The sequence below is a fragment of the Notamacropus eugenii genome, chromosome 5, assembly GCF_028372415.1.
Source record: "Notamacropus eugenii isolate mMacEug1 chromosome 5, mMacEug1.pri_v2, whole genome shotgun sequence".
NCBI classification, from domain to species: Eukaryota; Metazoa; Chordata; class Mammalia; order Diprotodontia; family Macropodidae; genus Notamacropus; species Notamacropus eugenii.
Window position 1 is genome coordinate 164,645,284 of NC_092876.1, and position 72,089 is coordinate 164,717,372.

The window sequence follows — 72,089 nt, forward strand, 5'->3', positions numbered from 1 at the left end:
GAGAGAAAAAACCAAAAAAGCCAGAACTAATCACAGGGAGCTACGAACTTGACTGCACAACTTTCATACTTATAAATAGAATCACAGAATCTCTGAACAGGAAAAGACCCATTATAACACACTAGACAAGTGTTCATCTAGTCTTCCCTTTTAAAGACCTCTTCTGAAAGGGAACTCTCTACCACTGGAGACAGCCCATTCCACTTTTGGATTATTTTGCCATCATAAGACACAGAGATGGAAATGTTCTTAGATGTCCTCTTTCCTAAGTGCCTAATTTACAATTGAGAAAACTGAGGTCCAGAGAGGAGAAGTGATTTGCCTGAAATTATACAGTTGGTTAGTAGTTAGAGATAGAATTTAAACCTTGGTCGTGTGATCTTAAGGTCCATTAGTCCAGGACACTTTTCCTAAGACCATGTCTGTCCCTCTCAGAGAGTCTTTGTGTTGAGCCCAAATAAGTCAATCTCTTTGCAACTTCCACCCATTGTGCCTAGTTCTATCCTCTGGGACAAAAAGAAATGAGTCCACTATCTTTTCTACATGACAGCTAATTTGAGATTGCTCCAATGCCATTCTTAAGTCATCTTCTCTCTTCCAGGCTAAAAATTTCAGTGTTTTTCATATGACATGGTGTCATCATGGTGGATTGCCTTTCTCCTCCTGGTAGTCCTCCTATAGATATGGATGACTTCCCATTTGTCAATGTCCTTCAACAAATTCAACAAACATTTTAAAAGAACCTACTATGTGCAAGGTTCTAAACTGGTGGAATGCACAGTGACCAGTTGGTTAAATGGAGAACACAGTTTTTCATGAGATCAATCACAGAATGGTCTGTATATAGGATAATTGAACTCTGTTCATATGATCATAGAATCTGAAATTGGAGGGGATCTCAGTGAGTTTCTAGTTCAACCACCTCATTTAATAAGTGAGGAAACTGAAGCCCAGAGAAGTTAAATGACTTGCCTAAAGTTATAAAAATAAATAACATGACCAAGATTCAAGCCCAGACTCTCTGACTCTAAACCCAATATAAGTTTACATTTTTCCATAGTTACCTGTCTCTGGGTATTGATAATACTCTTATTTCCTGTCCACTATTTCACAAGTTCATCCTGTTTCTCATGAGGAAAACTAGGGAAGAAAGTGAAGGTGTACATTGTTCAGGGCAACCCATCCAAACTACATGTCCTTCGTATAAGATGATATCATATATATGGTGCATATTTCATTGCTTCAGAACAGGGGTTAGTGTCCCCCAAATGACCCAAAGCCCTACCTAATTCTTTATGACTACCAGCTGTTCACTCAGAGAATCAGCCAGCAGTGAGCACTAACTTTCCACCCAACCTCCTTCCCTCTTCTGAGAATCAGATTTAGGACAGAGTCTGTAGCACCCGTCCTCTTCCTCTTACAGAGTCAATGTGCAGGTTGCTCAATCTCATTCAGTCACTCATTCTGATGCAACTAAATTCTTTGGATCCTCTTTCTGTCTTGCCTCATGTTCCACCTTTTGCTTCTTTTTCTTTCTTTGACATTTTCTTCATAGCACTTTCTGTTTCTGATTGAGAAGATTTTTGTGTGAATTAGAATGAAACCAAACCAAAGCTCCTTGGAAACTATTTTGGGGAAACAGCAACTGAGACTTTAGATCAATAGGAGGCAAATTGCCTGTTTGACCAGCTGACCACCAATGTTATGTTTCAATTTCTCCCTGGGAGAATTTATATGGGTATTTGGACCTTTTGAAATATTTTCAAGGGGATATACCCCTTCTTTGTAATTAGTCCTCAGTTGTATTTCCTTGTAATTGGAACCAGGAATTGGATTAGCCTCTCCAGGAAGCTATAGCTCCTGGCTCTAATTACAGAGAAATACAGAGGCTCAGAGGAACACAGAGGCTCAGAAGCCATCTTGTCCAACCTTGTAGCCAACTAGAAATATCATCTGCAACATTTCTGCCCAGTCTTCATCTGGTCTCCATTTAAAGACCTCCAGTGAAGGAAAATCTCTAAAGGTAGTTCATTCCACTTTAAAATCTCTAATTTTTAGGAAGCTTATCCTTATATATATGAGAAATCTGGCTCTTGACAACTTCTACACAAGTCCTCTGGTTCTGATGGAGAAGTTCTTCTTAGCAATCTCAGCAGGAGATGGACAGTCCTTTCTCAGTAAGCAAATTTGGGTTGTTCCTGCTTTGTGTTTGGGTTAAAGGCAGGTGCTGTTTTCTTTTTATTTACATCCCCTATACATAGCATATCTTGCTTTAGACTCTTACTAGCTGTGTGTCTTTGGACAAGTCATTTCACCACTTTGTTCCTCAGTATCCTCATCTCTGAAAATAGGAGGTTAGATCTGTTGGCCTTTAAGGTCCTTTCTAACTCTAAATCTATGACCCTCTGATTGATTGATTGGTTTTAGGGACCTTAACTACCAAATACAGTAAACCAATTGGATCCCACCACTACCACCACCACTATCTCCAGTGCTGCTGTATCTTCAAATTTTGTTGGCTTGCCCTCAAGTATTCAGAGGGAAAAAATTTCTAAAGATTATCATGTTTATTCAAAAACTTAGTAGAACTGAACTTTCACTGTTCTATATTCCCAATAGCATTTTTATCAACTGATCTCCTTAGAAATGGAGCTTGGGTGTCCATGGGAAAAGTTCTGCTTATCTAAAGCACAAAGCTCTGGACTTCCAGCAACAATTGCCAAAACATCTGAAAGGGTGTTCAAAAAGCAAGAAAATGAAAGCAAACACTAATGCTCCTGTAGTCCAGGAGAGATGCATGTGTGTGTTTGTCTTTCACTGCCAAAGAAGACCATGTCACCAGAGAAATAATGATGACTTGCACTTGACTTTGTTTTGAGTGAGGGAGGGCTGTGCAGGTCACCAGCCTCACTTCTCCTCCAGAGCCATCTGAATCCAGTGACCAGATATTCATCAGGATGACTGGAGATGACCCAGGATGAGGCAATTGGGGTTAAGTGACTTGCCCAAGGTCACACAACTAGTGAGTGTCAAGTGTCTGAGGTGAGATTGTAGATAATAAGAGAAGAGAGGAATCCTAGGTATTTAACCTTTGGAGTAACAGGTAGCAGGAGGAGATAGGAGAAAAGAAAGGAGTCCCTGATGAGAAATGTTCTTAGGTTATTATATATTTATTGTCACCCTCTCCTTCCCAAAAAGTAAATTAAGAAATAAAGGTACATAAAACCACAGCAACAGCTCACATGCACGTAACTCTTCACAGTTCTCAAAATTCCTTCTTTATAATAACCCCACAAGATCATAAATCTAGAAGTGAAAGGGATGTTACAAAAGGTCTAGTCCAGTCTCCTCACTTTATAGATGAAAAGACTAAGGCAGAGAGGTTAAGTCAATGTTACCAAACTCAAATAGAAATGGGGCCACTAAATGGAACACAAGGATTTTGCTGCTGTATATTGACTTAGAAAGTCATATATGAACATTTATGTTCTATTATATTTTTATTTATTTTCTTAAATATTTCCCAACTACATTTTTAATCTGATTCAGGACACATTCTAAAGTATGGAGCCAGCCAGGTGCATGTACATGTGCGTGAGTGCGAGGGTGTGTGTGTGTGTGTGTGTGTGTGTGTGTGTGTGTGTGTGTGTGTGTGTGTGTGTGACACATCTGGGTTGTGACTTGCCCAATGTCACACAAATAGTAAGGGGGAACATTTGGAGTGAGTAGGTCAAGAGATATTATTCCTATTATATAGATGAAGAAATTGCGGATCATGGTGGTGTGCCCTTGGTTGTACAGTTATTAAATGCTAGAGACTTTACTCAAATCCAGGTCTTCTAAATCAGTCAAGTCCTCCTTCCCCCACACCACATCCATCACCTAAAAAAAACCCTGAAAATTTAGTACTATCCTATAAACCTGTACTATAGTCTCTAGCCATATTGCCCCATCCCAGGAAGGAGTGAGTGGAGGAACAACCCTCCTCCTATCATTGATGAAAGAGAAAAAGGAAACAACTAATCTAATTCAATTTAATTATTGGTTGAACCTTTCTAATGTTTAAGGTACGCTGTAGGATCTAACAAACCCTATGAACTCCTAAGCTGATCTAAAAATTAAGATAAATTAATCTACCAGTCTCTTATTCTTCTCTTAAAGTTTTCAAAAGAGATTACTGCCTGGAGGACACTCATTTCCTTTTTATTATAAAAGAAAACTCCCCAAAGCATCTGATAACAAACAAAAATAAAAAACAGAGGATGTATTTGTATATATGGTATGTATATATAAAAGGTATATAAACCATTTTCCTACAAACCAAACCTAGACTTTTACCAACAAGACCACGATGGGTAGGGACATAATGAAGTTTCTTGTTGTCATTGTTTTTCAAAACTTGGTCTAGAATATGAATTGCTGTTAAGGAGGACACCTGACTATCCACTTGCCTCTTCACAGAATGAGATCCATAGACTCATTCTCCATTGGGAACACACACCATCCCTCCCAAACTATCAACAAATGACTTTTATTGTCATTCTATAAATTCCTCCCTTTCCATAGTCGCTAAATTGCCATATACTATAACTGGCCATTTTCATAGTTTCAGAAATGTAAAACCTCTCAAGGAGGGAATTTAAAAGCCAAAAAAAAAAAACCAAAAAACAAACGCAAAAACAAACAAACAAAATACACCTCTAGGTATCTATTCTAGAGCCCCAGATTTACTCACTTGTCTTCTGAGAAACCTTTCCCCGTAATAACATTCTTCCCTTGGGGTACATAATCCCAGAGTTCTTCCACAATCCCAATATAGTATGTCCTTGTTACTGCTTCAACCAGCCCAGACAGATGAAGGAATGTGAGGATAAGGATGCAGCCAGCGAGCTGCTCTGGAGGCATTGGTGAATGTAACTCAGGCAGCAATGTGTTCAAGAGAGAGCCTTGCCCTGTCCCTCCCCCTCACCTAAAACTAGTTATAAGTAAGGAATGGATGAAGTATGACTCCGCCTATTTTCACTTTGGGGTTGGGATGGAGTTTGAAAGCTTATTGAAGTAGAGCAGGTCCAATGAGGGAGTTACTATGGTGACAAGGTATTTTCCAGCCTTCCAGAAAATGTGCAACTGGCTTATTTGCTGCCCAGGTATGTTTTTAAGATTGGGTGCCCATTTGTCATATGTGTTGTTGGTTGTTTGTTTGTTTGTTTTTTTTAACCAGGAATGACAGTTGGACAATTTGACCCCTTAGGTGCTTGAATGTTTTTTTCCTTCTTCCTCTTTTTTTTTTCCTCCACACCTATTTCAGTCATATTAAAATCTTAAAACCAAGTTCACCTGAACAGGATACAAGGAAATATCATGAACTTATGGGTAACAATCTTACATTAAGAGAGGGACAGAGGGATGATGTAACAGCTCTCTGCCATCTTCAACTTGTTTTATAGAGAAACATGAAAAGATCATTCATCATAAAACATGCAACCTGGCTATACAACCCCACCAATTCTCCCTTTACTCACTGCCCATATCCCCTAAATTATCTCTCTGAAATCCCACTATCACCAAATACGAATCTGACTGGCCAGCTTAGCCCAAGATTGGGAGATGGCACCATGTCATCCCTACTAAAATGAACCACATTTCCTACGATGAATAAGAGTTATACATTGGAAGAGAACATTTTAGACACATGAATGCAGTAATCTGCCCTAGGCCTTTGGGTCTTGAACTTAATTTTAACAAGCCCATGTCTACTTGGAGTCCACTGTTGCCATGGTGAATAATGGGAGCTGGAGTGGTGGGAGCTGTCCAGCTACTTCAGTTAAAAGGAAGCCCTAGCAGGGCGGGGTTGGCTGTACTGGGACAAACATTAAAACATCCACACCCTACAGAATGCTGAGTGCAGCAAATTGAGTAAATGAGTTGTCAAACTTGTACCCCTGTTGCTTACCTCAGTATCCAACCCCTAAACCTTGACCTTAGAGCTCATATCTTTGTATACCCTTGACCTGTTTTTTATTACAAACTTGTCCCTAATCCTCCTCTGTACATCATTTTCTACCTCTATCCTATTCTTCTTCACAACCGATATCTCAGATCCTGACTCTTGCTACTGAATAATACTTCTAGCCCTTAACTATTCATGAGTTTCATAGCAACAACATCCCATCATCTTCTAGACAGATTGGCTTCATTGATGGAAGCACAGAATTAACTTTAGCTCATGACAGGTTTTATTTCCATCCCATATAATCCCTCCATTTTTTCTGTATGTCTCCAATGTAATTTGATAGGCAGTATGGTATGATAAAAGGAGCACAACATTGGGAATCCCTTACTACCTATGGATTCCTGGGTAAATCACTCAATCTCTCTAGGCCTCAGTTTCTTCATCTGAAAAATAAGAGGTTTGAATGAGATGACCTCTAAGGTCTCTTACAAGTCTAAAGCTATTATTCTATAACCTGGGTTTGAACCCTAGGTTTGTTATCTGTGTGACATGGGGCCAATCAATTAATCTCATTGAACCTCAGTTTACTCATCCGTAAAATGAGAAGTTCAAATTAGATGAGATAGTGATGTATTTGTTGTCTCCACACATCAACAGTATGTGAAAACTTAAGGAATGACTCTGGGAAGTTGCGTATACAACTGAGTTGATGGGAGTAATTTGCTTCCTTTGGTCTCCACAGTCAATTCCACAGGTTTGTCACCACCATTCCTTACATGCCCTGCCCTGATGCCCTCATCAGACTTAAATAGACTTCTCTTCTAACGATAGATCCTTCCTTAGAGCACAAAGGCTTTGAATGAATATCTTGATTAAGTTAGTAAAATTAGTGATTGAAATCTTGCTTTCTACTTACATTTGCAAAATTTGTGACATTGATATTAAATAATATTGATATCAATAAATGAATAATTGCATGAAAAGGAATGTACCAAGTGCTTATTTTGTGTTAAACACTATGCTAAGATTTGTTGTTATTGTTCAGTCATATCCAACTCCTCATGACCTCATATAGGATTTTCTTGGCAAAAATACTGAAGTGGTTTGCCATTTCCTTCTCTAAGAATTAGAGACAAAAATTCAAAATGAAGACCATTTCTTCCCTCAAAAGTCTTAAGTTCCAAGAGGGAAACAACATAGAGGGAAGTGGTGACTAGGGAGGGATATTTTGGTTGGAAAAAGTCATAAGGATGACACACTTCCTGATAATAGTGGAATATGGGTTGAATTATAGAATGGAAAGGGGAGACACGAAGAGTGTATGAATACAGTGGCAAGGTAGCTTTTGATAATATGGTAAAACAGAAAAGTGAAATATGGCCAGAGTAGTCATACTAGTATAGCGAGCCACACATGAAGCATTCATTAGTTAGGACCTAAGGGCTTCAAACTGGAGATTCTGGAGATTAAAGGGTTAAGTTCTCCAAGGCACTGTGTCTGGTCTTGGTGGCAAGGCATCTGGCAAGAGAAGATAATGGGAGAGTGGAGGTGCCAAGAACAATGAGAACAATGGACCAGGCAGTCTCCAAGGAACCTTTTGGCTTTAGCATTCTATGCTTCTGGGCCACAGATGTGCCAGGCACAACAGTACAGCTCTCAAGTTTGCATGGAGTGGGCCTCCATAGCAGCTTCTGCACAAGAGAGAAAAGATTTGGTGAGCCGGCTGCTCTCTTTTAGGACATCTTTCAAAGAGAGTTGATTTGAGGGAATTCCTCTACCAAAAAAATCCTGGGTAGATTCTAAAAAGTATAAATCTCGGTTCATTCTCTCGAGAAGCACGTATTTAGTGTTTAGCTTAGTATTAATGATATGCACTATTCAAATACCTTATTTCTAGCGTGAGGAAGAAAATATACAGGCTACCATCATCCTACCTCATCCCAAATTAAGAAACATGAAAAAGTTTTAACCTTTTTATGGTAGTTTTATGGCAGTTAGGCAATTCAGAGTCCTATATCTGGAGTTAGGGAGACCTGAGTTCAAATTTAGGCTCCAATGCTTACTAGCTGGGCAAATCACTCAATTGATACCTACCTCAGTTTCCTCACCTGTAAAATGAGAATAACAGCACCTGTGTCACAAGATTGTTATGAAGATCAAATGAGGTTATGACTGTAAAATGATTAGCATCATGCCTGATTCATTGTAGATGTTTAACAAATTCTTCCTTTCTCATCTCTACTTCCAAAATGTTGTATTTCTTATAATGAAAACCCTTGGAGGAAATATCACTAAACCAAGGTTGCATAATCAGAAACAAGTCATAATAGAAAAAGAGTCATTTTAGAAGAAGTGATTAATGCAATTATGTTCATTAGCAACAAAGAACTCACCTCACTGAGGGGGTAAAAGAGTCAGCACCAAGCTTATTACTCAGTTTTCTCATCTGTAAAGTAAGAGGGTTCAACTACATGACCTCTGAGGTTCCTTCCACTTCAACATCTAGGATCCTATGAGTCTAAAGAATGAAACCAAGTGTCCTGTGATTTTCTAAAAATTCTTCCCTAATATGGACCATCAGCTGGAAATGAGGTCTCTTTTTGGTCCGCTGAAATTTGAGTTGTTATAGGTTATGTTGTTGTATAGTGATCTGACCTGCATTGGAGAAAGGAGTCACTACTATTTTTTTTTCTTGTTGTTAATGTCCTGAAGGACACAAAAGCTCAGTGAGACCACAAAACCTTTCAGTGAAATGGATTATTGTTACCGTAAATAACAACTCCCATTTATAAACACTTGGTTGGTTGGTTGGTTGGTTGGTTGGTTGGTTGGTTGGTATCCTTTGTTCTTGAAGAGGACCAGAAAGACATCACTACGCTAGAGTCGTTCCCATGTATCCCACTGTGGATGATCAGAACATCACAAGCGTGGAATGCTCTACCACAAGTTGGGCACAAGTATTCCATGTGAACTTTTAGGGTGGATTCTCTAAATTGTCACATCCTACATTTCCTTTGAACTATTTCAGTTCTGCTTTGCTCATAGAGCACAGCACTTTCTCTAATGTGGGCATGCCATGCTGAGCGATCCCATGTCACATAATCAATTTCAAAGTTAAGAGAGACCTTGGGAGTACCCCTGTACCACTTCTTCTGACCTCCATGTGAGCACTTGTGTGAGTTCTCCATAAAGTAGTCTTTTTGACAAGTCTACGTCCAGTCCGTCAGAGTGGTGCTTTCTGAAACAGAGTTTGGATGCTTGGCAGTTTAGCACTTTACAAAGCAACTGCCACAGAAGAGCCTTGTAAGCTAAATGGTGCCAATATCATCATCTCCATTTTACAGGTGAGGAAACTGAGGAACAAATAAATTAAGTGACTCTTATAATTACATGGCTAGTAAGTGTCAAAGCCAAGATTTGAGACCAAGTTTCATGCCTCTAAATCCAGGAATCTTTCCATGACATAATGTTACATAAGACCAGAAGGCCCATGTCTATCCCTTACTTCCTCATCTAAATAGTTCAATAGATAGAGTGACTGTTTTGGAGTTGGGAAGTCTTGAGTTCAATTTTGCTTCAGACCCTTAACTGGCTATATGACCCTGGGCAAGGCATTTAACTCTCCCTTCCCCAGTTTCCTCATCTATAAAATGAGAAGAATAAAATCACCTACCTTACAAGGTTATTGTGAGGCTCAAAGGAGATAACATTTGTAAAATACTTAGCAAACTTGAAAGCACTATATAAATGCTACTTATTTGTTATCTGACAACATGAGGAATCCTCATCTTTTTCCTCTCCTCCTTTTGTCATTTATCCTGATTTTCCTCCCTAACGGCTTACCTATACTGGCTTTACTGAAACCTTCAATGATCTAGCACCCCAGGGAGTATGGAAGAACTGGATGTGACAACCTAGGAAGGGAGGGGCCCCCGGGTTGTCTGGAACAGTGCCAGATTATTGGTCCCAATGCTTCCTAAAAGTCCCACCTGTGGAGAAAAGAACTTCAGAAAACCCTGTTATATAGCATCAGAGACGCTATTAACTGGCAGCAAATTGCAGGGTGTGGTTTCAGAAAGTTACTTCATGTCAGGAAAGAGGGGGCTGGCTCTAGGTGGGGACCTACAGTCTCTGAGACCTCCCTGACAGAGGGGTTCCCAGGAGATCCATAGCCTCCAAACATCATCTCCAGATAGCCCCAAAGGATTTGCTAGGTAGGAATTCCTCCTAGGAATTTAGGTACCTAAATATATAGACCGACAGTGTTAGAGCAAATAGTCACCAGGGAATGTGGTTTCATAGGCACTAAGATCCCTCTGATCAAAAATAAAATTCCTCCCTTACCTGCTCAGAGTACCTAAAATTCCATAAATAATGCTTCATTCCTTAGTCTTGAGAATGTCCTAGTCAAGATAGAGACAGCCTTTGATATTCACCTGTCAAGTTCTTTATAATCTCTTCATTTTTCCTTTCGTTATGTCCCCAGCATTTAGCATAGTGTGTGGCATATTGTAAGAGCTTAGTAGAAGTTTGTTGACTGACTGGCCTTACAATGCAGTATTTTAAGGGTACTTTCTTACATTGGGGTGAGTGTTTCCTCCACTGATGCCTCTCCATGGGGGCATCACAGTCTATCCATTACTTAGTTGATGGTCTTATAAAATTGTTGAGGCTAACAAATTCATCTCTCTGAATCCAACTCCCAAACTGATTCTCTCCAAATTTAAATAGATTAGTCTTTGTGGATGGATCTAGATCTATACCTTAAGCCTTTCTTTCTAGGAAGAACCTTCCAGAACTTATGTATTGTTGGCAGAACGCTTGGTAGCCCAAAGACACATCCATACTATAATAAGGAGTAGCATCAGAACTTGAATGGAGATGGTTCTTTAAGGACCTCAGTGTGAATGAATCTGTTGCCTCTTTTCCTGAGAGCAAGTTTTTGTAGTGGAAATAAGTGGTAAAAAAAGAGGGAAAGGATAGGAAGAGAACAAGGCATACAATTTTAGAGGTGGGAAGGACTCCAGAGGTCATTGACTCCATTTCTCTATCTAATTCAAGAATCCTCTCTCCCACAATCCCAAATTATGTTTGTCCAGCCCCAGATCAAATGGCTCCAGTGATGAAACTGTTCCATTTTTGATAGTTTCATTGGATAGTTCTTTGTATTTAGCTTAAATCTATCTCCTTGTGATTTCCACCCAATGATGCTAGTTTTACCTTATGGGACAACATAGAAAAAATCCACTCTTTTTTCCACATTCTACACAACTCCAGTGCTCTAATAGGTCTGTGATCTCCTTGATGTGATATTCCTTCCAGTGCTGAAGCAATAAATCAGTAAGCACTTATTAGTCACCCACAGTGTTCTAGGCACAAGGAATATAGATATAAATGAAACAATCCCTATTTGCAAGGAGATTACATTCTATCGGGAAAGATAATTAGTAAACACACAAGTATACACAGTATAAATACAAAAAGATTAACTGCAAATAATTACAAAATCATTGTGAGGTAATTTGGAAAGGAGGGTACTATTAGTTTGAAAGATCAGGAAAGATTTCATGTTAAAGGTGGTACTTGAGCTACATTTTGAAGGAAAAGTGGAATTTAGGAGTGAGTACAATCCAGGCATGTGGTATCATCAGTACAGAGACATGAAGATCAGAGGAATGTTATGTGTGAGAAACAGAGAAAAAGCCAGTTTGGCTGGATTTCAGAGTGCAGAAGGGCAAATTATATCCAATGTAACCAGAAAAAAAAAGATTGGAGGGAACTTTTGTAGGACTTTAAAAGCTAAACAAGGATTTTCTATTTTATCTTAAAGGGTAAAAAGAAAGTTCCCTGGAAATGATGAAGTGGGAGAGTGACATGGTTAGATCTGTGTCTAAGGAAAATTAATGGACTGGATTAGAAAGAGATTTGAGGCCTGGAAACCAATTAGGTTGTTCCAGTAATTTAAGCAAGAGGGATTAAGGACCTGAACAGAGTTGATACTTTATGACTGAAGAAAATACGTCAGATGTGAACATGTTATGGCGTTAGGAATAGCAAGCTTTGTCTGAGGAGGCTAGGATAATGCCGAGATTATGAACCCTGGGAAACTGGGGTGGGGTGGGGGATTCCTTTGACAGAAAATGTGAAGTTTGGAAGAGAATTTGGGAGGGAAAGTGTGATTTCTGTTTGGATGTGTTGAGCTGATGTAGATTGCCCATCTCTGCTCATCCATTCTGTGCTACTCTTTATGTCTACCTATACATTCACCCTCAAAAGTCCACTCAACATACTGAAGTCCCCAACATTATCTTGTCGTAAGTATTTCATGGGGGCAATCAATGTAATCCTTACTTTTTCTATGGGACTTGTTCATTTTTTTTTCTTTTCCATAAATCTTTTGAAGGTATCTATTATACCTTATGATGATCCTTCGGATATTTGAATGAAGCTCCCACTACATTTCTCTTTTCTGGGCTGACCATTCCCAATTTCCTCAATCATTCTTCCTATGGCATAGTCTCCACACCTCTTATTATCCATATATCCTTCTTTCATTTCATCTAGTTTTTCATTTTGGCTTTCCAAAGCTCTTCATAACCTAGATTCTTCCTAACTTTCCTAACTGTATTGCCCATAACATATTGTACTGAACACACATTCTGAATGTACTCTAAGTATAGTCTGATCATGGCAAAGAACAGTACATCCTTCATTCTTCATATTTTTCCTTACCCTTTGCCACTAAAGCTCCATATTGTCTTTACAGGCTCCGTTGTCTAATCCTACTTTTCCTATTTAGCACTTATGTGGCTGATTTTTAAAAAAAATCTAGACAGAGAATTTGGACTTTAGAGGTCACCAAGAACAAACACTTCATTTTGAAAATGAAAAAACTGAGAGTCAGGAAGGTTAGATAATTTCTCCTGGGCCATACAGGAGTAAGTATCTAGTAAATATCTGGATTCAAACCCAGTTCTTCCTGACTTCAAGTCCAGCACTCTATCCACAATCTTTATTTTATTAGTTTATTAGTCTCTCCACTTATCTTTATTAGTTTTTACTTTATTAGGTTATAACCATACTTCTAGCCTGTCTGGATCTTTTGGGATCCCAACATCATTATCATCTGTGTTAAATATCTCTTTCAGTTTTGTAATATTTGCAAACCTGATAAACATGCCAGCTTTATCTTTAACTAAGTCACCAATAAAATGTTCACTAGTATAACACCAAGCAAATAGCCCTGGAATACTCTATGGACACAGCCTTCTGATCTAGGTGGACATTGATCCATTAATCACTATTCTTTGGGAATGTTCATTCAAGCTACTTGGTGTCTTTCATCTACTGATTCACTCATTCAGCAAATATGTATTAAGACCCTATCAGAGCATAGCATTGTTCTAGATTATGAAGTAGAAATAGGGGTGCTTTGGAGCCGGCTTTTAGGAGAGCAGATTCTTAAACTTTCAGAATATTTATACCTTAGAAATCGGTAAATGCTACAAATCAGGGCTTGATTTATTTTGTTAGTTGTCTAGACTTAAGGAAGTGATGACTGAAATGTTGATATTACAGATTAAACTTAAATTTGCACCAGGAATACTTGTTCCCCTGGAAAGCTGGTTGTTAAACATTTATCAGCCTGCCACTGTGTGGCAACAAAGTTTAGCTAAACTTTTCTTCGGCATTTGAACCACTTCCAAGTGGGAAACTGACAACTAAAAAAGTTAAGACTGTAGACCAGGTCTTTTAGTCCATTCAATTTACTTTAAAGTTATTTACTTACAGAGAAGCACAGGAATGTAAAAGATAAAGTGTTATACTTTGAGTTAGGGAAGACCTGAGTTAAAATCTAGTTTATTATATTTTCTAGCCATATAACCAGGGGCAAGTCACTTGACTTCTGCCAACCTCAAGGAGCTCTCTAAAACAACATTACTAAACTGGGGAACATGAACTTCTAAAAATGATTTATAATCACATATAATAGAAAGGGAAATTCCTGTCCAAATAACCAGAAATTGCATAGAATATCTGGGAATCAATCTACCTGTGTGCATAGAAGAGCTGAATAAATTCAATTACAAAATGTTTCTTAGAGAAATTAACAACTGAAATAGCCGGGGGAACATTTAAAACTTATGATTGGGACTTTCAGTAAATAAAAATGGCAATACTGACAAAGTTAATGTATACTTTTATGCCATATCAATCAAATTATCAAAGGTATACTTTATAGAACTTGATAAAATAATAACAAAATGCAATTGGAAAAACAAAAGATCTAGAATATCAAGGTAAATGATAAAAATAAATAGAGACAAAGGGGGAGCAGAAATTTCAGATCTCAAAATATACTATAAAGCAACAATCATCCACACCATCAGGTATTATTTTAAAAATAAAGAGATATCTGAAACAGAGTAGAGAAAGGAGAAAACAGATAAAAGTGAACTAAATAACCCAGAGACCAGTAAAATGGAAAACATTAATTGCTTAGGAGAAAAAAAAACTCGGTTTTTTTTTTTTTAAACTGCTGGGAAAACTGGAAGGTAGTCTGGCAGAAATTAGGCTGAGACCAACACCTACCACATTCCACAACACCTTCTAAATTGATATGGGACTGAATATTAAAGATCAGGTTATTAAAAAAAATTAGAAGAGAAGCAGATCATATAATTCTCACAGTCATAGATAGGAGATGTATCCTTAACTAAACAAGAGATAGAAGAAATTATAAAAGATAAAAAGACGATTTTAATAACATGAAACTGAAAAGCAATACACATTGAACAGGTAGGGGAAAGGTTGAAAGGGGAAAAAAATCATGTTTCAGATTTCTCTGATCCAAGACATATAAATTATTATATAAGTAAATTATATATATGGATGCATTCATATATGTGTATGTATATGTGTGTGTGTTGTTTTTCATTCATTTTATTCATGTCTAACTCTTTTTTTCTAATTTATTCATTTTTAGTTTTCAACATTCATTTCTGCAAGATTTTGAATTCCATCCCATCCCACTTTTTTTGAATTCTCCCCATCTCTTCACTCCTCCTACCCCCAAGACAGCATGCATTCTGATTACTTCCTTCCTTCTATCACACCCTTCTCTTCTCTTATTCCCATCCCTTCTATTTTCTTGGAGGGCAAGACAGATTTCTATACCCCATTGCCTATATATCTTATTTCACAGTTGCATGGAAAAACAATTTTTAACATTCGTTTTTAAAACTTTGAGTTCCAACTTCTCTCCCTTTCTCCCTCCCCACCCATCCCCACTGAGGAGGCAAGCAATTCAATATATGTTATACGTGTGTAGTTATACAAAATACTTCCATAAAAGTCATGTGGTAAAAGACTATATTTCTCTCCATCATATCCTGCCCCCCCATCTATTCTATTCTCTCTTTTGACCCTACCCTTCTCATAAGTGTTTACTTCTAATTATGTCCTCTTCCCATTTGCCCTCCCTTCTATCATCCCCCCAAGCCCCGCTTATCCCCTTCTCCTCTACTTTTCTGTAGTATAAGATAAATTTTCATAGCAAATTGAGAATGCATGTTATTCCCTCCTTAAGTCAAATGTGATGGGAGTAAAGTTCACTTTTCCCTCTCACCTTGCCTCTCGTCCCTTCCATTGAAAAAGTTTTCTCTTGCCCCTTTTATGTGAAAGATAATTTACCTCATTCTATTTTTTCCTTTCTCCTCCCAATATATTCCTTTCTCATCCCTTAATTTTACTTTTTTAGATACCATCCTTTTCTTTTCAACTCACCCTGTGCCCTCTCTCTATATGTATATAGTCCCTCCAACTACCCTAGTACTGAGAAAAGTCTCAAGAGTTACAAATATTATCTTTTCATGTAGGAATGTGAACAGTTCAGCTTTACAAAGTCTTTTATGATTTCTCTTTCCTGTTTACCTTTTCATGCTTCTCTTGATTCTTGTGTTTGAAAATAAAATTTTCTATTCAGCTCTGGTCTTTTCTTCAAGAATGCTTGAAAGTCCTCTATTTCATTGAATGACCATTTTCCCCTTGAAGCATTATGCTCAGTTTTTCTGGGTAGGTGATTCTTGGTTTTAATCTTATTTCCTTTGACTTCTGGAACATCATATTCCAAGGCCTTTGCTCCCTTAATGCAGAAGCTGCTAGAAACTGTGTTATCCTGATTATATTTCTACAATACTCAAATTGTTTCCTTCTGGCTATTTGCAGTATTTTCTCCTTGAGTTGGGAGCTCTGGAATTTGGCTACAAAATTCCTAGGAGGTTTCCTTTGGGGATCTCTTTCAGGAAGCAATCAGTTGATTCTTTCAATATTTATTTTATCCTCTAGTTTTAGAATATCAGGACAATTTTCCTTGATAATTTCTTGAAAGATGATGTTGAGGTTCTTTTTTTGATCATGGCTTTCAGGTAGTCCCATAATTTTTAAATTGTCTCTCCTGGATCTGTTTTCTAGATCAGTTGTTTTTTCAATGAGATATTTCACATTGTCTGCTATTTTTTCATTCCTTTGGTTTTGTTTTATAATTCCTTGATTTTTCATAAAGCCATTAGCTTCCATCTGCTCCATTCTAATCATTTGGAAATTATTTTCTTCACTGAGCTTTTGGACCTCTTTTTCCATCTGGCTAATTCTGCTTTTTAGGACATTCTTCTCTTCATTGGCTTTTTGGATCTCTTTTGTCATTTGGGTTAGTCTATTTTTTTCAGTGCTATTTTCTTCAGCATTTTTGGTGTTTCTCTTCCCAATTTTTGCTCCACTTCTCTTACTTGATTTTCAAAATCCTTTTTGAGCTCTTCCATGGTGTGAGACCAATTCATATTTTTCTTGGGAGTCTTTGGATAGATGAACTTTGACTTTGTTGTTTTCTGTTTATATGTTTTGATCTTCCTTGTCACCAAAGTAAGGTTCTATAGTCTGATTCTTTTCTTGGTTTTTGTTCATTTCCCCAGCCATTTGCTTGACTTCTGAGCTCTTTGTCAAGGCAGATCTCTACTTCCAGTGGGGGTAGGGAGTTGTACTGTCAGTCCTTTGATTCCCCCACAACCTGTGGGCCAAGAACTCCAGAAACAGTGGCTGCAGCTGCCCCTGATACTGCTGTGGCTTCTCAGGTTTCCTCCACCCGCTTCCCCCTCTGCTGCCCTGGGACTGGGGCTGGACCACTCCACTCTCCCACACTGGTATCACAGGCTTTTTCCACTGACCTCTTGGTGACCTTACAGGTTGTCTTGGACTGGAGATTTACTTCACTCCATCATTCTGTGGATTCTGCAGCTCCAGAATTTGTTTAGAGTCATTTTTACAGGTATTTGACTGGGCTTAGGGGTAGCTCTCTAGAAAGTGAGTGTTGTTACTCCACCATCTTGACTCTGCCCCTTTATCCATGTCCAACTCTTTATGACCCCATTTTGGAATTTTCTTGACAAAGATACTAGAGTGATTTACCATATCCTTCTCTGGCTCATTTTATAGATGTGAGGTAAACAAAATTTTAAATGACTTTCCCAGGGTCACACAGCTAGTAAATGTCTGAAGCTGGATTTGAACTCCTGAAGATGAGACTTTCAGATTCCAAGCCCAGTGTTCTAGTGACTCAGCCAGCTCATTGACCAGTAGATAAATAGTTTTTAAAAAGTGAACAAAATAATTCTCAAAAGAATAATTGAAAAATATTCACAACTACATGAAAAATGCTCCAAAACACATAAGAGAAACCCAAACCAAAACACCCCTGAGTTTTTGCCTCACACTCTGCATATTGGTAAAAAAGGACAAAAGATGAAAATGGTCAATGTTGGAGGCGTTGTGAGAACCTAGGCACACTGATGCATTGTTTGAAGAGCTGTTAATTGGTACAATCATTTTGAAAAGCAATTTGAATTATGAAAATAAAGGGACTAAAATATACATATTCTTTGACCCTGAGATTCCATTACTGGGCTTTTAGCTCCAGAAGGCTATTAATAGGAAGAAAGTCCCCATATATACTAAACATTAAAATATTTATATACTGTTACTTTTTGTGACAGTAAAGAATTGGAAACAAAGTAGATGTCCATCAATTGGAGAACAGGTAAACAACTTCTGGCATACAAATATCATGGGATGTTATTATGCCGTAAGAAATGATGAGTGTGATGAATGCAGATAAGCATGAAAATATCTACACGAAATGATGCAGAGGGAAGTAAACAGAGTCAAGAAAACAAAATACACAATGTTTAAAACAGTGTGAAAGCAAGAACAACCACACAACCAAAATAAATCAAAAGTGAATGCTGCATAATTATAAATAATAAACACAGCTTGAAAGAAGTGGTATGAAAGAACCCTCCCAACTCATCCCTTTTTCAGAGATGGGAGGTTGACACACGTTGAATATTGTACATATTTTCATATTTTTTGATCAATTATCCTATTTTTTCTTCATTTTTTCCTTTCTTTATCTTAAAAAATACAATCTGACATATGAGATGACTCTCTAGGAAGGAAAGGATACTGGGAGGAGTTATAGTGACATGAAAAACAAAAGACATTAATAAAAACTTAAGAAGAGACAGAAGGAATAGAAAGCCTGCTGCAAAGTCAAGAAAACCTCTGGTACAAACTAGCTTGTATGACCATGGAAATTTGCCTAGATTCTCAATGCCCCAGACAACTCTATAAGACAGTTATAGATGAATTGTCAGTCTTCATCAGTAGAGAGGATTTTCATACCAGCAGTTCCCAACACCAGTGAAATTGCAGTACTATATACTCAAGAAATGTTGTTATGATTAGTAAAATAGGAACAATTTTAAAGTGTTACTGAACTCCTAGCAGCTTTTTGTTACCATGCATTTTTTCAATTATCAGCAGTGAAGTTTCTGTCATGCTGCAGGATGAGCAAGAAGATATAAGGGAGAGATGAATCTGAAAAAGGAATGTTGCTATTTCTGTTGCTGACTTTGTTTATTTGTTTTTTAAGTTTTACTACCTTGCCTAGAATATTGTTAACTATTTTATGCCAATAAATCCTATCTTGAAAGTTTTGGTGGAAGGCTACTTATAGGCATATATACATATATATATGTGTGTGTATTTTATGTGTATATATATATATGTGTGTGTGTGTGTGTGTGTGTGTGTGTGTGTGTGTGTGCATTTATATCTACTTATCTATATACATGTTGTTACCCCAGATAGAAGGTAAGCTCCTTGAGAACAGGCACTGACTTTTTTCTTGAATCCTCAGCATTTAGTACAGTACGTGCATGACATTCAGTAGTTGCTCAATATATGCGTGTTGATTAATTAATCCACAATAATACTTTGATAGTCTATGATTTCATTTATGGGGATACTCCCTCTAATGATGCAATTTGCAATCCATCCATCTTTATTCATCCTGCTCAAGGCTTGTGCACTTCCTTCCTAAAAGCCCTACTCAAGGGGTTTACTCAACCTGCTGGGCTTCCTTCTAAAGCTCTTAACATTTTGTATGTACCAATGGAGCACATGGACTGTACTCTCTATCAATTACTCCTCACTCTTGCGATATGACTAATCTACTTCCTTTCCTAGTTATGTATTGCTGCAATGAAACTCTTCACGACTCTTTCTCCAACACAGTTCTTCATTATGATTGTGTTGCTGCCTAATCATCTCACCTGTGCACCTCTCCATTCTCCTCCACAAGCTAAGGCTTAAGGAAAAGAAGAATTCTCAAAGGCAGAGAAGGGGAAATGTATTCTGGGAAAGGGGAATGGCTTTGATATTCTGGAGAATGTCCTTTGCTGGTCCTCAAATCACAGGAGGATATAAGTAAGAATATATATTTAGACTAGGGCTGGTATACAATAGCAAAATAGATGATTGAAATGTGAAAAATTCAGTCTGATACTTTAAAAAAAAATCTATTCATCAGCCAAAAGGACTTAGGCAAGACTTTACCTCTCTGGATCTCTATTTCCTCTTTTGTAAAATGGGGGGGGGGGGGGGGGGCAGGTTAGCTAAAGGTTCAAACCTGAGGTTCTTCCCAGCTCCCAATCTATAATTCTACAAACTCATTAGTAATTTCTCTAATTCTATCCTGTAAAGCATAGTCCAAGGCTATTTTTGAAAGATTCCCCAGAGCTCATTAATTTGCAGCATTGATTTGCCCAAATCTGTCTATCTGGGTCTCTCCACCATACATGCTCAATTATAGGAGCTCTGCAGATTGTCCTTCTCACCCTAGCTCCCCGCATCAGAGTTATTCTTGACAAAAATCTTCCCAGTCTGGCAAACACAGAGATTCCCTGATTTAGGGAGTTGGGCAACAGGGGACTATGAGTGTTAGATAAAAATTAAAATCCTGATTCAGTGTCTGCCCTCTCCTGGTGTGTAATTAATGGTAGCAAAGGGACAAAAATAACCACATCCATATTCAAGGAGGGAAGAGCGAGCACTGTGGCCATATTAGTTGAAATGTCCCTGGAATATGGGAAATGCTAAATGTCAATCTACAACTGGAATTGTGGATTCCCACAACTGGGAAGGGAAGGGAAGGAAAACGGAAGAGGAAGTTTCAGAGGCCACAGACAAGTAAGGTAAAAGCCCTGCAGAGAAGGCTATAACTTTCCTGTAGTTTGTGGTAAACAGCCACCTCTGGTCTAGAACATAGACAACAGAAATTCATCTTTCCTTCCAAAACTTTCACCAGAACATCTTTCAATTAAAATCAAAAGCACAGGTTTGATCATTTCAGGTTACTCCTTTGTCTGATCACAATCTGCATTCCACTGATAATGGCAAACCCTGTTCCTCACTCTCCTCTTCTTTTGAGTCCTGAGTTCCCTCATTCGGCTGCTTCTTTTGCCCAGCCAAGCATCAACTGTGGATTATTGCCATGATCTGTTCCCTTCTGTCCTACTCAGGAGCTACTGCACAAAGGTAGAGAAAATAATGAAACTGTGCTGGCTGGGTACACTACAGATTTGTCATAATCTCAATGGGCCCCGACCATGACAAGGAAATCTATTTACACCTCCCTAAACAAGTCATTCTCCCATTAACCACATTGGAGTTTCCAAGTTTTTTCTTCCTTCATCAAAGCTTAATAATTGCTTGTTGACTGACTTAAAAATTTTCAGTGTCTTCCTCTTGCTTAGTATTTGTTCTTACAACAATCCTGAGAAGTAGGTGCTATTATGATCCTCATTTTACAGTTGAGGAAACTGAGATAAATAGATTTATTGACTTGCCCAAGGTCATACAACTGCTAAGTGTTTGAGGGTAGATTTTAACTCAGGGTTTACTGACTCCAGGTGTAGTGCTTTATTCACTGTGTCATCAGCTGCCTCTACAGGGAAAAAATAAGTATGGAAGAAGAATTCCAGAAGTATCTGAGAATCTGTACAAACAAAACACTGGAAGATAGAAAGAGAAACATTACTTCACTCCTTAGTTGGGGTGAAAGTTTCATCTCATCTGAGATGAATTTTGGGTAGGATTTTTAAAAGTGGAGAGGATATTTTAAGCAGAAAGTACAGTGTAAGAATAGTCGTAGGCTTGGAAAAATGCAAAAGAATCACAAATATTTCTGTTCAACAGGATATAAGGTCAGTTTGGAAGTCTGGAAATGTGGGTTGGGGCCAAAACTTTGATGACCTTAAATGCCAGATTGAGTAGTCTATATTTGATTCAGTAGGCAAAGAGGAATCATAGGGGGATTTTAAAGCAGGGTAGAACCACTATCCATGCTATGCAGTCCTAAGATTAAAATGGTGGCTGTGTGCAGAGTGGTTGGGAGAACCAGGAATATTATTTGGAAGCAAAAATAAATAGCTCAGAGAGGCAGCTAAGTGGCTCAGGGGATGAAGTACTGGTCCTGGAGTCAAGAGGACTTGAGTTCAAATTCAGCTTCAGAATCTTGGCATTTACTATCTATGTGACCCTGGGTAAGTCACTTAACCCCTGATTGCCTTTCCAAAACAAAGTAGATCAGACATGAGACAATTAAGGGACCCCATAGGAGTAGTGGCAATGAGAATGAAAAAGGAAGAGAGACACTGGGGAGAAAATAACAACAATAATTATAGTTGGCATTTAAAGGTCTTAAAGAGTCCCATTTTAACAGGACATTGTACATCGTCACAACAATATTGTAACAATGGTAAACGAAGAAAGACATAGTTACTCTGATCAATACCATGATCCAAGACAATTCTAAAGGACTCATGACCAAAACTGCTATCTACCTCTACAGGGAGAACTGGTGAACTCCTAAGTGCCTATTGAAGCATACTTTTTTCACTCTGTGCTTCTTGCTTTTTACTTGTTTTTTGTTTTTTTTTTTTGCAACATCACTAATATGGAAGTATGTTTTCCATGACTTCACATGTATAATTGATATACTGCTTGCCTGCTCAATGGGTGAGCAAGGGGTGGGAACAGAATTTGGAATACCAATTCTTTAAAATGAATGTTAAAAAGAAATAAATTTTATAAAAAGAGTCCCATGTTAAAATGACATTACTCTTAAGAGGAGGGACACATCAAGTCATGATCAACTAATGCTTCTTCAGTAGAGAAGCAGCATAGGACACTGGAAAGAGTTCTGGATTTGGAGTCAGAGGATCGACGTTCAGATGCCACTTCTATCGCTTGCTTCCTGTGGGACCTAGGGTGAATTAATTATTTTCACCCCTCTGGTTCTCCTTAACTAGAAAAAAAAAGACTTGGACTAAATTAGGTCAAAGATAACTTTTAGGTGCTCTCTAGGAGTCCATGATCTTGACAGAGATTGTGGAGAACTGGAGCAAGACAGTCACCTAGAAGGGGCAGAATGTCTAGCTTTCAGACTTGCCAACAGGGTTGAGGAGGCACTGGCAGGAAGGATGGAAGAATGCCAAGAAACTACTGGATCTTGTCGAGGGTTAGACTTGCCTACAGAAAGAAAAATTACCTTGCTTGTTCTTTCCCAAGAGGAATTCCAGGTCTTCCTGAGGGCAGCTTCAGCCATCTATCCTCTATGGTCAGGTAGCTACCCCCTAATTGGAAATGAACATCTCTCTCTCTCTCTTTCTCTCTCTCCCCTCCCCACTCTGTGTGAGACAGAGACAGAAAGACAGAGACAAACAGAAAGAAAGACAGAGAGAGAGGAAGAGAAAGAGAGAGAGAGAGAGAGACGGAGGGAGGGAGGGAGGGAGAGAGACATGCTCATTTTCCTATGCTTACCTCATGTCATACAGGGGCTCTTTGGGTGATTCTCAGTCCCTTTCACCAAGTATATCAAAAATCTGGAAATTTTTCTCTTGGAAATAAATTCAGAAGCTGCATATTGACCTTAAGCTTCTGGCCAGTCCCCCTTGTGTATATTGTCAGATTACAGAAGCTGCCTGCCCTAGAAAGCAAATTCATTATCGAATTTGGCACCAACCCAGATTTTTCCTCTGGTGCATGGCAGCACTCTGGACCTAGGGGATAAGCCTGGCAGCCACCTCAGCTTTGCTTTGCATTCCCCAAAACTAGTACCCACCTATTGCTTCACTGAAAGGCTTCATGCAGACAACAATTATCAATGAGATGGACACAATACCAACCATACTATTAAAATTATGTGCGGGATAGCACTCTGTGAAAACACACAGGGTGATTTAGGATGTGTGAGTCATCAAGATTAAAGAAGAGCCATTTCTAAAAACCCAGTATTTCTTGGGAAAGTCCCTTGGGCTGCTGAGCAACCAGGTTAAATTACTGTTTTAGTCGGCAGTGTTCTTTGTAGCTCAAGTAGCCCAGAGACCTATCCTCCACATCTTCTGTAGCATCTGTAGTTGATGGGGGACACATCTGAGTATCTCACAACCCAAGATCCTAGCAAAGGGGGATAAGTGGGAGGGGACAGAAAACAGGAATAAAGACTTGGTTTTTAATTTTAGCCTCATGTAAAGGGCTTCTTCTAATCGTGACACTTAGTGTGAGCAAAGGAAGCCATAGAATCTTCAGTAGGGATTTTTAAGAATGAAATAGAAAAGTTCCTAGGAAGCAAGGTAGCACAAGTGACCTTTGGAAGAGTCTTTTCTGCCCTCTGATAAAAATAGTGTAAAGGATTAACTCACTGCTTTCCAAGAAGCAACTCCTACATGACAGGAAACCTTAAGAGGGTGGAGAATTTCTCTGTCTTGTCTTTATCTGTCTCTGTCTGTCTCTGTGTCTCTGTCTTTCTCCCCCTTCTCTCCCTCCTTATTCCTTCCCTTACTCTCCTCCTCTCTGTCTCTTCCCCTCCCTCTCTCTCTCTCTCTTTCTCCTTCCTTCCCTCTCCCCCTTCTCTTTTTCTCCCCTCCCTCTCTATCTACCAGGAATTTAGGAGTACCTTGCTATATTCAAACCACTTGACTCCTCTAGATCTAGGAATTTAAGTGTAATCTCTTGGGCAAGGAGAGCTGCAAAGTTGCTCAGTCTTTCTCACCAATTATTTCTAATTATAAATGATTTTTATTTAAATATATGCATATATATCATTTTATACTACAGTCATTTCTGACTTATTCCTAGTCCACACTCACTGAACCCTTCCTTGTAATAGCCATTCAGTCAGGAAACAAACATTTATTAAAGATTTATTAAGGATCAGGCCTTGTGCTAGGCACTGCTAATTCAAAGAAATCGCAAAAATATGGTCCCTGCTCTCAATCTAATAGGGAGATAAACTGCAAGTAATTGTACATACAAATACACATGGGGTAAATGGAAAATAATCTTAAAAGGCAGAGGCTATAGCAATCTCACTAGGCCAAAACAAATATGGGGTAACAAAAATGGTAAAGCTGACCAATGCCAAAAAGAAGCCTCTTCTGGCAGAGTATGCAATACTCATATTCCTCTGCCTTTCTACTGAGAGGAGGAAGTGAGCTTATTTCTGGTCTTGGAGTTCAAAATTGGTTATTGCCATTAATCTCAGCTGAGTTGCCTTCAAGGGTGGTTTTCGTTTCCGTTATGATCACTGTGTATGTTGCCCTCTTGGTTCTTACTTAATTCAGAGTATCTGAATTCAGTTCTATTTATGACCCTGAGCATTTCATCAGTACAGAAGAAACCTTAAAAAGGAGGTCCTATACAGCTAGAACCACAGATTCACCATGTCAGGTCAACAAAATGGCTCTCCAGGAAGCATCAAATGTGTGTACAGGGAAAGGTCTCAGGGAACATCTCCTAACAGTCATGCCCAACCCCCATATTCCCTCCTTGAGAAAACAGGTCACCATTTTCTACATGAAGAGGTAGCTAGATGGCACACTGGATAGAAACTAAGCCTAGACTCAGGAATACCTGAGTTCAAATTTGACCTAGCTCTGTAACCCTGGGAAAATCATTTAATCTCTGCCTGCCTCAGTTTCCTCAACTATAAAATAAGGACAATAATAACACCTAATTTCCAGGGTTGTTGTGAGAATTAGATGAGATATTTGTCAAGTGGTTAGCATAGTGCCTGGCATATAGTAGGAACTTCAAAATTGTTTATTTCCTTCCTTTCTTTTTTCTTTTCCTTCATTTCCTTCCTTCCTTCCTTCCTTCCTTCCTTCCTTCCTTCCTTCCTTCCTTCCTTCCTTCCTTCCTTCCTTCTTAAATCTTATCCTTTCCCTCCTGATGACATCCCCTTCTGGAGCTCTGAGTCCAGCCATCTACATAAGGCAGGAAAGCATTAGCCAGGTAACAAAACTGTGTGCCCTCCTATGACTTCCACAAGGCTATAGGAACAGACCCTTAGATGTAGATAATAAGCCAGGCACCCAACAGGGCTAACCCCACATATAGACCGAGTAAACATGACTGTCTGGGCTGTCTGTATAGTGTGAACTGAGGCATACCGAGGACCCAATTAACCCTAATTATTTCTGTCTCTGATCTTAACAGAAATTATTACCATTTGAATCATTAATTAGATGAGGGCTTGCCAAACCACAGGTGCCAGGACACCACAGCCCCTAACAAGTTTATCTTGGCACCTAGTGTTTTGGATACATAGTTACTTGAAATTACAGAAGTCCTTTCCTTTTGCTCAAGCACATTCTCATTTTACTAATAGAGAGGTGAAAAGGATTCCATAGCACTAGATTTTAGTGGAGGTGACATTCAAGACACGCCTTCCTCCCCTTTCAAGCTTCTCAGTCTACTCAAACCAGCTCTAATTCAGGCACTGTATCTTTCACACAGAATAAGAAAGAGTAAGGAAGGGGGAATGGATAGGCCAGGAGAAAAGGATGCTGATCACTAGTTCCCTGGCCAAAAATGATCAGTTTCATTTTGAGTCTTTCCAGAGGTTTCCACAAGACCCTTCTGTAGTTCTCCAGTGACCGCAATTTGAGTTTCAACTTCAGATTGAAACCACATCTCCCTATGGTAATATACACCTTTTTATTTGCTTTGTTTCTTTCCTTGAAAACCAAAAAATTAATCTGCGTCCTACATGTTGCAGTTGATATCTAAAACCAATAATTTCAGTCACATGACTAGATCCAAAAGTTGATCATTGAGGGCTGGGAGGATTTCTGCAGTGGAGAGTCCCAGAGATTTATATTTGATCCTGCATCAAATTGATGACTTAGATAAAAGTGTGAATGGCAGGCTTGACTTATCAAAAATGCAAACAAGGCAAGGAAGGGAGAGATAACACACTAGATGAGAAAGTCAGAACTCAGGAAGATCTGGCAGGCTAGAACTTCAGACTAAAATAATGAAATAACATCTAATAGGGATAAAAGTCCAATCTTAGTTCATAAAGACAAATCCACACATCCCAGGCAGTGTGCCATAGCCAGAAACCAGCAGGTCTGAAAAAAGATTTGAGACTTTTAGTGGACTAAAAGCTCATTATGAGTCAACAGCATGACATGCTAGGGAAGAAAGCTAATATGACCTTGGACAGTGTTGGGAAAGGAAGAATGTTGAGCTCAAGGGAGCTCCTGCTGGCTTTGTCCTTGTCTGACCTATGGAGCATAACGTCCAGTCATGGCTGCCATATGTCGGAGAAGTCATGAGGAGAAGCTACCAAACATTCAGAGCAGCACAGACAGGAGAGGGAAGGGCCTCCAGTTCATATCATACTGACTGAAATACCTGAGGACAATTCATCTGGAAGAAAAAAGACTGAAGGGAAAGAGGTCTCTTTCAACTCTAAGGGTCTGAGACCTGTGAGTTAAGTAATAGTCAGGAGACAAGCATTCATTAAGCACCTACTGTGTACCAGGCACTGTGCTCAGTGCTGAGGACACAGAGAGGCAAAAGCAGTCCAAAGTCTCAGGAAGCTCATGGTCTAGTGGATGAAATGATATATAAATAGCAATGTACAAACAAGGAGTATGTGGATGTATATGTGTTATATGTGTGTATATATGCATATATGTATATATACATGCATATATATGATAAATTGGAAATACCCAACAGAGGTAAAGCAGTAGCATTAAGGGGGCTTGGATTTTAGCTGAGACTCAAAGGAAACCAGGGGATCCAGGAGGTAGAGATAAGGAGGGAGAGAATTCCAGGCATGGCAGAGAAGTCCCTTATCTGGCCTTATGTTCCGCATTAATAAAGATAAGACAAGGATCATATTAAATTGAATTTTCCAGACTTTAATTCCATGGCTATATTGTCACAGAATCATAGATTTACAGCTAGAAAGAACCTTTGAGGTCATCTAATCCAACCTTCTCATTTTACAGATGAGGAAACTGAGTTCCAGAGAAGTTAAATGTCTTTCTTAAGGTCACACAGGTAATATCTGCCATCTCTAGTCAGGATTTGAACCCACATCCCATGTCACCAAATCCAGCACCCTCCCCTTTGTATTATGCTGCCTCCCCTCTTTGAGGTTTCTTCTCTTCTGAAATCCTGTGATTTTCTGCCAAGATGATGTCTAAGATAGATCCTTTCCAGTTCTGATGTTCTGTGACCTGCAGTCTTGTCTTTTAATACTGAAATTACATTGCCAAGGGGTGGGGAGGTGGGGGTGGAGGGGGTTTCATCTGAAACTCATTGAGGAGTATCAATAATAGATGCAGTTTTATGATGTCTAATCCCTGAGCTTAACAGTGATGGGAACAGCTAAAGGCAAATTGTCAGAGTCACCCACTCACTGTCTGCACTACCACTGGCAGTCAAACTGGAAAATGAGGGAAGTAAGAGAGAGCTACTTGAGGGTTTATGATCCACAACATCAATCCCTAATAATAGTAGCTCCCTTTTATATTTCGCTTTACAAAGCACTTTATATACATTATTCCATTTGATCGTCACCCCAATGATGTGAGGCAGGTAGGGCAAATACTATTAGCCCCTGTTTATAGTTGGGGACAGTGAGTCCCCAAAAGCTTAAGGCAGTCACCCAAAGTTACAGAGCTTGTGAATGTCCAAACTGGATCTCAGGTTTGTGTCCTCCTATTCTGAATCCAGGGATCCTTCCATTGCAGCACAGGGGTACAGATCACTGTCTAGTACATACAGAGAAAACCAAACTAGGTGCATCATTTTCAAAATTTCTGAAGGGTTAGAGGCCTCCAGTGTTGATTTTTTTTCCCTCGAAGTAAGATTCCTCACATAGGAGAAGGATAAAAAGGCTTGAAGAGAAAAGAGAGGGATGGAGGGAAGAACATGGGGCTCTTTTAGATCTTCAAAAAGCTGATGACATATACTTAACACTAATTTTCTTTTCATAGTCATCACATTATTACCAGCCCTCATCACCTCCTGCCTAAACACTGCAGCAAGACCCTAGCTGGCCCCCTGATTATAGGTATACTCCAAGCCTCTATCTGGGGCACTCCTCCATCTTTGCACTCTCTCACTTGGTTAGCTCATCAGCTTCCATAGGTTTAATTATCATCTCTAGGGAGATGACTCCCACATTTAAAATGTATAAAGATTGGACACTGTGCCTTATAAGTAGTTCCTTGAAGGCAGAATTTGTTTCATTTTTATCTAACACATCTTTCACATAAATAGTATTATATCTATATCTCAAAACCCCTGTCATTAACCCCTTTTCTCTCCTTTACTAGAGAAACTACTGTCTTTAGTTCCTGTTAAAGAGGCATTGCTCCTCACCAAGACAATCCCCTCTATCTATACCTTCACTCCCATCTCCTCTCATATTCTCCAATTTATTACTCTCACAAAAATCCCTCCCCCAATCTTCAGTATCTCTCTAGTTATTGGCTTCTTCCCAACCACCTACAGACATATCCAACTCTCTCTCATCCTTAAGAAATTCTCATCAGACTCTACTTCAGGCTTTCGATTCTGAGTCTTTCCTCCTGTTCACAGCCAAAATTAAAAAAAAAATTTAAGCTATCTTATCTTCCACTTCTCCTTCCATTTATTTCTCAGTTCTTTATAATCTGACTCCTGACCTCAACTATAGGTGCATCATTTTATATTTCCAAAGTTATTTATCATCTATTAGTTGCTACAGCTAATAGTCATTTTTCAATCCTCATTGCTCCTGAGCTCTTCACAGCATCTGACATTATTAATTATCCTCTCATCCTGAACATTGCATTTCTCTGGGTTTCTATGATACTACTCTCTCAGTTCTCCTCTTACCTGTCTGACCACTCTTGCCAGATCATATCAAGCCCCCTAATTATGGGTACACTCCAAGGACCTGTCTTGGGCCCTCTTCCACATTTATGCTCTCATTTGGTGAGCTCATCAGTTTCCATGGGTTTAATTATCATCTCTAGGCAGATAACTCCCCAAGTATGCATCCATAGTCTCTTTCTTGAGGTGAAAGCCCACATCACTATCTCCTTATTGGACATTTCCAAATGCATTTTTCATATACTTCTCAAAACCAACATGTTCAAAACAGAACTCAATATCTTCTCCTCAACATCTAAAAAAGAGTCCTTTTCCCAAACTTCTCTGCTTTTGTGGAGTACACCATCATCCCAGCCTCCCAGGTTCACAACTTAGTGCACTTCTCAATGTCCCTCTTCCAATTCTTGGCCATATCTTTTCATTTCTATTCCTACAAAGCTCTTGCATCCATCTTCCTGTCTACTTACCTTAAAATCACCCTTGTTCAAGCCTTCATCCCCTCTTGCCTAGGTTAAAGCAAAAGTCTACAGATCAGTCTCCCTGCTTCATCTCTCCCTAATCCATTCCATCCTCCATGCAGCTGCTAGTTATTTCCTTAAAATGCAGATCTAGAAGATGGTGGAGTACAAGGATGGACCTGCTCTAGCTCTACCTCCATAGCCATAAAATACCTGTAAAAAATGACTCTAAACAAATTCTAGAGGAGAAGAAGCCACAAAATAACAGAGTGAAAGAGATTTCCAGCCCAAGACAGCCTGGAAGGCCAACAGGAAAAGTCTATCACACAAGGCTCAGAGTAGAGTGCAGCCCAGTCTTGGTCACACAGCATGGACAGGACTGGAGTAGGCTTCAGAGTGCAGAATCATAGGTAGCAACTGTGATTTCTCAACCCACAACCATCAAAGACAGCTTCAAAGATCAGTGAGAAAGCTCTTTCATCTGGGTGAGAAGGGGGCATGAGTCTGGCCCAACTCCTGACCCCAGGGTGGCAGAAGTCACTGCCGCAGCAACTACTTTTGGAGCCCTCAGCCTGAAGACCCTAAGGGAATGAAGCAGTTGATCTGAATCTCAGCCCTGAGTAGCAGTTCTGGGGTGAGGAGGAGCTCTGGTGTGGTGAAACTGGTGGTGATGGTGGAGAGGGAATCCTACTTGCAGATCCTGGACAAGAATGCTTGTGGTGGCTCACAGACAAGAGCACAAGCCAAGAGAGGAGGAAACTCCTTTCCCTTGACTGTACCACCTTGGAGGAACTGAGAACTTACAGGTCCCCAGAGTATACCCTCAACTTGACAAAGGACTCAAAAGTCAAAGTCAAAAGACTGGGAAAATGTCCAAAAAAGGGAAAAAATAAGACTATAGAAGATTACTTTCTTGGTGAAAAGGTATTTTTTCTTCCATTCTTTCAGATGAGGAAGAACGAATCATATCATCAGACGAAGACATCAAAGTCAAACCTTCTACATCTAAAACCTCAAAAAAAAATATGCAATGGTCTCAGGTCATGGAAGAACTCAAAAAGGATTTTGAAAACCAAGTAAGAGAGGTAGAAGAAAAACTGGGAAGAGAAATGAGAGCAATGCATGAATGTCATGAAAGGCAAGTCAACAGATTGTTAAAGGAGATCCAAAAAATGCTGAGGAAAATAACACCCTTAAAAATAGACTAATTCAAATAGCAAAAGAGGTCCAAAAAGCCAATGAGGAGAAGAATGTCTTAAAAAGCAGAATTAGCCAAATGGAAAAGAAGGTTCAAAAGCTCACGGAAGAAAATAGTTCTTTAAAAATTAGAATGGAGCAGATGGAAGCTAATGACTTTAATGAGAAACCAAGAAATTACAAAACAAAACCAAAAGAATGAAAAAATAGAAGACAATATGAAATGTCTTACTGTATAAACAACTGGCCTAGAAAATAGATCCAGGAGAGATCATTTTAAAATTATTGGTCTACCTGAAAACCATGATGAAATAAAGAGGCTAGATATCATCTTCCAAGAAATTATCAAGGAAAACTGCCCTGATATTCTAGAACCAGAGTGTAAAATAGAAATAGAAAGAATTCACTGATCACCTCCTGGAAGAGATTCCAAAAGGAAAACTCCTAGGAATATTATAGCCAAATTCCAGAGTTTCTAGGCCAAAGAGAAAATATTACAAGCAGCCAGAAAGAAACAATTCAAATATTGTGGAAATACAATCAAGATGACATAAGATTTAGCAGCTTCTACCCTAAGGGATCAAAGGGCTTGGAATATGATATTCCAGAGGTCAAAGGAGATAGGGTTAAAGCCAAGAATCACTTATCCAGAAAAACTGAATATAATACTTCAGGGAGAAAAAATGAAATATCAATGAAATAGAGGATTTCCAAGCACTCTTGCTAAAAAGACCAGAGCTGAATAGAAAATTTGGCTTTCAAATATGAGAATGAAGAGAAACATGAAAAAGTAAACAGGAAAGAGAAGGCTTAAGAAACTCATTAAGGTTGAACTATTTACATTCCTACATGGAAAAATGTTTTTTGTAATTCATGAGACCTTTTTCAGTATTAGAGTAGTTAGAGGGAATATATTATATATATACATATATATGTCATATGTATGTATATATATGCATATATATGTAGGTGGGTATGGGTATGTATATATGTGTATATTATATATGTGTAGGTATGTATATGTACATGGGTGTATGTGTATATGTGTGTGTGTGTGTGTGTGTATATATATATATATATATATATATATATATATATATATATATATATATATATATATATATATATATATATATATATATATATATACACACAGAGGGCACAGGGTGAAATGAATATGAAGGAAGAATACCTAAAAAAATAAAATTTGCTGTTGAATGGAATGTACTAGGAGTAAGAGAAAGTGAGAGGTAGAATGTAGCTAATCACCTCACATAAAAGAGGGAAGAAAGAGGTTTTACAATGGAGAGGAAGAGGGGGCAGATGAAAGGAAGTAATTGAGCCTTACTCTCATGGGATTTGGTTTAAGGAGGGAATAACACACACTCAATTGGATATGGAAATCTATTTTACCCTGCAGGAAAGCAAGGGAGAAGAGAATAGGAGAGGAAAGATAATAGAAGGGACAGCAAATTGGGGAAAGGGATAATCAGAAGCAAACACTATTGTGGGAGGACAGGTCAAGGGAGAGAATGGAATAAATGAAGGACAAGATAGGACAGAGAGAAATGTGGTTAGTCTTTTACAATGTAACTATTATGGAAGTGCTTTGCATTGCTACACATGTATGACCTGTATTGAATTGCTTGTTTTCTAAATAAGGGTGGGTGGGGAGGAAGGGAGAGAATATGGAACTTAAAGCTTTAAGAATAATGTCAAAAATTGTTTTAGCATGCAACTGGAAATTTAGCTATACAAGCAATGGAGTATAGAAATCTATTCTGCCCTACAGGAAAATAGAGAGGAAAGGGGATGGAAGAAGGGTGGGTAATAGAAGGGAGGGCAGACTGGAGGAAGGGGTGAACGGGGTGCATGCTGTCCTGGGGTGGGGGGTGGGGAGAGATGGGGACAAAATTTTGAATTCAAATTCTTGTGGAAGTGAATGTTAAGAAGTGAAAAATAAATTATATACTTTTTAAAATGCAGATCTGATCCCATAACCTACTCAATAGATTTCAGTGACTACCTAATGCTTCTAGTGCAAAATAGTAATTTCTCTCTAGATCTAATGATCTGGCATCATCAGATTCATAGTCTGACTCTTTGTGACCTTGGGCATATTTCTGACCCTCAGTTACCTCCTTTGAAAGAGATAAGAGACTAGACTTGGAATTTTGTTGGTTTAGGGAAAGCCTTCTAAAAATGCAGATCCTCACCTGTTCACCTTTTTTTGAAATTTAAATTTTTGCATACCCTAGCCTCAATCTAACTTTCCAGTATTATTATTATACAATAGTATCCTTCACCCTCTATGATTCAGTCATACTTATCTTCCTGTTCTTCATGTATGACACTCTATCTGTCATCCCTGTCCCTTTGTCCTGGCTCTGCCCAAAGCCTGAAATGTACTTCCTGCCTCCACCTCTTGGAAATCCTTCTTTCCTTCAAGATTCAAGTGCTTCAAGAAGCACTCCCTTCTGTGTGTCATTTTTCTGACCCTCCCCCATTCCTAGCACCTCCCCTCTTTGATTGTCTTGCATTTATTCTGTATGAGTCTGATGTTTGGTTATTTAAGTCCATCTTCCTGGACTCCTTGAGGACAAGGTCTATTTCTCTTTTGTCTTTGTATTCATAGTGCCTGGCACACAGTATGTGCATTATGATTACTTGTTGGTTTAAAAGATAAGACTAATGTATCACATCAAGTTTTCTTCAAGTATTCAGAAGGTTCTCATGTGAAAGACCTTTTTTGCCTGGACCCCTGAGGATATAAGTAGGAACAATGAGTACAAATGGCAAGAGATGCAGATTTTCCTTCTACATAACAAAGAAAATCACAACAGAGTTGTTCAAAAGTGGTAATAATGGTGTTCTCCTTCCTGATCGTCAAGCAGAAACTGGATGACCACTTGTGAGGACTGTTATCAAGGCAATGCTTGTTCAGGTATGGCTTGGACTAGCTAGCTTCTGGGAGCTCTTTTAGCTCTAAGATTCTGTGACTTTGTGATACTAGAACCATGGGTCACACCTTCATTACTGCAATCTTTTGGCAATAGAAACCCCCTTCTCAATGTTTTTGAGGTAATTTGTAATTGAAGAAATTTGGGCATAATCTCCACTCCCCAACTCCTGAAACTGTATTCTCCCTTGGTGGTTATAGAATCCAAGACTGGCAGAGGTCAAAAGAACTAGAGTATCTATTCTAATATGCATTCCCTTTTAAAAGTGGAAACTGAGGCCAAGAGAATGTGGGGCTATCTTTCATTTCTTTGTCTAAATCTTTTTAAATATTATTTTCGTTTTTAGTCTGTTGTGCCACTCAGATTAAAAGGTTCCCCTAGTTTAGTAGAAAGACAAATGGGATTCGGGGGAGGAGCCAAGATGGCAGAGTAGAAAGATATACATATGCTAGCTCCTAACCCACAGCCCATAAAATACCTGTAAAGAAGAACTCCCAACAAATCCTGGAGCAGTAGAAGCCACAGAACAACGGGGTGGAAGAGATTTCTGTTGAAGAAAGACCTGAAAAACTGACACCAAAGCTCTGTCACACACTGGACCTGGAGCAGAGCCCAGCCCTGCATTGGCCACGTGGCACCAAGAGGAGCAGATACGAGCAAGCTTCAGGGACAGAATCTCCAGCAGTCGTGCAGGTCCCTCCACCCACAGGTGCCAAAGGTCAGTGAGAGGGTCTTCTCAGCTCACTAAGAGGGGAGCAGAATGTCTCCATAACTCAGGCCTCCTCGGGAGGTAGCAGTGGAGGCAGTAGCAGAGGCAGCAGCAGACAAGGGCTCCCAAAGCAGGCAGGAGCTCAGATCCATTGTTGAAGGTCTCTGCATAAAAGCCCTGAGGGAACTGAGCCCCTGTGTGGTGGCCCTGCTCCCACCTGAGCACCTGAACTTAATCTCACACTGAATAGTAGTCCCGCCCCTGTCGAAAGCCCTGAGGCTGGGAAGCAGCATTTGAATCTCAGACCCCAAGCACTAGCTGGGTGGATCTAGAGGTTAGGTGGGTGTGGAGAGGAAACTCAGAAGTCAAGTAACTGTCTGGGAAAATGCCTAGAAAAGGGAAAAAAATAAGACTATAGAAGGTTACTTTCTTGGTGAACAGATATCTCCTCCCATTCTTTCAGATGAGGAAGAACAATGCTTACCATCAGGGAAAGATATAGCACTCAAGGCTTATGTATCCCAAACATCCAAAATAAAGATTCAATGGGCTCTGGCCATGGAAGAGCTCAAAAAGGATTTTGAAAATCAAGTTAGAGAGGTGGAGGAAAAACTGGGAAGAGCAATGAGAGACATGCAAGCAAAGCATGAAAAGCAGGTCAACACCTTGCTAAAGGAGACCCAAAAAAATGCTGAAGAAAATAACACCTTGAAAAATAGGCTCACCCAATTGGCAAAAGAAGTTCAAAAAGCCAATGAGAAAAAGAATGCTTTAAAAAGCAGAATTAGCCAAATGGAAAAGGAGGTTCAAAAGCTCACTGAAGAAAATAGTTCTTTCAAAATTAGAATGGAACAGATGGAGGCTAATGACTTTATGAGAAACCAAGAAATCACAAAACAAAACCAAAAGAATGAAAAAATGGAAGATAATGTGAAATATCTCATTGGAAAAACAACTGACCTGGAAAATAGATCCAGGAGAGACAATTTAAAAATTATGGGACTACCTGAAAGCCATGATCAAAAAAAGAGCCTAGACATCATCTTTCATGAAATTATCAAGGAAAACTGTCCTGAGATTCTAGAACCAGAAGGCAAAATAGGTATTCAAGGAATCCACCAATCACCACCTGAAAAAGATCCAAAAAGAGAACCTCCTAGGAACATTGTGGTCAAATTCCAGAGTTCCCAGGTCAAGGAGAAAATATTGCAAGCAGCTAGAAAGAAACAATTCAAATACTGTGGAAACACAATCAGGATAACACAAGATATAGCAGCTTCTACATTAAGGGATAGAAGGGAGTGGAATATGATATTCAAGAAGTCAAAGGAACTAGGACTAAAACCAAGAATCACCTACCCAGCAAAACTGAGTACAGTACTTCAGGGGAAAAATTGGTCTTTCAATGAAATAGAGGACTTTCAAGCATTCTTGATGAAAAGACCAGAGCTGAAAAGAAAATTTGACTTTCAAACACAAGAATGAAGAGAAGCATGAAAAGGTAAACAGCAAAGAGAAGTCATAAGGGACTTACTAAAGTTGAACTGTTTACATTCCTACATGGAAAGAAAATATTTGTAACTCTTGAAACTTTTCAGTATCTGGGTAGTGGGTGGGATTACACACACACACACACACACACACACACACACAGCACAGAGTGAATTGAATAGGATGGGATCATGTCTTACAAAAATGAAATTAAGCAGTGAGAGTGAAATATATTGGGAGGAGAAAGGGAGAAATGGAATGGGGCAAATTATCTCTCATAAAAGAGGTAGGCAAAAGACTTTTTAGTGGAGGGAAAAAGAGAGGAGGTGAGAGAAAAACATGAAGTTTACTCTCATCACATTCAACTAAAGGAAGGAATAAAATGCACACTCATTTTGGTATGAAAGCCTATCTTACAATACAGGAAAGTGGGGGAGAAGGGGATAAGCAGGGTGGAGGGGGATGATGGAAGGGAGAGCATGGGGAGGAGGGAGCAATTTGAGGTTGACATTCATGGGGAGGGACAGGATCAAAAGAGAGAATAGAAGCAATGGGGGGCAGGATAGGACAGAAGGAAATATAGTTAGTCTTACACAACACAACTACTATGGAAATCATTTGCAAAACTACTCAGATATGGCCTATATTGAATTGCTTGCCTTCCCAAAGGGAATGGGTAGAGAGGGAGGGATGAAGAGAAGTTGGAACTCAAAATTTTAGGAACAACTGTGGAGTACTGTTCTTGCTACTAGGAAATAAGAAATACAGGTAATGAGGTAGAGAAAGTTATCTGGCCCTACGGGACAAAAGAGAAGATGGGGACAAGGGAAGGGAGGGATGATAGAAGAGAGGGCAGATTGGTGATAGGGCAATTAGAATGCTCAGTGTTTTGTGGTGGGGGAGGGGACAAATGGGGAGAAAATTTGGAACCCAAAATTTTGTGAAAATGAATGTTAAAAGTTAAATAAATAAATTTTAAAAAAAGTTAAATAAATAAATTTAAAAAGAAAGAAAGAAAGAGAAATGGACCTGGAGTTGGAATCTCTGCATTCACACTCTGTCTCTGACAAGAATTAGCTTGTGATAATAATAACTGACTTATAGGCATGTCATTTTATTTCTAGGATCCTCAGTTATCTTTCAGAAAGGGTTTGGGACTAGACTTGTGATTTCATTCATGTAGGAAACTCTTCTGGGAGGAAACTCCTTCTATCAATGTAGGTGCTTATCTTCTGTGCCACTTGGAGTCTTGAACAGTTTCCTAGAGCACTAAAAATGTAAATGACCAGCCCAGTGTTATGTAGTCAGTAGTTATCAGAGGCAGGGTTTGAACCCGAATATTCCTACCTTAGAAACCAGCTCTCTATCTTCTACGTCTCTGAAAAATTGATCTAATAATGCTGCATTGTCTAACCCACAGGGTTATAGTACATAAAACAATTTTAAAACCTTAAAATGCCATGGGAATAAGAATTAGTATTATTTATTGCCTACCAGAGCCATAAGTAAGGATTTTTACAACTGGGACAAGAGCCAAAAATGGTGCCTTCAGTTATGGTGGGAATTGGAAGGTTGGAGAACAGAAACCTTGGGACCCTGGTGTTTAACTGGAGCAGGAGGAGTTCATACTTGTGGATCATCTGATTGCTCTCAATCCAATCCAATGATATTTATTCAACATCTATAATATGCAAATAGCTGTACTTTTGAAGTCCTCTCCAGTCATGGAGACATCCTGTATAAAGTACAGAGAGAATATACAGAATGTCAAATTCAGGAAAAAGTAAGTAAGCCTTTTTGCCTAGAATTCCAAGTGCATAAAGGAGGATAACATGAAATAAATATGAAAAGTGAAGTGGATGATAGATTGCAAGGGGATTTAAATATCACATAAAAAGTTTATAGTTTATCCTGGAGATGAGAGGGTTCCACTGAAACCTATTGAAGAGGGTAGTGATATGATCACAGCAAGTACAGATGGAAAAGGGAAGAGACTTGGTGCCTGGAGTTCAGTTAGGAGGATACTGCAACAATCCAGGTAAGAAGTGATGAGGGCCTGAACTAAGATGTTGACTAACACAATGAATGAAAGATGTGGTTGGTGTAAAATTGATGAGACTTGGTAGCTGATTGGATAATAAGGGTACGAGAGAGTGAAAAATCAAAGATGATGCCAAATTGCCAGCCAATGTGACTGGGCAGATGGTAGTGCCCTCAACAGAAACAGGAAAATTTGGAACCCATCTGATGGATATGAGGCAAATGTATGCAGTAATTCCAATGGCACTGACTGGTATCTTAATACCCTGCATTCTTAATATCTATGCTCTTTCATAGACTCTCCATAAGGTACTCATCTAACAAGATGGAGGTCCTTTCCCAAGTCTTTTGACTTCACCTGCTAGCTCAGAATTCAGGCTATCTGTTAACCTAATACCATATGACTGACCTGTTTCCTTTTTTGGTCATACAGTTCCTGGATGATATATATGATTTGTTGTGGCTAATATGCTGCAACCTATATATGATTCATCATGCATCTCTCCTAGAGTCTTTTGGGTCACCCATAATTTTTATTCTTCCAAAATTGTGGCATTCTATAATATGATGTGATATAGAATCACCATAAAAATGTTATTTTTTTAAGTGATTTTTTTGTTTCAGGAAACAGGTTGTGGTTGTTAAAAGTCTTGTGAATTTTCCAAATGTGATTTCCACTTTTTTCCTCAATGAATGAATGAATGCATGAAAAACCATTTAAACATTTATTATGCGCCTTACACTATAGTAAGTACTGTGGATACAAAGACTGAATAAAGAGACTGGTCTTGCCCTCAAGGAACTTACATTCAAATAGGGTAAGATGCTACATATAGGGGAGAGGTGACTCAGAAAGAATGTTTTGTTTTGGAAGGAGAAAAGTGAGGGGTGAGGGAGGAGGGACAGAAGAGGATCAAGATGTCCTGGATGGATGGATGGATGGATGGATGGATAGATGGATGGAATGTGATGCCAAACAACGGTCTAATGTCTAAGTCTGGCCAGGCCAGTGGATACAGAAGGCAATGGAATAGTTTTCATTCATTCAGTTACAAATTAGATGAATTGGGCCTTTGGGCAGGAGCATCCAAAGAGGAGAGGATTAACTTTCCTAGGGACTATAACATGGATTCAGGAATACCTGGATGTGGAAGTCCAAGTCTCATTTCTGGTGTGGAAAGTGCTAGTCCAGGTAAGAAAGAGCAGGTCAGTGGAGGAGGACAAGTAGCAAGATGGTGTAGGTATATAACTGGATGGGATATGAAGTCCAGATCAATGAACATTGACTAGTGTCTGAGTTAAATGTGCTGATATTCTGTAAGGCTCACTGAACAGCATGTCATAATTATAGATAAGCTTTCTTCATCTATTTGGTTTTTTTTTTTTTTTGGTGGATAGTTCAGCCAAATTCTGATTCCTATTTAGGAGACCCTAAAGTATTCTGGGGCTGATGCAATCAGCTCAATATCAGCTGAAAACCAGCATCTGAAGGACCTCTCCATCCATAGTGGGAAGAGGGGTGTTTGCCGTGGGGGAAGGGGGAATCTTGTATTGATATAAGTGACTCCATTTTTAAACTAGCCTACATTTCAGTGTGAATTTATCAGGCACCTTTACTTCCCTGTATTTAGGTTTACCGTTAGCCCAGTCCACTTGCAAGGTTAATCGAAAAACTAAGTTTCTCTATCTCCTTACAAGGCTAACTTGGGGCAACTAGGTGGTGCAGTGGATACAGCACCAGTGCAGGAGTCAGGAGGACCTGAGTTCAAATCTCACCTCAGATACTTCAAATCATTTAACCTCAATTGCCTCATCCTAGGTCATCTCTAGTCATCCTGATGAATATCTGGTCACTGGATTCAGATGGCTCTGAAAGAGAAGTGAGGTTGGTGACCTGCACAGCCCTCCCTCACTCAAAACAAAGTCAAGTGCAAGTCATTATTTCTCTGACGGCATGGTCTTCTTCGGCAACAAAGGACAAACACACAAGGATAACTTAATGGAAATAAGCATTAAGTGCCCACCGTGCGCCAGTCACAGTGTTTTATAAATATTATCTAATCTGATCCTCACAACAATCTGGGGGGTAGGTGCTATTATGAACCTCTTTACAGTTGGGAAAACTGAGACAGACAAAGGTTAAGTGACTTGCCCAGGGTCACATGGCTAGTAAGTGTGTGAGGATGAATTTGAACTCAGATCTTCCTGACTCCAGGCTCAGCATTCTGTTCACTCTGCCATCTAGTGGAAGTAAGAAAAACCAAATCACCCTGCCCTGCTTACAAGGAAGGAAAGTTAGAGAGAGCTTCAAAAATAACAAACTCTTTTTCTCAGACCATAAAAACTGCCATACTCCCTATTTTGGAGAGACTATTTAGAATCCTTCCTATAACTACATGTCTCTGAATCAACATCTTTCTAACTTGTTACATCAAATTGAGTTATTAAACTGTATATTCTTACCTCAGTCATAGGTAATGCTTCTTTCATTTGGGTCCTAAACTGGAAATAATAATAATAATAAATTGCATTTACAGAGAACTTTAAGATTTGCAAAGTGTTATAAATATTTTCTAAGCTTAACTTCAGAACAACATTTATCGGTAGGTACTGTGAGTATTATTTTAATACTCTCATTTTAATATGTTAATATTTTATTTGCTGGAGGTGATTGGTGGGGGTGGAGAAAGTAGAGGAGGAACTGACATCTCGAACAACTTGACCCAGCCCTTGACAGTATTGTTCCCAAGTTGGTTCAGGTCCATTACAGGGATAGAAAATATTCTCTTCATTCCAGGTTTACTCAGATCTTTCACAGTTTTGGTAAGTATAGTCATCATGAAGATTTGAAGGGGAGCCGGGTTAACAACACAGGGATGTGAATGGAGTTGAAAGGAATTTCTTGCCATTATTTGGAGTTTGGGCTGAGAATGAATGTGAGCAGCAGCAAAGGAGAATCATTCAAAAAACAATTGGTCTAAGTGCTTCTCTAGCTAGTTGGCTAGATGTAGCTGGCTAGAGTCTGCTTCACAAAAGAGCTAAATATAATCTCCGGGTTTGTAAGTGAAGGAGCAACCGGATACATCCTGCAGGGGAAAAAGCTACACTGCTGGTGAAAAGTGTCAAATGTCAGGACGGAACAGCTGCAGCAGCTTGGCAGAGATGCCCAGCAGAAATCAGCAAAGTAGCATGATAATATTACCATAAGGTTTTAGCAACTCTTCAGTATTGGAGGCATGTTACTATGGCCACACAAGTTTTCTGGACAGTGTTTCCCACATTCAATCCCCTCCTCCATAGATGGTATATAATCTGTGGGAAAATATAACTTTTGTGTTCAGGGAAAATCTTCTTTTCCACTCATTTCATCATACCTTTTGATTCTTTTTCTTTTGCTTTGAATTCATTGTGCCCTCTGTTTTATCTGGTAAAGTTAAACACATCAGGAAGTATTCCTGAGTTATGATTTGAGTAAAGGCTGACCCATAGAATGCCTCAAACCTGGAATAGCTTTCTGGGACTGAAAATGTCTGTTTTGGGAGCAGTGTGAACTTGATGCTATAGATGAGGGAACTTGAATTCTGAGAACAAATGAATGCATTTACTAAGCATGTACTATGTGCCAAACACTACGCTAAGCACCATAGACCACTTGTCCATAGTTATAGAAGGAGTAAATGTCAGAGGCAGGATTTGGAACCTTCCAGGTCTGGAGGTCTTTCTATAACACCAAACATCCTCCAAAACAAACTTTGGAGATCATACATCTTTCTATTCTATATTTCACTCATCATTAAACGAAGTTACTGCTATGGTTGCAGCTATCAACAAAGCTTCCGTGATCTTTACATTTGTATGTAAAATATCTTGCTAGAGGTAAGCTTTAAGGCTGCATCTTATTCTATGTAATGAAGTGGGTTTTTAGTAGGGGAAACAATAGATACAATGGAATGTCATATTCTCTACACCTTTTCATCAATTGTGTGACCATAAAAGTTTTCTCTCACCATTTCTTCATCTAGAAAGAGGTGACAGATATTACTTAAGTCTATCAGTTCACTGAGCTCTCAGGAAAGTTCCCTCATTTCAATATGACAGTTTAAGAAGCTGATTTCTATAGGGCACGTTTAAGGTAAAGCAGTGCTATCATGAAATCATTTTGGCCTCAGGTTGTTCATTTCCAAGATGATGGGCTTGGTCTTAATGATCACTGAGATTCGTTCTAGCACTAACATTCTATGAAATTACCCTTGGATAGTGTCCAAGGTGGACCTGTCTCATGCCTAATTGCACACATTAGTTGATAATGTTACTGGCAAGGTACCTAGGCAAATGAGAGGAAAGATATTCAGTCCATTAGGATTTCCAGGATGACAAAGGCTTTATTTCTTCATCCCTAATATTTTGCCTTCCTCACTTGTCTACACCCAACCAAATCCAGCTTATCCTTCAAGTCCCAACATCAGTACCCACACATTCTAGGAAACTTCCCTGAATTACTCCAGCATTCCTCAACCCTTTCTCTCCTTTGGACTCCCATCAGACTTGGTACATCTACCACTCATTTGACAATTAATCTTGTTAGTCTTGCTTTGCTTCGTAGCTATTTCCTATGTGCATATCTTTCCTCCCCAACAAGAGTAGAAACTCCTTGAGGACAGGAACTATTTCATATTTCTTTCATATCACCCCGAATACCTCATAATAATAACTGATATTATATGACATTTTAAAGATTTTTAAGTGCTATCAATTATTGGGCAGCTAGGTGATGCAGTGGATAGAGTGGATAGGCTCATCTTCCTGAGTTCAAATCTGGTCTCAGGTATTTACTAGCTGTGTGACCTTGGACAAGTCACTTAGTCCTGTTTGCCACAGTTTCCTCATCTATAAAATAAACTAGAGAATGTCAAACCTCTCCAGTATCACAAATGGGATCACAAAAGGTCTGATACAACTGAAAACAACAACAACAACATATACTGTACCTCATGTGCACCTCATGACAACCTTCTGAGGTGAACACTATAGGCATTATTATCTTCATTTTATTTTTTATTTCCACAGGTCATTGGGTTTTATTATGATGGAGCTGCTATGGATCATACAGGGGTTCTCTGTCCGAGTCTGAGCCCAGAGACCTCACACAAAAAGTCAGTAACACAAATTACAGTGGTGTTTGAGATTCAGGGTGATGAGAATGATGCCAGTGGCAACCCAAAAGGCAAAGTCTAGAACAGACCAGAAAGTGCCTAGCACTTTTGAAGTGTGTGTAAACTACATAGTAGTCCTTAGAATACAGAAATTGAACATCTCTTGTGCACATCCTCCTCAGTACAGCATCAGGCAGACACACATAATCATAGCCTCTCCTCAACCTTCATTCATTTCTCCATCTGCTCGTGGTGCACTCTCACCACTGTTAAGAGATCCATTTATGCTTTTCTCCTCATCTTCATCTTTCTTCTTGGAGACCCATTGCCCAATAGTACCTTGTTTTCATCCTCCAGCCCCATGTCTAGCATAAGCTCTGACAATCATGACCATCCTTGATGCTTAAGAATATTCCCATTTTATAAATGAGGAAAATGAGGTGATGGGGTTAAATGAGGTGAATATTGGAGGCAACATTCAATACCCATTCTTCCTGGATGCAAATTTAGCCCTCTCCCATCATACCATTTTTGTCTCTCTGTCAAGAGTATCTACCACAGTGCTATGCATGTATTATTTATTACGTGCTTGATAAATACTTATTGATTTGAATCATTTCTAAGTTGAAGGAATACACTCCCTCCCTAGAGAATTAAAAGCCTGATGACTGTTCTTTGTTACTTTGACATGGTGCCTGGTATCCTAGGATAGGTGCCTGCAATCTGGTTGTGTAGGCAGAGTTTCTTAAATTTATTTGGCCTACCACCCCCTTTTCAAAAAACCCCATTACTCCGCCCCACCCATGTACTTTCTTTAACCCTTTAATGGCTTTTTTTTTTCCAAATTTGTGTCTTGTTCATTTGTGCGGGTTTTTTCCTGCATTGAAATTTTGGTGATGAAATATTTCATCTTGTAACTGTATAGTTATAGCATATGTAATATTATAATGTGTAATATATAAAATATTATACATGTATATATAGTAAACAAATCATTACATGCATATATTTTTGTTGATGCATGCTGGACTTCCTGACAATGCATGACATACTCACCTGCCAACACTTGCTTGTGAAGACCTGCTGGTGGACTTAACCACCAATCAGTTATAACTTGCATTTTGTGTTTATTTGAAAAATAATGTAATCACTATGACTTTAACTCTATTACACAACAGATGAAACATTTGCAAATGGTTTTTTAAATTTTTCTTATTTTTTTCTTTCCTTATGCCTCTGTTGCACCCTTATTTTTATTCAATGCCCCCTCCAAATACATCTGAGGTTACTACCACCCTTCCTGGATCATTGCAGTGCCCTCAGGAAGTGGTATTGCCCACTTTGAGAACCTATGGAGAAGAAAGGCTACAAGGGCATGTAGAGAAAGTCAGAGAAAAACTAGAAATACCAGTCAACTTCTCTGGAAACTCCTAAAAATCTAGATCTTTAGCACCATTTTGGCAAAATATCTGGATGAGCCACATGTTTAATAGTAGTTGTAGATGAATAAAATGTACCTAGTACTTTAAAATTTGCCAAGCACTTTACTTCCATTATCCCATTTGAAACTCACAACAAGCCTATGAAATAGGTACCCAAAGGTGTTATTCTCCTTGTTTTATAAATGGTGACACAAAGGGTCAAGGATTTTGTCAATCAACCAGTAATCATTAGAGGTGGCATGAAAGCCCTTGCCTTTCTGACTCCAGGTCTAATACTTAATTCATTAAGTCACCCTGCCTCTGAATTTTGTATGGCTGCTACAAACAGGCAAGTATACAGATTGCAGAAGCAATCAAGAAAGGGAAATTGGTATTTCTGGTTTGTTTTGATTTAACAAAACAAAATGATGATTGACCCTGAAAGCAGAGGAAACAAGTTCAAGAAGCAGAAAGTTCCCTAGAGTTAGATGCTATAATAGTGGTAGTTTTTGCCTTTCATTGTATTCTCAGAACAAAGCACATTGCATGGCACAGAGTAAGAGTTTAATAAAGATTGGTTGATTGATTGATTAATTGATTAGTCATAGCCACAATCAGAGAAGCATCTTTGCATACGCACTGCAAGAAAGGACTAATAATAAATGCTTGTTGAATGAATGATTGAATGTTCTCATTTAAATCTTTGTATCCACATGCAGACTTATGGCAGCCACAACAAGCAGCATCATTTTTAAAGATGAAAGGGAGCTATAAAAATAAATATATGTTACACATACACGAGTACATTAAATTCAAATGCACTTGTATAATTCCAAACATATTTTCATTTGTTCATGACCACTAATGATCTCAATAAAGATAGAATCCCAAGATTAGTCTTGACACTAGAAACTACAAAGCTCATGGACTTGCTATTATTTCTTCCCTGCTGTGAACATCAGCCACGGATGTCACAAAAATATTCTTTCTTTCATCCAAAGAAGATAACTATACACCTACACCTAGCCCCCACTGCTTCCTGACATATTCTATCACTGACTGTGTTCCCATCAAGCAGAGAGATTTAAATCTAAAAGATTTGAGAGAGATTTAAAGGGATCTCAGTGAACTAGTACAATGATTTTATTATACAGAGAAAGAAAGGGCAGGCCCAAGAGGTAAAGTATCTTGCCCAAAGTTATATAACTAGTTAGAGGCAGAGCCAAGGTTTGTCTCTTGATTCACTGTCCAAATGCATAGTAATTCTCTCAACAGCCAAGCCATTGTGAGAATGCCAATTTCCTTGGGCCAACAATTTAGCTTCCTCTTGATCTTCCAGGAGGTTCTGGCCACTGTACTTGGAGTATCCCAGGCTGGTGGGAGGAGACCAGATTTTATAGTTCGTCAAGTGCCTGGCTTCAAGCTACTTTAGCCATCATCCTTCTTGACCAAGGTCAGTTGCCCACAAAGAAAATGTGTAAGGGAAATCATTTTGGAGGGGAAAGAAAAGTAAGAGACTTCCTCCCTTTTTAATAGCTGAATCTTAATGCCAATTCTAATTGTGCTTCTTGAATTCCTATGGGAAAGGGAGGCTTTGTCAGAGCTCATACCCCAGTGGGGAAACTGAGGTATCACAGGGTGAAATCATGAGCCTAGGGTGACTTTCTGAGTCAGTGACAAAGTATGAACAGAGCCTTGAGCCTGAGGTTCCCTTGTAGAGTAGAGTATTGTGTTAATGAAGTTAATTAACTAATAAGAGCTTTCAGAAATAATGATAGCTTTTGTGGATCTGTAGTGCTTTATATAAATTACCTCATCTGATCCCTATAGCATCTGCAGAGTGTTGAACAAGTAATATCATTGCCATTTTTCTGATGAGAAAAACTGAATCCCAAAGAGATGACATGGTTTTCTCAAGGTCATATGGTTAATATTACTGGCAAAGCTTGGAATTACAGTCTACATTCCAATACTATTTCCATTTCTTCTCCTGATATAGCATATGTGAGAATTTTGTTCAGTTCTGATATGGGCATATGTGAAGAAAGCCTGAAGAAATACCAGGTAATTATACCAATGAGAGTGAGGGGAAAGATCCCCGCAAGGTCAAGGATCCTAAAAGGAATCAACACCTGATTTGGTTTTTAGACAACTGTTAGCCTTTCCTAGGACTGGTACTTATTATTACCTATTAAGGGGCCTGGCAAGATGAGAAGGAAAAAAGATAGAATTGCCATACTTAAGTCCATGGTTACACCAAGTAATGTTTGACATGTGGGCCTGACTATGCTACCTCAAAATCAAGAATGGCCCTCTATTATCCTACTTCCCTTTCATAGATTATTATGGACAGATACATGAATTTATCTTTCACCTTTTTTTGAAGTAATATCTGCATATTGTAGAATTATGAGGGACTGACTCGATCAGAGTTTTCTCATAAATAGAATGGCACAATGGGACCACCTGGTCCATCAATTCCTTTTTCACTTCAATGATCTACAATTTGTAATATACCGCTCTTTGACACAAAAACCTCCCTTTAAAACAAACAATATTGTCTTGGTAAGAAGCACCTAACAAATGCTTTTTTTTTTCCTGTATTCATTTGTTCATTCATTAATTCATTCCTGGTAATGTTTTGTGAGATCCAGTCTTAGAGTACCATGATTCCCAAGAAGCAAAATGATGATTGACCCTAAAGGCAGAGGAAAGATGTACGGTGGGTATAAAGAGACTTCAACCACTACCCAACAGTAATATGTGTGCAAGAAGTGGTGTAATCATAACTGACATTATGTACAAAGCTTTAAAGTTTTAGTGCAATTTGCATACATCATTTCATTCAAAAACCAGATGAGTATGTCCTGCAGGTATCCATTATCCCATTTTGCAAATAAGGAAGCTGAAACTTTAAAATATTAAGCAATAGGCCATAGTCATACAACCAATAAATCAATCAAGAATTTATGACACATTTACATTGTGCCATGCATTGTCCTAGGCACTGGAGATACAAATGCAAAATGCAAAAATGAACAATCTCTACTCTCAAGGAATTTATGTTTTATCAGGGGAAACAACACACATACATATGTGTACACCATATAGACAAGATAATACAAGGTAGCATGGGGAGAAGGCACAAGTGGCTGTGAGGAATAGGAAATGTTTCATGGAGTAGTAGCCAAGCTAAGCTTTGAAGGAAACACAAGAATCTAAGAAATGTAGGCAATCAAGAAGGTGATCCCTCTAGGCAAGGGGGATGCAAAGAGTTAGAGATAGAACATAGAATATCATGTGTGAGGAAGAGCAAGAAGCCAGTTTGGTCAGACTAAGGAATGCATGAAACTCAAAAAACAAGCTGAGAAGGGAGGATGGAGGTCAGAGCCAGATCATAAATACCTTTAAGTAAAACAGGAGTTTCTATTTAAAAATAGAGAACAGAGAGCCAACGGAATTCATGGAGCAGGAGAATAATATGGTTATACCTATGCTTTAGGAATATAGCCTTGACATCTATGTGGGAGACAAATTGGAGGCAAGAAGGCCTATTAGGAAAATTGTTGCAACAGTCCAGAAGAGAAGAGATGAAAGATGGTGGCCATATGAGTTAGCAGAGTGGAACCACCCTGAGAGAACTCATTTGGGGTAGAACTGGAAAAGTTTTGCAAGTGATCATATGTGTGAGGTGATAAAAAGTGAGGAGTCAAGAGTAACCCAGAAGTTGTGAATCTGAGTGACTGAAAGGATGGTAAAGCCCTCAACAAACATCATAAATTATTGGATGTCCTGATTGGTGTTTATCTCAGTAACTCACTAAATCTATGCCCACCTTCAGTTTTACTTTGCTTCTCTTTCTGAAGCAATTGGAGTGACTCGCCCACAGGCACAAGCTAGTAAGTGTGTGAGGCTAGATTTGAAGTCAAGTCCTTCTGACTCCAGGGCTGGTGCTCCATCCACTGTGCCATCTAACTGCCCTGTGCTGGACATCTTCTTGACATGATTCACAGAATAAAAACTGAGCTCCAGAGAATGTCATGGCTCGATCCTTAGAATTCCTGACTGGGGGAACTGCTGCCCTGATTCTGTTTATCTCAGCTGACCACAGCAGCTAGGCACAGCTCCATCCACACTTCTCTTCACTTCTGGACATCTCTTTACCCCCTTCCAGGCCTCCCAGAACAGAAACCATAGGTCTCCTCGCTTCCTTCCCCACCACCCTGCCCCAGCTTTGCATGCCTGGAACCCTAATCAAATCTACGCTGTCACTGTTCCTGGAAAGGATATGACCATCTCTCCTATGGGAGAGTGAAAAGGAAAGGCATAAATGTTTGTATATAAAACCTAGTATGCAGCAGACACTATGCTAAGTGCCTTTTATAAATATATCTTATGTGCTCCTTAAAGTAAGTGCTGTTGTCCCCATTTCACAGTTGAAACAACACACTAAGAGAAGTTAAATGATCTTCCCAAAGTTACATAATGCGTAAAGTCTGAGGCTGGATTGAAAGTCAGGACTGCCTGACTCCAAGTCCAATGCTTTGTTCACTGTGAACCAACCTTCTCACTGTGGCTCCTTTCATGGTCCCTAAGACTTTTTAAACCAAAATATCCCTACCTCATCTCCATTCCCCATGTGGGTTATCTTCCTCTGTTAGAATGTAAATGCCTTGAATACAAAGATTGTTTTAGCTTTTTTATTTTTATACCAAATGTTTAGTACCTGGTAAGTGCTTAATGAATGCTTTCTCAACTAGATAATAGTGTGATAAAAACTGAGCATTAACCAATGCCTGACACCGTACACAAGAATAAAGTCCAAATGGGTACATGTTCTAGGTATAAAGGCTGATAATATAGACAAATTGGGGGAGCAAGGGACAGTATATTTGTCAGATTTATGGGGAATAGAGAAATGTATGACTGAACAAGAGATAGAGAACATTTTAAAGTGCAAAATGGATAATTTTGATTACGTTAAATTGAAAAGGTTTTGCACAAACAAACCCAGTGCAACCAAGATTAGGAGGGAAGCAGAAAACTGGGAAAGAATTTTTACAACTAGTGCCTGTGATAAAGGCCTCATTTCTAAAATATAAAGAGAACTGAGTCAAATGTACAAGAATGAAAGTCATTCCCCAACTGATAAATGGTCAAAGGATATGAACAGGCAGTTTTCAAAGTATGAAATTAAAAGTGCCTATAGTCATATGAAAAAATGTTCTAAATCACTATTGATTAGAGAGATGCAAATCAAAACAACTCTGAGGTATCACATCTCACCTATCAGATTGGCTAACATGACAAAACAGAAGATGGTAAATGTTGGAGAAGATGTGGGAGAGTTGGAACATTAATCCATTGTTGGTGGAGCTGTGAGCTCATACAACCATTCTGGAGAGCAATTTGGAACTATGCCCAAACGGCTACAAAAATGTGCATACCCTTTGACCCAGCAATATTGCTTCTAGGCCTGTATTCCCAGAGATCATAAAAATGAGAAAAGGTCCCACATGTACGAAAATATTTATAGCAGCGCTCTTTGTGGTGGCCAAAAATTGGGAAATCAAAGGGATGCCCATCAATTGGGGAATGGCTGAACAAGTTGTGGTATATGTATGTAATGGAATACTATTGTGCTATAAGAAATGATGAACAGGAGTACTTCAGAGAGGCCTGGAAAGACTTATATGAACTGATTCTGAGTGAAAGGAGTAGAGCCAGGAGAACTTTGTGCACAGCAATGACCACTGTGTGCAAGGAATTTTTCTGGGAGACTTAGTCCTTCAAAGCAATGCAAGGACCTAAAACATTCCCAAAGAACTCTTGAGGCCCATCCATATTCAGAGAAAGAACTATGGAATTGGAATGCAAAATGAAGCAAACTATTTTCTCTTGTGTTATGTTTTGTTTTGGTTTGGTTTTTCTCATCATTTCTCCCCTTTGTTTTAATTCATCTATGCAACATGACTAATATGAAAATGTATTTAATAAGAATGTATGTGTAGAACCCATATAAGACTGCATGCCATCTCAGGGAGGAAGAGGAGAGGGAGGGGGAGAAAATTTAAGACTTATGAAAGCTATTGTTGAAAACTGAAAACAAATTAATTTTTAAAAATGAATCTTTTCTCATTCACTCTTTCATTCTATTGATTTTTTCATTCATTTGTAACACTCTATCAATGACACCATCCTGTCTCCACATACAGGATGTCATTAAGGATTCCAGAAAAGGAGATAAACAAAATATGGACCAATATATCGTGTGTTCTCCACTCTCTACCTTTGCCCAACATTCCCATGAAGAAGATTCAAAAACGTACATTGGCCCCACTTTACCTTCCTTGGGTTACTTTGGACATATGATGCTCCATACATTCTTATGGAATAGAATTGGATACCAATTTCTTGCCAATTCCTTTGCCCTCTACCTCTCCCTGGATTCCCTTGCTAACAGAGCACAAGGAGTGACTTGTAACCAAATTCAGCCTTGAACTCAAATTCCAGTGCTTAACTCACAGTCTTTCAGAATGCCTTGTGAACTAGTATAAAAAAAGGACACTGATAAATACGTCCTTCATCTGACCTATGGAGAAAGTGAGATACAATACTTTTTTCTTATTCTTTTGACTCTGATACCTTTCTATGAAAACTCAACAAAACTCACTAGAAAATTTTCTTTCAGTTTCCTATGGATGCATTACCTCATTTCTGTTACTCTGGCCACATGTTAATTCTCTTGGTCAGGCTACCTGGTGCAGTAGCTCAAATCCCACTATAATAAGACTTCTGATGTGTTTTTAGCCTAGTTGTAAACATCCTAAACAATGAAGCTTCCATCATTCTCCATTGTTCTGGGTTCTATAATAATACTTTATATTTATATGGCACCTTTCATCTAAGGATCTCAAAGAGTGTTAAAACATTATCTCACAACTTCCCTGTGAGGGAGGTAGGAAGCAGGTATTATTATTACCTATGGGAAAACCAAGGTACAGAACTCATAACCAACCTGCTGGGCCAATCCCTCAGAATTAGGAGAGAAATTTTAGCTTCTAAGCCTCAGGGCCCTTGAAAGGTATTCTGGGAGATCTAGCCTTGGTTTTCAAGACTAAAATGTATTCTTCATGAAAACACCAGTGAGTGTACTCAGTTACCAACTGAATGTTTTTTTTTCTTTCTGAAAAGTAGTGCCTACTATTTTGTAAGTGCTGACTCAATGTTTGTTGATTGCTGATTGAAGTGATGAGCAAGGGAGGAGACCCACAGAGAAGAAGGTGGAGATAGTTAGAACTACTGAGAAGTATGGATGGATAGAGCCCCAACATAATTTCATTTAGTCAGCAAAGAGGGATTTATTAAGCACCAATAATGTTCTGGGCATCATGGGAGCTGGGAGGGAGAGGACACCAAAGAAGAATAATTCATGGTCTTGACTCTTGAGGAGCTTATAGTAAGCTCCATTTAGTAAGCCAAAGCACATGTGAAAATGAGAGAACATAGCTTTGAGTTGCTAAGTGTTCATCCATATGGTTCAGACTCTGAGTGTAGCAAGAATTTGGTAGAGAGATATCTGCATAAACAAATGGGTAAATGAGCCATGGGAGCCCCTGGGAGGGTCTTTTAGGCTGCTGTCCACCAAAGAAGCCATCCTAGGGAACAACACAAGTCCCCTGCTCACACAAGCTCTGAAGGGCACATCTAGCCACTGGGAGGCAGCTGACTTGGGCAATGAAGAGCCAATACAAAAGTACTTAAGACTAATGGGAGCTGGAAAGAAAGAACACACCAGCCATCTTATTATAGGAGATCATAGGTCTACATCTCACTTCAGAACAGAGGAAGAAGATAAGAAAATGAATGAAGGACTGAAATCATGGTATCAACAGAGTATGGAGAATAAATTATCAGGGAGATATTGGCGACATCGTAGACTTGACTTCAGTGAGTCAGGGGATCCTGATGGGGAAGGTGATGCTGTCGGAAATGATGATGATGATGATGATGATGATGATGATGATTATGATGATGATTCACCTGACAACTGCAAGTCCAGAGGACTCTGAAAGCAATTCAGAGTCTGAGAAAGAGGAATCTGTTGATGAATGACAAGTTGTTGGAACAGTCAGAAGAGGTGGAGGACCCCAAAGCTAAGAAGGATGCAAAGATCAATTACAAAATTATGTTTGTTAAATCCACTGGTTCATAACTCTGCATGTATGATTAGTCTTTGTATTCAAAATAAACTTTGTTGCTATAATGCACAGTAGAGGACTGCTTCTGTAGCACAGACCTTTTTCTTATAGTTTTTAAATGACCTTTCTTTTAAGTAATTACAAAGATTTCATATATAATAACTGCAAATGCTTTAAGATGCCATTGGAGACAGTTTTATGAATATGATGTATCCATTTTTGGGAAACATGAGTTGCATTTGTAGAAAAGACAAATAAATATGATTCCCAGCTTCCTTTCACATTATCAGCATCTACCCTCTAAAGAACTACTCCTCCCCCCTCACTTTTTTACATCCATTCTAATGAAATTATTTAAGGAACATTGTTGAACCATCTTAGTACTATTTTGTGTGTATTTCTTAGTATTATTTTGATAACTATCCTTTTTTAAATTTTTGCCCCTAATGTTTGCTTTTATAAAAGTTAACTTGATAATGTGGGGGGAAAGAATTTGAAAGAGAAAAAAGATCAGGGCATAACTATCTGAGAAATATATTACCAAAAGAATGAATGGATCAGTCATACCAGGAGTATAAAGAATCATTAATGATCACCTGCATGCTTCATTGCTCATCATGCATTTCAAGAGAACTAGATTTAGGTCAGTCAGTCAACAAACAGTATTAAGCATCTACTATGTGCTAGGCATTGTACTAAGAGCCAGAGCTACAAAAAGAGGCAAAAGACAATCCTCACCCTCAAGGAGCTTACAATCTAAATATGTACAAAGAAACTATACACAGGATAAATAAACATAAATAAGAAAGGGAAGACTCCAGAACTGAGAGGGATTGGGTAAAGCTTCTTACAGAAAATGAAATTTTAGTTGGGACTTAAAAGAAGCCAGTAGGTGGAAATAATGAGAGAGAAAATTCCAGGCTCTGGGTACAGTAAGAGAAAATGGCTAGAGCTGAGAGGTGGAGTGTCTTGTTTGTGAAGCAGCAAGGATACCAATGCCACTGGATCAAATTGTACATGGTGGTAAAAGAGGTGTAGGAAGACTGGAAAGGTGAGAATGGACCAAGTTATGAAGGGCTTTGAATGACAAACAGAGTATTTTATATTTGTTCTTGGAGGCAATAGGGAGATACTAGAGTTTATTTAGTAGGGAAGTGACATGATTGGACCTGCACTTTAGGAAAATCACTATTATGGCTAAATTGGGAGACGAGGCAAGCTGATTCACCAGCAGGCTATTGCAGTAGTCCAGACATGAGGTGATGAGGATCGACACCAGACTAGTGGCAATGTCAGAGAGATGAACCTTCTCTGGAGAGGGATGTGAAAAAGAGTTACACAGAATGAGAAGGCATGGGTAGTTTGCAATGTTTCTCTCTAAAGGAGTGTCCCCTTCCATGGGATCACCAATCCTTCGATATATCCAGCAATGTGCAAGGCATATGCTAGGCAATGAGAATCCAAAGATGAAAATGCTACTGAAATTGCCTTCAAAAAAGTTTACATTCCAAGGGGTAATACCAAACATATTCATACTCATAAAGAGAATTACAAATGTGTCTTCCCACTGAACAAAAATGAACTAATGAAGTTCTAGGGGACAATGTGTATCATGCCAGGAGTCTTTTCCATTCTAATATATCCCTTTTCCCCTCTCTCTTCTTCTGCCTTTCTACTTCTCCTAATTTAACAGCACTGAAAGAATATCCATCCTTTAGTACTATCTTTAACAAAGGATGTAAAACCATTCTTGCTAGTATTAAGAATATTATCCAAAGTAATCATTAAAAAGGGAAAAGGACCCACATGTATAAAAATATTCATAGCAGCTCTTTTTGGGTTGGTAAAGAATTGGAAATTGAAGAAATGCCCATCATTTGGGGAATAGCTGAACAAATTGTGGTATTTGAATGTAATGGAATTTACTATTGTTCCATAAGAAATGACAAGCAGGTGGACTTCAAAAAACTTATATGATCTGATGCTGAGTGAAGTAAGCAGAACCAGGAGAGCATTACACACAGTAAGAGCCATAGTGTGTGATGACCAACTTTGATAGACTTAATTCTTTTCAACAATACAATGAACTAAGTCAATTCCAAAAAACTCATAATAGAAAATGCTATCCACATCCAGAGAAAGAACTATGGAGTCTGAATGCAGATGAAAGCACATTTTTTTCTCTTTCTTTTTTTTCTTTCTTGTGGTTTTCCATTTTGTTCTGATTCTTCTTTCACAAATAACTAATGTGGAAATGCTTAACATATTAAGCATTTCCACATTAGTTATCTCCCAGACACCAAGATGGTATGGAGGTGGGGGGATAATGACCTCTCAGGTACTGGGAAAAACGTTAGTATATTTGCTCTTATTATACCTTTGAAGTTCATTTCAAATTGACTGTTAAGTGGTTAAATGGAACTGGGAATACTTGGACCTCTAAAATGGGAAGAACAGGATCTATATTGGCTCTAGCCAATGGGAAAGAAGAGAAACTTTCTCCCTCAGCCTCTTCAGGCTACTAGATAACCCTAGGAGATGAGTGGAAATGTAACACTGTTACATTAGATAACATTCAGGCAATGGAAATAAGAGAATCATAATTACATTAAAACAAACAAAAGTAGTCCCATATTAGTTAAGTTTCAAAGTCAGTTCAGAAATCTCTATCTGATCCACTAATAGTATTGGACTGAGTTCTGGGTCCTAGCAAGTGGTGTCAAGTGGTACATGAGGGAGGAAGAGGAAGAAGGAAAAAATCCCTACCCTCCTTTTTCCTGAATTGCAGGGTAGGCTTCGGGCAAAATTTTGAAATAGGAGGAGGTTGGTTTTGGCATTCTCCCACCTCCATCTCTGCATTTCTCTCCCATCTCCCATTTGTCTTTTCAGTCTCTCAGGCACAAAGTCCCCCCACTGAGGCAGCCATACCCCTACAAAATACTCATTGCTCCAAATCTATCGTTGTCTTCTCCTGAATAAGAAACTCCCATGCTTTTGGCACTATTGACATCAGACAGAGCAGTTGTTCCCAATCCTTGTATCAGGTACTTCTGGAAGGCTATGAAATTGTGTAAAGCTCACTAAATGATTCAGCATCTCAAATACTTAAGAGAAGAAACATGGAATCTAGTTCTGCCTCTGATACATACCAACTGTGTATGTATCAAAAGTTACTAAACCTCCCATGGCCACACAGAAACTCTCTGAAGCTATAGGCTACAGAAGAGTTATGGATGTGCATTGTCTGGGGTTCCCTACACTAATGAAATCACAGGATGAGATCTATACATATGAAGAGACTGAGCCCCTGGATTTACAGGACAGCTCCCCCAAAGAACACTAGCTTAGTGTCAAGGTACTCTATGTTTCTGTATCCCCCAAAATCATAACTCCTGATCCCCCATAAAGGTGTTTGTCTTTAATAGTCAAAGGACAAAATTAGTTCAAAGAAAAGGCATCTGATGAAATGACATAATAAGAAAAGTAGCAACAAAATACAAACCTGGGTACATTCTTCCAAAGACACCCATAATATCAGTAGGAAGAGCATATATCCATAGGGAAAGTACATGAAGAAACACACATATAGAGGAGTGTAATACAGAGGCCAGGATACACAAGAGGATGGTGTAAGAATAGTAGTAACAACAATAACAGCATTATTCAAGTTTAAAAGTGCTTTTGAAATATTATCACTTGATCCTCACAGTTACCCTGGGATATAGGTACTATTTTTATCCCCATTTAACATATGGGTAAGTGGAGGCAAAGAGCCATTCAGTGACTTACCCAGGGTCAAATAGTTGGTAAGCAGGATTTCAACTCAGGTCTTTCTGACTTCAGATCCAGCACTCTACCCTTTGTGGAACCCTAGTTACTGTAAAGAATGTTCATGTGGAAAGCACACAAACACATAGAAAGCCCATGCGGTAAGGACACACACAGGGAGGGGTGACTTGTACCTCCCACACTGCAGTGCTGCCTTCGCACTGCTCTTGTTGGACCTGCCTGCTCCCAGCTGGTCTTCCAGTCTCTCCTCAATAGCTACCAGCATTCTCCTTTGTATTCATAGCTTCTATCAGACATTTCTCAGCTAAATTTTGCTGTTCTTAAGCACAGCTAAAATGTTTTACTCTCTTTCTCAGGGAAAGATCTAGTATTGTCATGCCTTGTTAGGGTAAAACCTTAAGTCCTTTTATCTGATTCTTTCAGAAAAGGCAGAAATGTTGGCCTGAGAACCAATAAGAAACCTCCTCTCTGGTTTTCCCTTCTTCACCCCTCAGAGTTGTGATTTTTAAGCCTCTCCTCAGTCCTAACAGAAGATCCTTAGCCCCAGGTATCAAGTTCTCTGGAACAACAGCCACAAAAAAAATCAGTGTTTTCTCATCTGGCTCAGGCTTCTATTTCAATTTGTCTTGCTGGTCCAGAGACTTTATCAGAAACTTCACCTTATCTTACAGTGAGCATTCCATATATCTCCCAATTTTCAGTTTGAGAAGGCTGAATTATGAATCAGGTAACAGTTACTTACCCAGTAATTATCAAATGTCTCTGTGGTTTAAGGTTCCCCACTTTTTTGAATCTCACATCTCTTCCATTCTCCCATGATAAATGGAGTGAGGAGAGAAAGAGAGGGAGAGAGGAAAAGGGAAAGAAAGAGAGAGAGAGAAAGAGAGAGAGAGACAGAGAGAGAACTAATTCCAGGAAGCAAAGTCATTGTTTCTGCCACCTGCTTTACTACATTTCTGGAGTTTTTATATGCTGATGAAAAAGGACTTTTCCCCCATACTCTTATACATACATACATATACACAAATAGGTATGTACATAATAACATACAATATTTTGTCAATTAAATAAATATATCTTAAACTTAGTTTTCAAATGTATATAGATGGTATTGTGATTTAATATTTCAATACTTCATTGGACTTATGTGGGTACTCCTTTCAGTGATACAGGTCGCAAGCCATCTGTGTGTTCTTATCCTGAGGACCATCAATCCATATCTTTCCCTAAATCTTCCACAAAGAATCTACCCAGGGCCATGCTGGAGCCAGTTCCAATTAAATCCAGAGAGCTGATTGATAAATTTGCATTGTTAGCATTTGTACTTCAGAAACTGGCAAACATTATAAGACAGACCTTAATTTATTGTTTTATTGACTGTCTAGACATGAGAAAGTGATGGAGAAAATGTTAATAATGCAGATTAAATTTAATTTAAAAGTGTGTCTTGCAAATATCATCCCCCACCACCATCACCCAAAAAGTTGGTTTGGTTGTTAGACATTTACCAGCATACCTCTGGATCTGCCCACTGTGCTGAGGGAGGCCCTTCTCCTGGCTCTCAACATTGTGGATGTTAATGATTTGTCTTTATGTTATCCCTCACTTTTCTTGCCATTCATCACTGATTTATCATCCCATTTCCTCTTCTTGACATATTTTAATGATAATGCCTTGTGTTCAAATTATCATAGGTAATATATATACTCTATTTAAACTATGTCTTTCCTTTATACTTTAGCTGTTCAAAAACATTACTAATTTTTTTTCTTTTTTGTTCTGTTTTCTCAACCAATAGTTACTAATAGGGCAATAACTATCATGTGGGGTTCTGTGTGTTTTTTATGTTAAATATATATTATATATATAATATTAAATACTCACTAAGATTGCAAACCACTGAAGTGATTAACTGAATTAATCTCATTGTTGCAAGTTTTTCCATGTGTCACAGCTTTCCAAGTAACCTCAAAACTCAAATTTTCTCAGTATAGATGAGTGACTGATCTCTGAAAGAAAGTAAAAAAGAAAGGAGAAGGGAGGAAAGAAGGAAGGATGGATGTAAAGAAGAAGGAAGGAAAGTAGGAGACAGAGATGAAAAGGTAGATTTCAGGCATAGGGGACAACCAATGAAAACTCTCAAAATCAGGAGATGGGAGTATCTTGTTCAACCGACAGCAAGGGGGCCAGTGTCACTAGATCACAGAGTACATAGAGGGATAAAAGATGTAAGAGAATCAGAAGGGATGAGGATATGTATTGCAAAAGGCTTTGAGTGCCAGAGGATTTTATATTTGATCTAGAGGTGATAGAGGGCTACTGGAGTTTATTGAATTATAACTGATTTGATCACATCTGTGTTTTAGGAAGATCATTTTGACAGCTTAGTAGAGGATGAGCTATAGCAGGGAGAAACTCGTGGAGGAGATCCCAACCAGTAGGGTTTATTCCTGTGGCATCCTGGCCTCTAATGAGGAGGCTAGAATTCCTTTTCTCACTCTCTTTAAGTGTGACCACCCTGGTTCCCTGAAGAAGATTTACTCATAGCTTAGGTTGTAAATCATTTCTAGAACCTCTCCAAAGGGGACAGCAGAAAGACACTTAATATGCATTATGACATAGGGATGGGACAGGTATTTTATTCCTATACACACACACTTTTAGACACAAAAGACTCACAGTCCTCAGGGGCATATTGACTTCAAACAACATTCAGTAATTTAACTTATAGATACTATTAAAATCTACTGGGAGGCTGATAGCTTAAATCTCATCAGAATATAAAGTAGTTGACAGCATTTCTGATTTGGCATATTATGTTTCACCTTGGCTTTTCACTGTCTCTCTAAGCTTCCTATCTTCCAGCAAACCCAACCAGAGGGCTTGGTCTCCTCCCCTATTTGGTGATCATCTTCTCTAATGAAGAAACTACCTTTACTACTAATCAGTTTCATTCAATGGACCTAGGACCTCCAAACCTCTCAAGTTCACCTCTAAGCCTAGACACATTGAATCCAGCTGGATCCTTGGCCACCTACTCAAAAAGAGAAACATAAAATGAAAAGGTCAATCAGGGGCCCAAGCACATGTTTTTGTGGTGGAGTACCCTTTTCTAGTGGTCATATTACCAGACTGGGGAAAAGCCAATCTATCCAACATCCTTCCCTGGAAGTCTTAGAGATACATGGGGTTGAAGGAAGAGAGAGCCAACCTGAAGTTATCATTCTTTTTAACCTACACTGTGCCCTTACCTTCTGCCATTGTCACCTATTGTGAGAAGACCAATGGTCTACTTAATGCTTTTAGCATCATACCTTACAGTTCAAGGCTGCCATGTGGCCAAAAGCATCTAGAAATTTCATTATCTCTCAAAAGCCCAAGCACTTGAGTTACCATGTCCCTGGATTCCCCAAAAGTTTCTAGGGACAAATCCAGTTCATAGGGATGAACTTTATAGGCCAATTCAACTCCCATTACATGGAAATGTCTACATATTACTTATTTGTATTCTGAAATAGCACTTTTTATACCTTAAATTTTTCTATAAACCCTCAAGATTGGATATATGGCTTCCCCATGTATGTTTTTTTATGTGTGTGATTAAACAAAGACTTGAAAAGCTTTAATGATTCTTTTCTGACTCACTTTTTATTTCCATGCATAATGCAGGTGCCCTCTAATGGTCATATTCAGGACAGAGGAATTTTGTTATGCATGATTCTGTTCTTTCATCATTTCTAAGGCATCTTTCAGTCGTTTAGGGGACTGAGTTTGTTGACCATGAATGAAACTGAGGTGGCTCAGACTCTAAAATATGTCCTGATGTTGAGGATTATGAGGGCATTTGATGACGGCATCTAATTTAGATTTCCTCTCCCTTGAGAAAAAAAAAGAAACACAGAAAACATAAAACAAAAATTTAAAACATTTGCCTTGCCAAGGCTATCTGGTCTCCTTACTGATCCTGAGTAATAATGAGCTTTCAGGTACAGTGGTCTCCTTCACAGTACCTCAATACCAAAGCTGGGCAGCAGACAAAATTTAATACACTGGCTGCATTTGGATGGAGAGGCTAGAGAAGAATATCCTGTCAGGTGATGGCTGTACACCTGCTCCTCCCTTGTTCTCATCTTTTACTCTCTGGCTTTGTCTCCTGAATATTTATTTTCTTCACTTTCTCTCCAATCCATCCTCTGAAGATTACTCTAAAAATGTATTTAATCAGACTTAGCTATTCTCAGCAATAGAATGACCCAAGACAATCCCAAAAGACTCATGATGAAAAATTGTATTCACCTCCAGAGAAAGAACTGATGTCAGAATACAAATTGAACTCACCATATTCTCTTTCTTTCTCCCTTCTTTCTTTCCTTCCTTTCTCTTTATATTTTTCCTTTGTTTCTTTCTTTCCAAGTCTTGAACAAAATAACTAAAGTGCAAATGTTTTAGATGATTGTTCATGTAAAACCTATATCAGATTGCTTACCATCTCAGGGAAAGAAGAGGGGAGGGAGGGAGGGACAGAATTTGGAACTCAAAAAGTAAAAAAAAAAAACCCAATCCAAAATTGTCTTTTATACGTCATTGGGGGAGGCGAATAAAATATTATTAAATATATTTATTCAGCATGCGCCTCTGATGCTTGCTAACCCCTACTTTGGCCAAGTTAATTAACCATCCTGGGCCTTAATTTCCACAGCTATAAAACAAAGGAGCTGGATTTTAATAACTGGATGTCTGGGTGGAGGGTGAGGTCTATATGTAGGACACACTTTTAAATTTAATGTGGATCACTAACATTTTCTTCATCACTTTCTTGTCTAGAAAAAACCAAAACAACAAAGCAAACCTAGATTTATACCATTTGCTGATATCTGAGGTGTAAAGGCTAACACTAAAATTTTAACGATCTGCTCTAGGGAGCCAGTTAGAGCCAATTTGAGCATACCCCTGCATGCTCCAGATCCAGACCTAGGGTCTTTGGTTCCTAATCTGGGCAGGCCAACCAAACCTCCCCCTGAGGCTTGGAGACTAAGCTTGGAGACCAATTAGCTCCAAGTACAAAAATTGGCTTTGCTGAATCAAGGTAAAATACAAATTTGAAAGTTTTGGTAAAAGCCAAGTGGCCAGAGAACCACTGAAGAAAGGGAGAAGTAGTGAGTGATAAGAAACAAAATGGAATCCTAGCTGCTATAGTAGGGACTTCTTGAACTCGCTGAGCATATGCATTTCAGAGAGGTGATGTCTTGGCTTGCACATGAATTGGATTTAAGTGAGGCAGAGCTGCGTAAAGTCATCAGTCTCACTCTCTTCTCCAGGGTCATCTGGGTCCAGTGGCAAGACACAGGTCAGGATGATTGGAAATGACCCTAGAGGCAGCAAGAGATGGAGCCCTTTTTATTTTTATTGTATTTATTTATTTTCAGTGTTCCACAATCACTACCATACACCTTAGATTTTTTTTCTCTCCCTCCTCTTCCTCCCCCCAATCTCCCTCCTCCCTCTCCAAAATGGCATACAATTTTATATAGTTTCTACACATACATTCCTATTAAATACATTTTCACCATAGTCATGTTGTATAGAAGAATTAAAATGAATGGGAGAAATCATATAACAAACCAAAACATAATACAAAAGAAAATGATCTGCTACAATCTGTGATTGAATTCCATAATTCTTTTTCTGGATGTGGAAGGCATTTTGCCTTAAAAGACAATTGGGAACTATTTAAGTCCTTGCATTGCAATGAAGTTCTAAGTCTACCAGAAAAAGTCCTCGCACACTGTGGTTGTTGCTGTGTACAAAGTTCTCCTGGTTCTACTCCTTTCACTCAGCATCTGATCATATAAGTCTTCCTAGGCCTCTCTGAAGTCTTCCTGTTCATAATTTCTTATGGCACAATATTATTCCATTACAGTCATATACCATAGTTTATTTAACCATTCCCCATTTGATGGGCATCCCCTTGATTTTCAGTTTTTGGCCACCACAAAGAGTACTGCTATAAATATTTTTATACATGTGGCACCCTTTCCCATTTTTATGATCTCTTGAGGACACAGTCCTAGAAGCAGTATTGCTGGGTCAAAGGGTATGCACATTTTTGTAGCCCTTTGGGCATAGTTCCAAATTGCTCTCTCAGAATGATTGAATCAGCTCACAGCTCCAACAACAATGAATTAGTGTTCCAACTCTCCCACAGCTTTTCCAACATTTATCATCTTCCTGCTTTGTCTTGTTAGCCAATCTGATAGGTGTAATGTGATACCTCAGAGTTGTTTTGATTTGCATCTCTAATCAATAGAGATTTAGAGCATTTTTTTCATATGACTGTAGATATCTTTAATTTCTTCCTCTGAAAACTGCCTGTTCATATCCTTTAACCATTTATCAATTGGAGAATGACTTGCATCCTTGTACATTTGACTCAGTTCTCTTTATATTTTAGCAATGAGGCCTTCATCACAGACACTAGTTGCAAAAATTCTTTCCCAGTTTTCTGCATCTCTCTGAATCTTGGTTGCATTGGGTTTGGTTGTGCAAAACCTTTTTGGTTTAATGTAATCAAAATTATCCATTTTGCACTTCATAATGCTTACTATCTCTTCTTTGGTCAAAAATTCTTCCCTTCTCTATAAATCTGATAAATACACTATTCCTTGCTCCACTAATTTGTTTATAGTATCAATCTTTATACCTAGATCATGTACCCATTTGGACTTTATTCTTGTGTACAGTGTCAGGCATTGGTCTATGTCTAGTTTCCACCAGACTTTTATCCAGTTTTCCCAGTAATTTTTGTCAAACAGTGAGTTCTTATCCCAGAAGCTGGGGTCCTTGGGTTTATCAAACAATAGATTGCTATATTCATTGACTATTGTGTCTTGAGTGCCTAGCATATTCCACTTGTCTACCCTTTTGTTTCTTAGCCAGTACCAAGTGGTTTTGATAATTGCTGCTTTATAATACAATTTGAGATCTGGTAGAGCTAGGACACCTTCCCTAGCATTACTTTTTATTAGTTCCCTTGCTATTCTGGACCTTCAGTTCTTCCTGATGAATTTTGATAGTATTTTTCCCAGCTCTAGAAAATAATTATCAGATAGTTTGATTGATATGGTACTAAATAAGTATATTAATTTAGGTAGAACTGCCATTTTTATTATATTGGTTCGGCCTACCCACAAGCAACTGATATTTTTCCACTTACTTAGATCTGACTTTATTTGTGCAAAAAGTGTCTTGTAATTGTGTTCATATAGTCCCTGGATTTATTTTGGCAGGTAGACTCCCAAATATTTTATAGTGTCTACCCTAGCTTTAAATGGGATTCCTCTTTCTATCTCTTACTGTTGAGTTTTATTAGTAATATATAGAAATGCAGAACATTTGTGTGGATTTATTTTGTAACCTGCAGCTTTGCCAAAGTTGTTTATTATTTCAAGTAGTTTTTTACTTGAATCTCTGGGATTCTCTAAGTATATCATCATATCATCTGCAAAGAGTGATAATTTCGGTGGCCTTTTTAAACTAAGGTCTTTTCTGGGTCTCAGTTTGTCTGAGGCAATATCCATTCAGTGATTTAAGGCTAGGTAAGAAATGATGCAAAAGATGACAAAAACAAAACAAATTGGGAGGGGAAGACCCTCAGGATTTCCTAAAGGAAATAAACCAGAGGAGAGGAAGGAGAAGATTCCTCACATCTGGTTTAGGATGAGCCCAATTTACATATTGTGCTGGATTCTGAAAGAATATGTGTGTGTCTGTCCTTCATTGCTGAAGAAGATCATGCCATCAGAGAAATAATGACATGACTTGCATTTGACTTTGTTTTGGGTAAGGGAGGACTGTGCAGGTCACCAACCTCACTTCTCCTCCAGAATTATCTGAATCCAGTGACCAGATATTCATCAGGATGACTGGAGATGACCCAGGATGAAGCATTTGAGGTTAAGTGTACTTGACCAAGGTCACACAGCTAGTGAGTGTCAAGTGTCTGAGATGAGATTTGAACTCAGGTCCTCCTGACTCCTGCTCTATCTACTATACCACCTAGCTGTTCTATTCTGAAAGAATAGAAGGAAGTAAAAGACATGGTCCCTGCCCTCAGGGATGCTACAGTATCAAAAAAGAAATTCTTTGCAAATTTCTCACCACTCTCTGCTACTGTGTCCTAAGTTCTATAACATACATGTCCCATAACCTCCAATGACTCACATTGTAAGAAGGCACACAAAATATGTATTTCTTATACTGAAGCCACAGACATGCATATCACGATAGGATCTGATTCAAGAAACTTTAAGATGCTCTTATGCAATAGTTGGTGATAATAAAAGCCAACACCTGAATAGTATTATAAGGCTTATAAGTGCTTTACAACCACTGAGCATGGTGCTGAAGATGCAAGCATTTTAAAATGATACCTTTCTTGCCAGAAGCTCCTTGTCAGGAGCTGACATTCTGCTGGGAATGGTAAAGCATGTAAACAGATAAGTATGCTACAAGGTAAAGAGTACTGGAGGCAAAGGAAAGACTGAAACAAATTTTTAAAGAATTTGCTACACACAGATAGTAAGCATCAGAGGTGTATGTTGAAAAACTAGGAACATTTAAAAACGGAGAGACTTTTCAGACTGGAGAAGTCAGGGAAGATTTCCTGGAAGGGACACCTGAATTGGACCTTCCAGAAAGAGGATTTTGACTAACAGAGCTGAGCAGGGAATATATCTAAGTGTTTAGGGAAGCTGAGTGTATGAATGCTCAGAGGCAAGAGCCTTAATGTTGAATGTGAAGGAGCTAATAGCATAATTTATCTGGAACACAGAGGACATGATGAGTAGTAGTATGAAAAATAAAACTGAATCAGTGGATGGGATCAAAAAGGTGGAGGGTTTTGAATGAGTTTATATTTTATAATATAAACAATATGGAGACTCTAAAGGTTTTTCAGCAGAGGTCACATGGTCAGATGTATACTTTAGAAGGGTTACTTTGAGAGTTGTGTGACCAGTAGACTAGTAAGTGGAGAAACTGGAGGGAAAAAGACCAGTTAGTGGGGCTATTACAGTAGTCAAGGGGATAAGAATGAGGGACTGAGCTCAAATCATGGCCATGTGACTAGAAAGGGAGAGTGAATTCAAGATGTATTGTAGAGGCATAACATTGACAGGACCTGGTGACTTAACAGAAGTCGTGGGTGAGGGAAAGCAAAGAGTTAAAGATGATTTCAAGGTTTTGAACCCAAGTTAGTGGGAAGATTGTGATGCTATGAATATAAATAGGATCAAGTGACCATAAGATTTAAGGATGAAAGGGACATTGGAGATTATCTAGTTTAATTCCCTTATTTTATAGATGAGAAAATCGATGTGTAATGTCACAGAAGTAGTAAGTGGAAGCTCTCAGATTAAAAGCCAGATCTTCAGTTCTATAAATGTCTTCCCATTGTAACACACACACACGCATGTACACACATGCACCCACACATATCTTCCCCAAATACATACATGTGTACATAAAAATGCATTTACATATAGTCATATATTGGTATATAGGTATTGTATGTATGTGTGTATATATGTATGTTTATATGTATATATATATATATATATATATATACACATATACATACATATCTGTGTTGTTCTGTTGTTTTAGTTCTATTCCACTCTTCTTGACCCTTTCAGGGATTTTCCTGGCAAAGATACTGGAGTGGTTTGCCATTTTCTGCTCCAGTTCCTTTTTACAGATGAGAAAATTGAGCAAACAGGGTTAAGTGACTTGCCCAGAGTCACACAGTTACTAAATGTGAGGTTGGATTTAAATTCAGGTCTTCCTGACTCCAGGCCTAGCCTGTATTCACTGTGCTACCTAGCTGCCCTTTGTGTGTGGGAGGGGCAGGGGGTGATACGAATGCAGATGCATACACGCACATCCACACGTACACACCCACATGAATGCACACACATACATCATTTTTCTTTAATCATTCCCTCTCATATATTAGTCGTCAGTGAACTTAATTTGCTGACCACAAATGAGATGTTTTAGATCAGAAGATCATAAGTCTAGAGATTGTAAGTACCTCAGAGGGCAATTATCTTACCCTCTCATTTTACAATTGAGAAAATTGAGGCCCAGTTAGGATAAGTGATTTGCCCAAGGTCACGCAGGTAGTGGAAGAAGTAAGACTTGAATGTGGCTCTGGAGTCAGGGCTCTTTCCATTACACCATGCCACCTGCTTCTTCTCAGAATATGTGACTATTTCTGATATTTAGGAATATCTAGTGACAAGAATAATTGTAGATTCCTATCTTTTGTAAGAAGGATCAATTAAATGATCTCTAAAGTTTCTCCCAGTTTTACCTCAATATATAAAAATATTTCAGTTGCTCTTGGATGGTTAGTTGTGTGATGTGTGAAAGATGAAATGATTATAGAAACAAAGGTTCAAGCTTCTGATCATATTGATTTATTAAGCAATGAATGCCAATTGCATGACAAGTAGGGACCAGTCACCTTACTTGGCTTTGGCACTGGATGCTGAATACAGAGGGAGACAGACTTTTATATATTAAAAAAAACAATTAATCAAATAAGACCTACTAGTTAAAAGAAAACAATTAACCAAGATCATTGGAAGAAAGATTAGGGATAGATTAGGGTAATTCCCTGAAATCAGAACAAAACAATCCCATTCCCCCCAAGTGTCCATAAATAATCAAAAAATACAGAAACAGTAACAACTTACAGTAACAGTAAAAACTGGGCAGTTTTCGGATAAGACACATGGGTTGCTTGAGATGTATAATTGTAAGAAAACCCTTTGCACCAGTCTTTGGGTATGACTATATTTCTGGTCAGCAAAATCTGAGTGCTTAGTTAAGGGTCTCTAAGAAGCAGACAGAGGTGGTCCAGCTTTCTAACCATGAAAGACTAGATTCAAACAATGCAGTAAAAGTCCTCTTACAATTCCCACAATTTAATAAAGTTTTCTCACAAGACAGAAATTATACTAGACTCATAATTGAATAGAAAGGGATCTGGGTTAGATCTAGAATTGAGTCACAAGATGGAGTCAGTGTGGTTCATTCAATTCCCACCACCATTTGTGACTCTAATTCCTTCAATTTCCCCAGTTACCTTGCTTTGTTATCCATAGCACTGTTTTCACCAACTGTTAGTTTCTCCCTCTTCTCCTAATATGCTCCTAAATCTAAGAGAAGAGTTAATATCATTCTATGGCTTTGAGAAATTCTGGGATATTTTTGAGTCTCAGGAGCTTTCCTGGGAAAAAGCATGGGGGAGTATAACCAAGACACTGGGCGTACCCCCATATATTGAGTGTAAACCCACACAAGACACCACAGAAGAAGCTAATGATTTTCAATTAGAGGGACATTTAGGTTCAGGGCCACTAAATTTTGGTCAAACTAAATGAGCCCAGCATCAATTAGTATTTATTGGGGTTCCAACTGCACTAATCACCTACTTAGTTCCCCCTTTGATGAACCACAAGACTGAAAATGTTTTATTTTAAAAAGGTGGCTTTCTCATCATTCTTCACCCCCAAGCCAGCCCCTTCAATAATAAAGAAGTGGGAGGAAGAGAAGACTCTGACTTCTTATCCTATCAAGGCAACAATCACATGAAAGGTCGGAAATCGATGTGTAGGTCAGAAGGGGATAACTAAGTTTTCACTGTACAGAAAAATGGCATTATGTCAAATCTATGGACTTATTAATGCAATCATGGCTCTTAGAGATGAAAGGAAACTTAGGTCATCTGGCCCAAGCTCCTGTCATACATTGCTATTCTCATTTTGTAGATTTGGATATATGGGGCCTGGAGAGGTTAAAAGGTGGAAGAATCAGGCTCCTGATTCTTTCCTCTCTTTCTCTACATCTGCAAAATGAGGTAAATGGAAATTTTTAGGGATCCCACACCTATTAGGGATAGTAGACTGTATAATACAACATTTGATTTAATTTTTAAGGTAACTTTGCCTTCAAAAGTCCCAAATTTGCAATTGATTTCAAGAATGTGCCCCCATTACTAACTTCTCAAAGTCACTTATTTCTTAAAACGATCACATCTGCTCTTTAGCAAGACTAAAGAAAGACACCATTTAATCATTTTTGCAGACTGCATCCATCACTAGAGATGAGGCTTGAAGAAGGTAAGGTGCTATCTTTGTTGCTGTCTCATCTGGTGTCTTCAAAACTGAAATCAGATAAACCAAGGCCATTTCTAAAATTCAAGACTGAATCTGATATAGAGCTTATCAGGCTTCAAAACATTTGAGACATCACTGCATGGAAGACAGAAACCAACTCTTTTCCAACTCCACCACACAGCAGATAGCACAGTGGATAAGTGCTGGGCCTGCAATCAGAGCACCTGAATTCAAATCTACCTCAAGTGGTTAGTATCTGTTTGTTCCTGGGCAAGTCACTTAACCTTTGTCTGCCTCAGTTTCCTCAATTATAAAATGGGGATCATAATAGCTCCTCCTCCCAGGTTAGTCATGAGGATCCAACGAGATATTTGTAAAGGTGCTTAGCATAGTCCCTTGTACAGAGGCTTAATAATTTTTTTAAACTTGTTTCCTTTTCTTCCTTCCAAAGAAAGAAGTGAGAAGAAATTATAAAGATTGTACCATGAAGAATTGACAGTAGCTGTGTGGAGAATTTCTAGGTGATAAAAGCCAGAGACATCATGATAACCTAAGGTCAGAAAGACCAAGCTAAGTTTAAGTTGTTCTTCTGCCATATTTACTACAGTTTTTTCTCTGCCCATGGGGTGTGCTGCTGGCACAGAAGAAGTTGGGAGTAGGTGGAAAGGAATCCTGGGCTAATCCATGTGGGGTAAATACCAAGCAAATAAGACCTTAGGATCAAAATTGTTGAAAAATCCTTAGGAATCATTTAGTCTAAACCCTGCGTTGTACAGATGTTCAAGAAAGACAAGTACCTCTGGTGTGAGGGCTACTTTCCACCTCTGGTGAGCAAACAGCCATCCAGCTCTTACCTATGACTCTAAGAAGCCATAGTATGTGCAGCAACCACACTAGAGTAAACCCTTTCTGCAGATGAGCTAAACCAGGTTGAGTGTAACCAAGAGGCCTCAAACCTAACAATGAGTTAAGGGACTGTCTACCCTAAGGAGTTGAAGACTTCCCCTGGAAGAATGGGTGGATGAGAACAATTTGTTCCAATAGCCATGAAGGCATCTGAAGCAGGAACTGTGGAGTTCTTAGAGTTTGTTTAAAAATCAAAGATGCCAAGGTCATCCACTTCATCCCTAACCATTACCAACAGTCTTGACTTTTGTCTTGCCATGGGAATCTAATGACTCTGGAAGAGAAAGTAAGACCAAGGATTTCACACAACTCTGCCTCATTTAAATCTAATTTATGCATGAATCAAAAGATATCACCCACACCATTTTACCACTTTTATCCATTTCAAAATCCTATGGTGACAAGCAAATAATGAAGCATCAGGTCAGATATAATGGGAGCTGTATTCACAACCCTACACAGAGGTAGCCCAAGCCATAGGGTTGTCTTCTTACTAGACTAAAGCAATGCTTGTATTTGGCATTCCCCTTTTAAGGACTACACTGCTCACCTCCTGGAGTAGAGAAGCGACTAGAAAAGGTGCCATAAAAATTGTCTTCTTTACCCAACATAACACCGGCCTGTTTACCATGGCAGGTGGAGATCCTACCCTGAAGCCAAAACCCCCCAAAAAATGAACGAAAACTTTTGTGAAGATGATTCTACTCACCATCAGTACACAGAAGGTAGGCACACTTATAGACAACATGAAATCCAGTAGACCTGAAAGACTTCTTGTTGAGGGAGAACTCATCAGGGATGGCATCCAAATAGTTGCCCTGGTGAAAGAAAGCTGGCAAACAAAAGCCAACTTACTGAGGTCAGAGCTAGATACATGTTCTGGAATAGCCATGGTCATGGGGACTACCACAAAGCTGGCATAGGTTTTGCAATCAAAACTAATGTAGTTAACAAACTTTATGCCTCCCAAAAGGAGTGAATGATAGGATCACAATGTGATTGTCACTTGCAAGAAAGCATCATACCACCATCATCAGTGCCTACATTCCCACCATGATAAACCCTAATGAGGTCAAAGAAAAATGTTATGAAGACTTGGATACCTTCATCATCAATGTGCCAACAGAGGATAAGCTCATTATTCTGGGTGACTTTAATGCTAGAGTAGATACAGACAATCAGGTATGGCAAGGAGTCCTTGGAAGCAATGAAGTTGGAATCAGCAACAGCAATGGTTACTTACTACTAAAGAGCTATGCATCTCATGAACTTCTTATCACCAACAATCTTCTATTTACCTAAACAAGATAAAACTTCATGGATGCACCCTCACAAAAACATTGGCATTTAATAGACTGTCATTATAAGAAAAAGAGACAGATAGGATATGAGTGATGAAAGTGATGTATGGTGCAGAGTGCTGGACTGATCATAGACTTATCCTCTCCAAGTTAAACATTTGCATTCAACAAAATCGGCAACCCCAAAGCAAGATGTCCACCAGAAGACTTAATATCAACAGGTTAGAGTGCTTCTCTGAGTGAGAACAGTTTGTTGATAACTTGGAGGGAAAACTGAACCAACACAAGGTTGACAACTGGAGCAAAAAAGAAGTGGACAGCTCTCAGAGATCTGGTGTACAGCACCACATTTACTAATCTTGGCCAGAACACTCACAAACATCAAGATTGGTTTGATGAAAATAATGGGGAAATTCAGAAGCTATTAAGCTAAAAATAAGAACTCCATAGAGTTTACCAACAGAATAATTAATCCATCTCTAAGAAGGCATCATTTGATTCCATCAAAAGTAGAGGGAAAGCAAAGTTTAGAGAGATGCAGGATTCCTGGTTCTGTAAGAAGGCAGATGAAATTGTTTTATGCTGATAGTAACAATCCAAAGCATGTTTATGGTGTCCTGAACACTATTTATGGGCTAAAGACTAATGCTGCATCTTAACTACTCAGTACTGATGGAGCCACACTAATCAGTGAGAAGGACATGATCCTAAACAGATGAGCCGAACACTTTCATGTTGTTCTCAATAGACC

At 38.8% G+C, this 72,089-nt stretch overlaps 1 protein-coding gene and 1 pseudogene across 1 annotated transcript in view; one reads left to right on the plus strand and one right to left on the minus strand.

The window, feature by feature from the left end:
* Positions 1-4,967, minus strand: part of HEPHL1 (hephaestin like 1) — a 96,764-nt gene extending 91,797 nt beyond the window's left edge. Inside the window, exon 1 of the mRNA XM_072611337.1 lies at positions 4,736-4,967. Within this exon, the coding sequence (XP_072467438.1) occupies positions 4,736-4,905 (170 nt within the window). The 5' untranslated portion in view covers positions 4,906-4,967. The remainder of the gene's footprint in view (positions 1-4,735) is intronic.
* Positions 4,968-39,510: 34,543 nt separating this feature from the next.
* LOC140507733 (small acidic protein pseudogene) lies at positions 39,511-53,206 on the plus strand (annotated as a pseudogene).
* Positions 53,207-72,089: the final 18,883 nt, after the last annotated feature.